Below are 72,089 nucleotides of genomic sequence, written 5' to 3' on the forward strand. Positions count from 1 at the left end.
AGCAAATTGCTAAATTGGGAATTGTATTTCAACCCAGAGCAAAAAATGTGCTTTGACAGACACTAAATAACTTGCCCAGCCACAACAGTACAGCAGTAACGATAGATTTAGCTGAATATAAATTTGAGGCCTAGTATTTAGGCGCTGGGTGACAGGTATAGATTTACTGACAGAATTAGACTTGGAAATGCACAGTAGCGTGTGTGTGAAGTTATTCAGAATGACCCTATGTGCACCTTGAATCTGATATACCCTTTTAGGGATAGATTTCAAATAGCTCTGATACAGCAGAAACCACTAAATTAGCAAATTGCTAAATTGGGAATTGTATTTCAACCCAGAACAAAAAATGTGCTTTGACAGACACTAAATAACTTGCCCAGCCACAACAGTACAGCAGTAACGACAGATTTAGCTGAATATAAATTTGAGGCCTAGTATTTAGGCGCTGGGTGACAGGTATAGATTTACTGACAGAATTAGACTTGGAAATGCACAGTAGCGTGTGTGTGAAGTTATTCAGAATGACCCTATGTGCACCTTTAATCTGATATACCCTTTTAGGGATAGATTTAAAATAGCTCTGATACAGCAGAAACCACTAAATTAGGAAATTGCTAAATTGGGAATTGTATTTCAACCCAGAACAAAAACTGTGCTTTGACGGACACTAAATAACTTGAGGCCTAGTATTTAGGCGCTGGGTGACAGGTATACGTTTACTGACAGAATTAGACTGGGATATGGCCAAAAAATAACCACACTACTGAGGGTTAAATGCACTTGGTGACAGGTGCAGCTTGCCCCTGATGTAGTATATGGCCAAAAAATAAACAGACTATTGCTGGTTAAATGCACTTGGTGTGACAGCTTCACCCTGATGTAGGATTTAGCCAAAAAACAACCACACCATTGAGGGTTAAATGCACTTGGTGACAGCTTGCCCCTGATGTAGTATATGGCCAAAAAATAAACAGACTATTGCTGGTTAAATGCACTTGGTGTCACAGCTTCACCCTGATGTAGGCTTTAGCCAAAAAACAACCACACCATTGAGGGTTAAATGCACTTGGTGGCAGCTTGTGCTGGCGCAACACAAGACACAAAATGGCCGCCGATCACCCCAGAAAAAAGTGACTGAAAAACGCTCTGGGCAGCCTAAAATCAGTGAGCAATTCAATAGCAGCAGTTCAGTCATCCACAGCTGCAGATCGATCACTGGATGGAGTCTTTTGGAGGAGTTAATCAGCCTAATCTCGCCCTACTGTCGCAGCTGCAACCTCTCCCTATACTGATCAGAGCAGAGTGACGGGCGGTGCTATGTGACTCCAGCTTAAATAGAGGCTGGGTCACATGGTGCTCTGGCCAATCACAGCCATGCCAATAGTAGGCATGGCTGTGACGGCCTCTTGGGGCAAGTAGTATGACGCTTGTTGATTGGCTGCTTTGCAGCCTTTCAAAAAGCGCCAAGAAAGCGACGAACACCGAACCTGAACCCGGACTTTTGCGAAAATGTCCGGGTTCGGGTCCGTGTCACGGACACCCCAAAATTCGGTACAAACCCGAACTATACAGTTCGGGTTCGCTCATCCCTACATTTAACCAGACCGTCCATTTGCGGATGGTAAAACATCTGTAACTGTTTGATGTGCAGCAACTTACAGAGCTCCCTCTTGACTTTAGACATAAAAGGGGTCCCCTGGTCAGTCAGAACCTCTTTAGGTAGCCCCACTTGGGAGAACATTCCCATTAGCTCTTGCTTGCGGATGCAATGCGTTTTTCACACAGCCCCATTCAATTCTATGGAGCCAGGGTTGAATGAAAAACGCAGAATATAGAAGATGCTGCGATTTTCACGCAACGCAGAACTGATGCGTGAAGAACAACTCTCATGTACACAGACCCATTGAAATGAATGGGTCAGGATTCAGTGCTGGTGCTATGCGTTCACGTCACGCATTGCACCTGCGTGGAAAACTCGCTCGTGTGAAAGGGGCCTAAGGCTGAGTTCACACAAGCGTGTCCGGAAAAGGTCCGGATGCGTTGCGGCAAACCCGCGCGAGTAGGTACCCAATTGCAGTCAGTTTTAAATGCGATTACGTTCCGTTGTTCAGTTTTTATCACGGTGATGGATCATGTGATTGGACCATGTGATCTGATGTTACCACAGGTCCTTTAGCCGGAAGCTCATGATTAAAGAAGTAAGAAGAGACCGGCAGCTATGTGATCAAGAGGAGAAGGTGAGTTAATTATTTTTAATTTTTTAACCCTCTATTGACTACCTACTATGCATTCTGTATTAAAGAATGCTATTATTTTCCCTTATAACCATGTTATAAGGGAAAATAATACAGTGAATAGACTGTCACCTAGCAACCATGCGTGAAAATCGCTCCGCATCCGCACTTGATTGCGGATGCTTGCGATTTTCACTCAGCCCTATTCAATTCTATGGGGCCTGCGTTGCGTGATAAACGCACAATATAGAGCATGCTGCGATTTTCACGCAACGCATAAGTGATGTGTGAAAATCACAGCTCATGTGCACAGCCCCATAGAAATGAATGGGTCCAGATTCAGTGCGGGTGCAATGCGTTCACCTCCCGCATTGCACCCGCGTGGAAATCTCACCTGTGTGAACTCAGCCTAAGTGTACTTTCACACTAGCGGTTTTCTTTTCTGGCATTGAGTTTCTTCACAGGGGCTCAATACCGGAAAAAAAACTGATCAGCTTTATCCTAATGCATTCTGAATGGAGAGCAATCCATTCAGTATGCATCAGGATGCATCAGTTCAGTCCCTTTTATTTTTTCTTGGCCAGAGAAAATACCGCAGCATGCTGTATTTTTCTCTCTGGCCAAAAATCCTGAACACTTGTCAGAATGCTGGATCCGGCATTAATTTCCATTTAATTGTATTAGTGTCGGATTTGGCATTAAAATTGCTGCATTGACAGATCCGTTATTCTGGTCCGCGCATGCGAAGACCTTTAAATCTGTGGAAAAAAATATATACCGAATCAGTTTTCCCGGAGGACACCGGAGAGACGGATCCGGTATTTCAATGCATTTGTCATTCGGATCTGCATCCGTATGTGTCTGACAAATGCCATCGGTTTGCTTCCGGATTGCCGGATCCGGCAGGAATCCTCTGCAGCAAGTGTGAAAGTACCCTTAACAAACTGGGCCAGTAAAACCGTTGTAATATCAGGTCCTGTGTTTTCTGCATTCCCAGATGCCCCCCGAGAACATGTTGGTGGGCTAACTCTAACACAAGTTTGCAATAAGCCTGGGGCACCACTAACTGTTCAATATGTTAACCCCGCAGTTGGATACAACATATCCTAATGAACCATAAAACGGGAAAACACTGACTCTGCCCCTGGTTGTTGTGCTTCAGCATCTACAATTAATACATTTCCCCAAGCTCGGGATAGGGTTGGGTCTCGGTGTTGTGCAGTACCAAAAGTATCCCCAGAGACATTAAGGTCGGCCAGCTCAGGCCCCGGAGGCAAGTCCTCTACATCTCCCACCATTACATTCAGTGGGGTTGTCCCCCCCCCCCCTTCCACCAAAGTTGCAGTCACCCCTACCGCTGGCCCTTCGGCCTCGGGTTCCAAGGGTTCTGGCCTCCCCCTGGAGCCAGGCCACTCTGATGGGGTTTCACCTGTCTCATAGGTATCAGTCACTCTTGTAGCAGGCTTGCTAAAATCATATATACAAATAATAAAAAACAGCAGGATGGAGATGTCGAAAAGTTCCTGGAGAATGTCAATCTACCCAAATTAACAGAAGAGGAATGCAAAACATTGAATCGACCTACAGATTTAAAGGAATTACTGGAGGTTGTTAAGACCATTCAGGTAAATTCCTCTCCAGGGCTCCCGTTCGAAATATACCGCGAGTATGGAGATATTTTCCTGCCAATGTTATTACAGGTCTTAAATAAGACCTACCAGACAGGTGAACTCCCTTCATCTTTATCCGAAGCTGTAATTATATTAATGTTAAAAAAGGGTAAAGATGAAAGAGAGATCGCCCGATCTCTCTTTTAAATACAGATTACAAAATCTGTGCTAAAATATTTGCTAATAGATTAAAGGGAGTCATTGACAGGCTAATACATCCAGATTAAACTGGGTTCATAACATGCAGATTGACGAGGGGGGGGGGGGCTCCCGCTCCATCCTGTCATTAGATGCCAAGAAGGCGTTTGACAGGGTGGAGTGGGAATACCTCTTGAAAATTATGCATAGGATGAATCTAGGCCAATACTTTATTAAGTGGGTCCAGATTCTATATAAGCATCCCAAAGCTAGAATTAACATAAATGGAGTATGGTCGGAACAAATGGAGCTGTTTAGAGGAACAAGACAGGGATGGTCCTCTCTCCCAATTATTGTTTGCCTTATTTATTGAACCGCAGGCAGCCAAAATCAGATCGGATGAAGGGATTAAAGGTTTTGGTATGAAGGGGATCTCGGATAAGATTAGCATGTACGCGGACAATATATATATTTTTTTTTGGGAGAATCCAACATCCCAGTTGTCTCACCTTATGGAATTAATAAATAAGTTTAGTGAATTTTTCGGGATATAAAATCAATTGGGCCAAATCAGTATTGCTACCGTTAGACCAGGCAACCCCACAGATGTCCCTAGAAATTAGGGTACTAAAACCAACGGAATCTCTGGGATATCTGGGTGTAAAGTTGAGCACCAATATCCTTGAGTTTACAAGACTGAATGTTTTCCCTTTGTTGACTAGATGTAAAAATAAAGTTAGTGTGTGGCAAAAGCTATCAATAGGGCAGGCTGACAGAATAGCATTAATAAAAATGGTGTTACTCCCCCATATTTTGTATATTTTTGCGGCCTGCCCAGTTTGGATAGAGGATCGATTCTTTAGGTGTCTGGAACGGCTGCTGAATGACCTAATCTGGGGAAGAAAAAGGGTGCGATTAAAACAAAAATAGCGGATAGAGGATGGAGGGTTATCAGTTCCTTTCTTTCAGGGATATTATTTAACCTCTCAAATTCAGTGGTTAAAATCTGGGGAAAATAATATAAAATAATATTTAGAAAGGGGCTTTAATGGGCCAAAATATAATATATTTAGTATATTGGAGATGGGCTTTATTAAAAGTAAAGGGAAAAAATGCCCAATATGCAGAATAATGGATTTGTCCTGGGGAAACATAAAAGGTAAACTGTGAATCGTCAATACTTCACACTATTCCCCTTTGTGGTGTAACAGTAATATTAGAGTTTCAATTAATCACAGGATATAAATATTGGGAAAAGCATGGTATTATTTATGTATCACAGTTAGTTAAGAATGGGGAAATAAGAGCACTAGAAGAATTATGCTGTGGAATAAACTTAGAGTCGGTTTAGATATCACCAGTTAAAACATGCATTCGAAGCTACACAAAATCGGGAATATTTTATCACCATTACACGACAACTAGGGTGTCTATCTCTCAAGTTTATAGGATAATAAGGAAGGGGTTGAGTAAGATTGTTAGGTTTAATAGTGAGGAAAAATGGGCAAAGGATATTGGATCAAACACATTAGAATGGCGAAAAATACAGGGTGGGCCATTTATATGGATACACCTTAATAAAATGGGAATGGTTGGTGATATTAACTTCCTGTTTGTGGCACATTAGTATATGTAAGGGGGGAAACTTTACAAGATGGGAGGTGACTAGGGATGAGCGAACTCGAACTGTATAGTTCGGGTTCGTACCGAATTTTGGGGTGTCCGTGACACGGACCCGAACCCGGACATTTTCGTAAAAGTCCGGGTTCGGGTTCGGTGTTCGTCGCTTTCTTGGCGCTTTTGTGACGCTTTCTTGGCGCTTTTTGAAAGGCTGCAAAGCAGCCAATCAACAAGCGTCATACTACTTGCCCCAAGAGGCCATCACAGCCATGCCTACTATTGGCATGGCTGTGATTGGCCAGAGCACCATGTGACCCAGCCTCTATTTAAGCTGGAGTCACATAGCGCCGCCCGTCACTCTGCTCTGATTAGCGTAGGGAGAGGTTGCGGCTGCGACAGTAGGGTGAGATTAGGCAGATTAACTCCTCCAAAGGACTTGATTATTGATCGATCTGCAGCTGTGCATCATTTAGCTGCTGAAATTCAATTGCTCACTGTTTTTAGGCTACCCAGACCGTTTGTCAGTCACATTTTTCTGGGGTGATCGGCGGCCATTTTGTGTCTTGTGGTGCGCCAGCACAAGCTGCGACTAAGTGCATTTAACCCTCAATGGTGTGGTTGTTTTTTGGCTAAAGCCTACATCAGGGTGAAGCTGTCACACCAAGTGCATTTAACCAGCAATAGTCTGTTTATTTTTTGGCCATATACTACATCAGGGGCAAGCTGCACCTGTCACCAAGTGCATTTAACCCTCAATGATGTGGTTGTTTTTTGGCTAAAGCCTACATCAGGGTGAAGCTGTCACTCCAAGTGCATTTAACCAGCAGTAGTCTGTTTATTTTTTGGCCATATACTACATCAGGGGCAAGTTGTCACCAAGTGCATTTAACCAGCAATAGTCTGTTCATTTTTTGGCCATATACTACATCAGGGGCAAGCTGCGCCCGTCACCAAGTGCATTTAACCCTCAGTAGTGTGGTTGGTCAAGCTGTCAAACCAAGTGCATTTAACCAGCAATAGTCTGTTCATTTTTTGGCCATATACTACATCAGGGGCAAGCTGCGCCCGTCACCAAGTGCATTTAACCCCTTAGTAGTGTGGTTGGTCAAGCTATCACACCAAGTGCATTTAACCAGCAATAGTCTGTTCATTTTTTGGCCATATACTAAATCAGGGGCAAGCTGCGCCCGTCACCAAGTGCATTTAACCAGCAATAGTCTGTTCATTTTTTGGCCATATACTACATCAGGGGCAAGCTGCGCCCGTCACCAAGTGCATTTAACCCTCAGTAGTGTGGTTGGTCAAGCTGTCACACCAAGTGCATTTAACCAGCAATAGTCTGTTCATTTTTTGGCCATATACTAAATCAGGGGCAAGCTGCGCCCGTCACCAAGTGCATTTAACCAGCAATAGTCTGTTCATTTTTTGGCCATATACTACATCAGGGGCAAGCTGCGCCCGTCACCAAGTGCATTTAAGGCTACTTTCACACTAGCGTTCGGGTTTCCGTTCGTGAGCTCCGTTTGAAGGAGCTCACGAGCGGACCCGAATGCAGCCGTCCAGCCCTGATGCAGTCTGAATGGAGGCGGATCCGCTCAGACTGCATCAGTCTGGCGGCGTTCAGCCTCCGCTCCGCTCGCCTCCGCACGGACAGGCGGACAGCTGAACGCTGCTTGCAGCGTTCGGGTGTCCGCCTGGCCGTGCGGAGGCGTGCGGATCCGTCCAGACTTTCAATGTAAGTCAATGGGGACGGATCCGTTTGAAGATGCCACAATGTGGCTCAATCTTCAAGCGGATCCGTCCCCCATTGACTTTACATTGAAAGTCTGGACGGATCCGTACGAGGCTATTTTCACACTTAGCTTTTTTTTGCTAAAATAATGCAGACGGATCCGTACTGAACGGAGCCTCCGTCTGCATTATTATGATCGGATCCGTTCAGAACGGATCCGATCGAACGCTAGCCGAACGCTAGTGTGAAAGTAGCCTAACCCTCAGTAGTGTGGTTGGTCAAGCTGTGACACCAAGTGCATTTAACCAGCAATAGTCTGTTCATTTTTGGCCATATACTACATCAGGGGCAAGCTGCGCCCGTCACCAAGTGCATTTAACCAGCAATAGTGTGGTTATTTTTTGGCCATATCCCAGTCTAATTCTGTCACTAAATCCATACCGGTCACCCAGCGCCTAAATACTAGGCCTCAAATTTATATCCCGCTAAATCTGTCGTTACCGCTGTACTGTTGTGGCTGGGCAAGTTATTTAGTGTCCGTCAAAGCACATTTTTTGTTCAGGGTTGAAATACAATTCCCAATTTAGCAATTTCATAATTTAGTGGTTTCTGCTATATCAGAGCTATTTGAAATCTATCCCTAAAAGGGTATATAATATTCAAGGTGCACATAGGGTCATTCAGAATAACTTCATACACACGCTACTGTGCATTTCCAAGTCTAATTCTGTTAGTAAATCCATACCGGTCACCCAGCGCCTAAATACTAGGCCTCAAATTTATATCCCGCTAAATCTCTCGTTACCGCTGTCCTGTTGTGGCTGGGAAAGTTATTTAGTGTCCGTCAAAGCACATTTTTTGTTCTGGGTTGAAATACAATTCCCAATTTAGCAATTTCATAATTTAGTGGTTTCTGCTATATCAGAGCTATTTGAAATCTATCCCTAAAAGGGTATATCATATTCAAGGTGCACATAGGGTCATTCAGAATAACTTCACACACACGATACTGTGCATTTCCAAGTCTAATTCTGTTAGTAAATCCATACCGGTCACCCAGCGCCTAAATACTAGGCCTCAAATTTATATCCCGCTAAATCTCTCGTTACCGCTGTCCTGTTGTGGCTGGGAAAGTTATTTAGTGTCCGTCAAAGCACATTTTTTGTTCTGGGTTGAAATACAATTCCCAATTTAGCAATTTCATAATTTAGTGGTTTCTGCTATATCAGAGCTATTTGAAATCTATCCCTAAAGGGTATATAATATTCAAGGTGCACATAGGGTCATTCAGAATAACTTCACACACACGCTACTGTGCATTTCCAAGTCTAATTCTGTCACTAAATCCATACCGGTCACCCAGCGCCTAAATAGTAGGCCTCAAATTTATATCCCGCTAAATCTGTCGTTACCGCTGTCCTGTTGTGGATGGGCAAGTTATTTAGTGTTCGCCAAAGCACATTTTTTTGTTCTGGGTTGAAATACAATTCCCAATTTAGCAATTTCATAATTTAGTGGTTTCTGCTATATCAGAGCTATTTGAAATCTATCCCTAAAAGGGTATATAATATTCAAGGTGCACATAGGGTCATTCAGAATAACTTCACACACACGCTACTGTGCATTTCCAAGTCTAATTATGTCACTAAATCCATACCGGTCACCCAGCGCATAAATAGTAGGCCTCAAATTTATATCCCGCTAAATCTGTCGTTACCGCTGTCCTGTTGTGGATGGGCAAGTTATTTAGTGTCCGCCAAAGCACATTTTTTGTTCTGGGTTGAAATACAATTCCCAATTTAGCAATTTCATAATTTAGTGGTTTCTGCTATATCAGAGCTATTTGAAATCTATCCCTAAAAGGTTATATAATATTCAAGGTGCACATAGGGTCATTCAGAATAACTTCACACACACGCTACTGTGCATTTCCAAGTCTAATTCTGTCAGTAAATCCATACAGGTCACCCAGCGCCTAAATATTAGGCCTCAAATTTATATCCCGCTGAATTTGAATACAATACATTGGGCCAAATAATATTTTTGTTGTTGTGGTGAACCATAACAATGAGGAAAACATCTAGTAAGGGACGCGGACGTGGACACGGTCGTGGTGGTGTTAGTGGACCCTCTGGTGCTGGGAGAGGACGTGGCCCTTCTGCCACATCCACACGTCCTAGTGTACCAACTACCTCAGGTCCCAGTAGCCGCCAAAATTTACAGCGATATATGGTGGGGCCCAATGCCGTTCTAAGGATGGTAAGGCCTGAGCAGGTACAGGCATTAGTCAATTGGGTGGCCGACAGTGGATCCAGCACGTTCACATTATCTCCCACCCAGTCTTCTGCAGAAAGCGCACAGATGGCGCCTGAAAACCAACCCCATCAGTCTGTCACATCACCCCCATGCATACCAGGGAAACTGTCTCAGCCTCAAGTTATGCAGCAGTCTCTTATGCTGTTTGAAGACTCTGCTGGCAGGGTTTCCCAAGGGCGTCCACCTAGCCCTTCCCCAGCGGTGAAACACATAGAATGCACTGACGCACAACCACTTATGTTTCCTGATGATGAGGACATGGGAATACCACCTCAGCATGTCTCTGATGATGACGAAACACAGGTGCCAACTGCTGCGTTTTTCTGCAGTGTGCAGACTGAACAGGAGGTCAGGGATCAAGACTGGGTTGAAGACGATGCAGGGGACGATGAAGTCCTAGACCCCACATGGAATGAAGGTCGTGCCACTGACTTTCACAGTTCGGAGGAAGAGGCAGTGGTGAGACCGAGCCAACAGTGTAGCAAAAGAGGGAGCAGTGGGCAAAAGCAGAACACCCGCCGCCAAGAGACTCCGCCTGCTACTGACCGCCGCCATCTTGGACCGAGCACCCCAAAGGCAGCTTCAAGGAGTTCCCTGGCATGGCACTTCTTCAAACAATGTGCTGACGACAAGACCCGAGTGGTTTGCACGCTGTGCCATCAGAGCCTGAAGCGAGGCATTAACGTTCTGAACCTTAGCACAACCTGCATGACCAGGCACCTGCATGCAAAGCATGAACTGCAGTGGAGTAAACACCTTAAAAACAAGGAAGTCGCTCAGGCTCCCCCTGCTACCTCTTCTGCTGCTGCCGCCTCGGCCTCTTCTGCTACTGCCGCCTCGGCCTCTTCCAAGCGTCTCAACCATGTCACACGGCAGCGTTCAGCTCTCCATCTCGCAAACATTTGAGAGAAAGCGTAAATTCCCACCTAGCCACCCTCAATCCCTGGCCCTGAATGCCAGCATTTCTAAACTACTGGCCTATGAAATGCTGTCATTTAGGCTGGTGGACACAGACAGCTTCAAACAGCTCATGTCGCTTGCTGTCCCACAGTATTTTGTTCCCAGCCGCCACTACTTCTCCAAGAGAGCCATGCCTTCCCTGCACAACCAAGTATCCGATAAAATCAAGTGTGCACTGCGCAACGCCATCTGTAGCAAGGTCCACCTAACCACAGATACGTGGACCAGTAAGCATGGCCAGGGACGCTATATCTCCCTAACTGCACACTGGGTAAATGTAGTGGCAGCTGGGCCCCAGGCGGAGAGCTGTTTGGCGCACGTCCTTCCGCCGCCAAGGATCGCAGGGCAACATTCTTTGCCTCCTGTTGCCACCTCCTCCTTCTCGGCTTCCTCCTCCTCTTCTTCCACCTGCTCATCCAGTCAGCCACACACCTTCACCACCAACTTCAGCACAGCCCGGGGTAAACGTCAGCAGGCCATTCTGAAACTCATATGTTTGGGGGACAGGCCCCACACCGCACAGGAGTTGTGGCGGGGTATAGAACAACAGACCGACGAGTGGTTGCTGCCGGTGAGCCTCAAGCCCGGCCTGGTGGTGTGCGATAATGGGCGAAATCTCGTTGCAGCTCTGGTACTAGCCGGTTTGACGCACATCCCTTGCCTGGCGCATGTGCTGAATTTGGTGGTGCAGAAGTTCATTCACAACTACCCCGACATGTCAGAGCTGCTGCATAAAGTGCGGGCCGTCTGTTCGCGCTTCCGGCGTTCACATCCTGCCGCTGCTCGCCTGTCTGCGCTACAGCGTAACTTCGGCCTTCCCGCTCACCGCCTCATATGCGACGTGCCCACCAGGTGGAACTCCACCTTGCACATGCTGGACAGACTGTGCGAGCAGCAGCAGGCCATAGTGGAGTTTCAGCTGCAGCATGCACGGGTCAGTCGCACTGCGGAACAGCACCACTTCACCACCAATGACTGGGCCTCCATGTGAGACCTGTGTGCCCTGTTGCGCTGTTTCGAGTACTCCACCAACATGGGCAGTGGCGATGACGCCGTTATCAGCATTACAATACCACTTCTATGTCTCCTTGAGAAAACACTTAGGGCGATGATGGAAGAGGAGGTGGCCCAGGAGGAGGAGGAGGAGGAGGAGGAAGAGGGGTAATTTTTAGCACTTTCAGGCCAGTCTCTTCGAAGTGACTTAGAGGGAGGTTTTTTGCAACAGCAGAGGCCAGGAACAAATGTGGCCAGCCAGGGCCCACTACTGGAGGACGAGGAGGACGAGGATGAGGAGGAGGTGGAGGAGGATGAGGATGAAGCATGGTCACAGCGGGGTGGCACCCAACGCACTGGTGCGTGGCTGGGGGGAAAGGCAGGACGATGACGATACGCCTCCCACAGAGGACAGCTTGTCCTTACCCCTGGGCATCCTGGCACACATGAGCGACTACATGCTGCAGTGCCTGCCTGTCCAGTGACAGCAGAGTTGCCTACATTTTAACGTGTGCGGACTACTGGGTTGCCACCCTGCTGGATCCACGCTACAAAGACAATGTGCCCACCTTACTTCCTGCACTGGAGCATGATAGGAAGATGCGCGAGTACAAGCGCACGTTGGTAGACGCGCCACTGAGAGCATTCCCAAATGTCACAGGGGAACAAGTGGAAGCCCAAGGCCAAGGCAGGGTTAGCATGGCAGAGATGTGGAAAACTTTTGTCAACACGCCACAGCTAACTGCACCACCACCTGATACGCAACGTGTTGGCAGGAGGCAACATTTCACTAACATGGTGGAACAGTATGTGTGCACACCCCTCCACGTACTGACTGATGGTCCGGCCCCATTCAACTTCTGGGTCTCTAAATTGTCCACGTGGCCAGAGCTAGCCTTTTATGCCTTGGAGGTGCTGGCCTGCCCGGCGGCCAGCGTTTTGTCTGAACGTGTATTCAGCACGGCAGGGGGCGTCATTACAGACAAACGCAGCCGCCTGTCTACAGCCAATGTGGACAAGCTGACGTTCATAAAAATGAACCAGGCATGGATCCCACAGGACCTGTCCATCCCTTGTGCAGATTAGACATTAACTACCTCCCCTTAACCATATATTATTGGACTCCAGGGCACTTCCTCATTCAATCCTATTTTTATTTTGCCATTATATTGCGAGGCTACCCAAAGTTGAATGAACATCTCCTCTGTCTGGGTGCCGGGGCCTAAATATATGCCAATGGACTGTTCCAATGTTGGGTGACGTGAAGCCTGATTCTCTGCTAGGACATGCAGACTGATTCTCTGCCGACATGAAGCCAGATTGTCTGTTACGGGACCTCTCTCCTCTGCCTGGGTGCTGGGCCTAAATTTATGAAAATGGACTGTTACAGTGGTGGGTGACGTGAAGCCTGATTCTCTGCTATGACATGAAGACTGATTCTCTGCTGACATGAAGCCAGATTGTCTGTTACGGGACCTCTCTCCTCTGCCTGGGTGCTGGGCCTAAATTTATGAAAATGGACTGTTACAGTGGTGGGTGACGTGTAGCCTGATTCTCTGCTATGACATGAAGACTGATTCTCTGCTGACATGAAGCCAGATTGTCTGTTACGGGACCTCTCTCCTCTGCCTGGGCGCTGGGCCTAAATTTATGAAAATGGACTGTTACAGTGGTGGGTGACGTGAAGCCTGATTCTCTGCTATGACATGAAGACCGATTCTCTGCTGACATGAAGCCAGATTGTCTGTTACGGGACCTCTCTCCTCTGCCTGGGTGCTGGGACTAAATTTATGAAAATGGACTGTTACAGTGGTGGGTGACGTGAAGCCTGATTCTCTGCTATGACATGAAGACTGATTCTCTGGTGACATGAAGCCAGATTCTGTGTTACGGAACCTCTCTCCTCTGCCTGGGTGCTTGGCCTAAATTTATGAAAATGGACTGTTACAGTGGTGGGTGACGTGTAGCCTGATTCTCTGCTATGACATGAAGACTGATTCTCTGCTGACATGAAGCCAGATTGTCTGTTACGGGACCTCTCTCCTCTGCCTGGGCGCTGGGCCTAAATTTATGAAAATGGACTGTTACAGTGGTGGGTGACGTGAAGCCTGATTCTCTGCTATGACATGAAGCCAGATTGTCTGTTACGGGACCTCTCTCCTCTGCCTGGGTGCTGGGACTAAATTTATGAAAATGGACTGTTACAGTGGTGGGTGACGTGAAGCCTGATTCTCTGCTATGACATGAAGACTGATTCTCTGGTGACATGAAGCCAGATTCTGTGTTACGGAACCTCTCTCCTCTGCCTGGGTGCTTGGCCTAAATTTATGAAAATGGACTGTTGCAGTGGTGGCTGACGTGAAGCCTGATTCTCTGCTATGACATGCAGACTGATTCTCTGCTGACATGAAGACAGATTCTCTGTTACGGGACCTCTCTCCTCTGCCTGGGTGCCGGGGCCTAAATATCTGAGAATGGACTGTTCCAGTGGTGGGTGACGTGAAGCCAGATTCTCTGCTATGGGACCTCTCTCCAATTAATTTTGGTTAATTTTTATTTTAATTCATTTCCCTATCCACATTTGTTTGCAGGGGATTTACCTACATGTTGCAGCCCTCTAGCCCTTTCCTGGGCTGTTTTACAGCCTTTTTAGTGCCAAAAAGTTCGGGTCCCCATTGACTTCAATGGGGTTCGGGTTCGGGATGAAGTTCGGATCGGGTACGGATCCCGAACCCGAACATTTTCGGGAAGTTCGGCCAAACTTCTCGAACCCGAACATCCAGGTGTCCGCTCAACTCTAATAGCAACCCATTCTTTCATAATCACTTCTTGGAGTTTGTCAGAATTAGTGGGTTTTTGTTTGTCCACCCGCCTCTTGAGGATTGACAACAAGTTCTCAATAGGATTAAGATCTGGAGAGTTTCCAGGCCATGGACCCAAAATGTCAACGTTTTGGTCCCCGAGCCACTTAGTTATCACTTTTGCCTTAAGGCACGGGGCTCCATCGTGCTGGAAAATGCATTGTTCTTCACCAATCTGTTGTTGGATTGTTGGAAGAAGTTGCTGTTGGAGAGTGTTTTGGTACCATTCTTTATTCATGGCTGTGTTTTTGGGCAAAATTTTGAGTGAGCCCATTCCCTTGGATGAGAAGCAACCCCACACATGAATGGTCTCAGGATGCTTTACTGTTGGCATGACACAGGACTGATGGTAGCGCTCACCTTTTCTTCTCCAGACAAGCCTTTTTCCTGATGCCCCAAACAATCGGAAAGAGGCTTCATTGGAGAATATGACTTTCTCCAAGTCCTGAGGCAGCCCATTCACCATATTTTCTGCAGAAGATCAATCTGTCCCTGGTGTTTTTTTTTGGAGAGAAGTGGCTTCTTTGCTGCCCTTCTTGACACCAGGCCATCTTCCAAAAGTATTTGCCTCACTGTGCGTGCATATGCGCTCACACCTGCCTGCTACCATTCCTGAGCAAGCTCTGCACTGGTGGCACTCCGATCCCGCAGCTGAATCCTCTTTAGGAGATGATCCTGGTGCTTGCTGGACTTTCTTGGACTCCCTGAAGCCCTCTTAACCCCTTAAGGACCGAGGACGTACCGGTACGCCCTATTTCCCGAGTCCTTAAGGACCGAGGACGTACCGGTACGTCCTGACTTAAAATCTGAATTCCGGCGCCGCGGGGGTTAATCGAAACGGGATTTCGGCTGAAATCATTCAGCCGGCATCCCGTAACAACGCGGGGGGGGGGGTCATTGGACCCCCCCGTATCGGCGATCGCAGAAAACCGCAGGTCAATTCAGACCTGCGGTTTTCTGCGTTTCCGGTCCATTCGGGTGTCCTGTGACCCGATGAACCGGAAAAAGACTGCGATCTGTGGCGTAATTTTACACCACCAATCGCAGTCCGAGGATTTGCAGAGGCGGAGCTGGCCCTGGTGCTGAACGCCGCTGTCCAGGGTGCTGATTGGTGCAGGGGAGAGAGGCGCGAGATTCAAACTTCCTGCGCTCCTCTCTCTCCTCCTCTTCCTGTCCAGCACCCTGACCGTGCAGCATCGTCCAGCACCAGCTCCTGTGTCCCCCTAAATCGGCATCCATCACCCTCCTGCACCCATCGCCACCCAGGTAGGTTAGGGTCAGTGAGGGAGAGGCACCTTTAGGCAGGGATAGAAGGGAAAAGTTAGAAAAAAAAAAAAAAAAAAAAAGCACATTTATTCCAAACTTTTTTTTTTTTTCAACTTTCAGACCCCAGACCCCCCCTGCTACTTGCCCCCCCCCCGCATTGTCATCCGCATCCTCCTCATCATCATCGGATGACGATGAGCCACCAAGGCAGCGGAGACGCCGCCAGGCGGAGCCAGGGGCCACACATGCTAGGGATCCTGTGGCCCACCCTAGTACGAGCCGCCCTGGGGTTCGTACTGGTTTCCCGGCCCACCAAATAAGTTCACCGGAGCCCCCTGCCGATGAACTTAGCTGGTGTCCCCCAGTGGACTTTGAGCCTGAGATTCCGGATTTCGCTGGCAATCCTGGAATCCAGATTCCCACAGTGGGGTTTACTGAAATAGACTTTTTTAGTTTTTTTTCCAGTAACCCACTGGTGAATTTGATGGTGGAGCAGACGAATCTGTACGCCCAACAGTTCGTCGCTCAAAACCCAGGCTCAGTTTTGGCTAGACCCGGTGGCTGGACGCCGGTCAGTGCAGCCGAGATGAGGACATTTTGGGGCCTCGTGCTGCATATGGGTCTAGTCCAAAAACCCAGTGTCAGGCAATACTGGAGTGGGGACGTCCTGTACCAGACCCCACTGTACAGTATGGTCATGATACGTCACCGGTTTGAGGCCATCCGGAAATGTCTGCATTATTCCGATAATGCAGCATGTCCACCCCGAGGTGATCCTGCCTATGACCGGCTGTACAAGATACGGCCGGTCATCGATCACTTTGGGGCCACATTTCAGCAGGCCTACGTACCTGGAAGGGAGGTCGCGGTTGATGAGTCTCTCGTTGCGTTCAAGGGGAGACTCAGTTTCCGCCAATACATTCCCACAAAGCGGGCGAGGTATGGCGTGAAGCTATACAAAATTTGTGAGAGTACCTCAGGGTACACTTACAAATTTCGTGTGTACGAGGGGCGAGATTCCCGTATTCAACCACCAGAATGTCCCCCCCACTCTGGGTGTTAGCGGGAAACTCGTGTGGGACCTTATGTACCCACTGCTGGATAAGGGTTACCACTTGTACGTGGACAACTTTTATACCAGCATTCCCTTGTTCAGGTCCCTTGCCGCCAGATCCACGTTCGCTTGTGGGACCGTGCGGAAAAATCAACGCGGCCTCCCTGCCTACCCCCTCCAGGTACCTATCCCCAGGGGTGAGACCCGTGCACTTACCAGTGGAAACCTGTTGCTGGTCAGGTATAAGGACAAGAGGGATGTCCTTATGATGTCCACAATCCACGGTAACAGCACCACCCCAGTCCCTGTGCGAGGTACCGCGGCAACGGTCCTCAAGCCCGATTGTATCGTCGACTACAATCGGTATATGGGAGGAGTTGATCTCTCTGATCAAGTCCTCACGCCATATAACGCCATGCGCAAAACCCGGGCATGGTACAAAAAAGTTGCAGTCTACATGGTGCAGGTTGCCATGTACAACTCTTTTGTACTATCCCGAAGCGCTGGCAGCACAGGGACATTCCTCCAATTCTATGAGGCAGTCCTCAAAGACCTGATCTTTTCGGACCGGGAAAGAGCAGGCCGGAGTACCTCGGGAACTGGAGGCGCCCGGATCGTCCCTGGCCAACACTTTCCAGGTGTGGTCCCCCATACTGGAAAGAAGGGACGAACCCAAAAAAAGTGCAGAGTGTGTCACAAGAGGGGGATACGGAAGGACACCACAACTCAATGTGACACGTGCCCCGATCATCCGGGCCTCTGCATTATCGATTGCTTCAGGGAGTATCACACTTCCATGGAGTACTAAATTTTTATAATCCCCAACAGTTCACTAGAGAACATAAAACACTATGGCTCTCAGACTTTGGAGACACGAAAACAATTTTTCTTTCCCCAAAAAATATTAGTTTTAGTGCAGGCATCCTCAAACTGCGGCCCTCCAGATGTTGTAAAACTATAACTCCCAGCATGCCCAGACAACCTACAGCCATCATCAGGGCATGGTGGGAATTGTAGTTTTACAACATCTGGAGGGCCGCAGTTTTAGGATGCCTGCTTAGTGTCTCCAAAGTCTGAGAGCCATACATATTGGGCATCGTCGCGTGCGTAAAAGTAGTCGCTATAAAAATAACTTTTTACCAAACGCCTCGGATGAACGGTGTTAAAAATATAAAATAAAAACGGTGCCAAAACACCTATTTTTGGGCAAAATTTAAATTTAAATCCATTTTGCCGGTAATAAAGCAAGGGTTAACAGCCAAACAAAACTAAACATTTATTGCCCCAATTCTGTAGTTTGCAGAAACACCCCATATGTGGTCGTAAATGGCTATATAGCCGCACGGCAGGGCATAGAACGAAGGGAACTCCATACGGTTTCTGGAAGGCAGATTTTGATGGACAGTTTTTTTTTTTTACACCATGTCCCATTAGAAGCCCCCCCTGATGTAGCCTAGACTAGAAACTCCAAAAAAGTGACCCCATCTAAGAAACTACACCCCTCAAGGTATTCAAAAATTACTTTACAAACTATGTTAACCCTTTAGGTGTTCCACAAAACTAAATAGCGAATGTAGAAACAATTTTAGAATTAAATTTTTTTGTTACATTGCCTCAAAAAAGAGTAATATAGAGCAACCAAAAATCTAATTTACCCCAAAAATTGTCCCAAAACAACAACCACCTTATCCCGTAGTTTCCTAGATGGGGTCACTTTTATGGAGTTTCTACTCTAGGGGTGCATCAGGGGGCTTGAAAGGGTACATGGTGTAAATAAACCAGTCCAGCAAAATCTGCCTTCCAAAAACCGTATGGCGTTCCCCTTCTTCTATGTCCTGCCGTTTAGCCAAACAGTAGTTTACGACCACATTTGGGGTGTTTTTGCAAACTACAGAATCAGGGCAACCCATTTTGAGTTTTGTTTGGCAGTTAACCCTTGTTTTACTCCTGGAAAAAACTGATTATATTGGAAAATTTTCCAAAAAATAGAAATTTCAAAATTGTTTCTCCATCTGCCATTAACTCTTGTGGAACACCTAAAGGGTTAACAAAGTTTGTAAACCCAGTTTTGAATACCTTGAGGGGTGTACTTTCTTAGATGGAGTCACTTTTTTGAAATTTCTATTCTAGGGGTGCAACAGGGGGCTTCAAATGGGACATGGTATAAACAAAACCAGTCCTGCAAAATCTGCCTTCCAAAACCCATATGGTGTTCCCCTCCTTCTATGTGCTACCGTTCGGCCAAACAGTAGTTTACGACCACATTTGGGGTGTTTTTGCAAACTACAGAATCAGGGCAACCCATTTTAAGTGTTGTTTGGCAGTTAACCCTTGTTTTACTCCTGAAAAAAATTGATTATATTGGAAAATTTTCCAAAAAATAGAAATTTCAAAATTGTTTCTCCATCTGCCATTAACTCTTGTGGAACACCTAAAGGGTTAACAAAGTTTGTAAACCCAGTTTTGAATACCTTGAGGGGTGTACTTTCTTAGATGGAGTCACTTTTTTGAAATTTCTATTCTAGGGGTGCAACAGGGGGCTTCAAATGGGACATGGTATAAACAAAACCAGTCCAGCAAAATCTGCCTTCCAAAACCCATATGGTGTTCCCCTCCTTCTATGTGCTCCCGTTCGGCCAAATAGTAGTTTACGACCACATATGGGGTGTTTCTGTAAACTACAGAATCAGGGCAACCCATTTTGAGTGTTGTTTGGCAGTTAACCCTTGTTTTACTCCTGGAAAAAATTGATTATATTGGAAAATTTTCCAAAAAATAGAAATTTCAAAATTGTTTCTCCATCTGCCATTAACTCTTGTGGAAGACCTAAAGGGTTAACAAAGTTTGTAAACCCAGTTTTGAATACCTTGAGGGGTGTACTTTCTTAGATGGAGTCACTTTTTTGAAATTTCTATTCTAGGGGTGCAACAGGGGGCTTCAAATGGGACATGGTATAAACAAAACCAGTCCTGCAAAATCTGCCTTCCAAAACCCATATGGTATTCCCCTCCTTCTATGTGCTACCGTTCGGCCAAACAGTAGTTTACGACCACATATGGGGTGTTTCTGCAAACTACAGAATCAGGGCAACCCATTTTGAGTGTTGTTTGGCAGTTAACCCTTGTTTTACTCCTGGAAAAAATTGATTATATTGGAAAATTTTCCTAAAAATAGAAATTTCAAAATTGTTTCTCCATCTGCCATCAACTCTTGTGGAAGACCTAAAGGGTTAATAAAGTTTGAAAAAACAGTTTTGTATACCTTGAGGGGTGTAGTTTCTAGAATGGGGTCATTTTTGGGAGGTTTCTATTATCTAAGCCTCACAATATGACTGCAAACCTGAACTGGTCCATAAAAAGTGGGATTCTGAAGATTTCTCAAAAATTTCAAAATTTGCTTCTAAACTTCTAAGCCTTGTAACATCCCCAAAAAATAAAATATCATTCCCAAAATGCTACAAACATGAAGTAGACATATGGGGAATGTAAAGTCATCACAATTTTTGGGGGTATTACTATGTATTACAGAAGTAGAGAAACTGAAACTTAGAAATTTGCTAATTTTTAAAAAATTTTGGTAAAAAATGTATTTATTTATGCAAAAAAATTAACTTTTTTGACCCAATTTTAGCAGTGTCATGAAGTACAATATGTGACGAAAAAACAATCTCAGAACGGCCTGGGTAAGTCGAAGCGTTTTAAAGTTATGAGCACTTAAAGTGACACTGGTCAGATTTGCAAAAAATGGCCTGGTCCTTAAGGTGAAAATGAGCCTGGTCCTTAAGGGGTTAACAAGAATTGAACCTCTTTCCTTGAAGTTCTTGATGATCCTATAAATTGTTGATTGAGGTGCAATCTTAGTAGCCACAATATCCTTGCCTGTGAAGCCATTTTTATGCAACACAATGATGGCTGCACGCGTTTCTTTGCAGGTCACCATGGTTAACAATGGAAGAACAATGATTTCAAGCATCACCCTCCTTTTAACAGGTCAAGTCTGCCATTTTAACCCAATCAGCCTGACATAATGATCTCCAGCCTTGTGCTCGTCAACATTCTCACCTGAGTTAACAAGACGATTACTGAAATGATCTCAGCAGGTCCTTTAATGACAGCAATGAAATGCAGTGGAAAGTTTTTTTGGGGGATTCAGTTAATTTTTCATGGCAAAGAAGGACTATGCAATTCATCTGATCACTCTTCATAACATACTGGAGTATATGCAAATTGCTATTATAAAAACTTAAGCAGCAACTTTTCCAATTTCCAATATTTATGTAATTCTCAAAACTTTTGGCCACGACTGTACACTCTCCTATTGCCCCCTGTTCTCCTTTTATAGTGTAGATGATGCCTCCCTATCCTTTCCCGACACCTTGACTAATCTTCTAAATAATTTTTTCAGCACAATAAAGTCTTTCCTAGCACTATCCCTAGCGCCTCATGAGATCTCTCCCTGCACCAAGTACACTGGAAAATGGCAGAATCTAAAATGGCTGAGGCTATTTATAGGGCTGTGACATCACAGGGGCTGGCTGGCTGCTAATCATTGTGGGCAATCCCTCATTCCCAGAGTTCTTTGCTCCATGTCCTAACACGTGCAGCAGCTATTTTAGGAAAAAATGTGATTCATTACCACAAAGCACGAGGAAATTCGGATTCAGTGCAAATCTGATTTTTCCTGAAATTCGGATCGAATTCCACTTCATCAACTTCTATTTGCTCATCTCTATCTATGAGCCTATCTTGATTCCATCTCCTGCAGTAAGGGGCGCTTCCCTCTTCTCATTGGTAAGTCTCAGCATTCAAACCCCTACCAAGCAAAATCTTTGATACATCACTGTCAAATCAAAAGCTTTTTTCATAATATATGTACACCTTAACTCAAGTTGTCCTGCCTTTTTTCTCTTATTTTGGACTATGTTCCTGTATTACAAAATCTTTGATCTAAAAGACATGGAAATGTTTTTAAAATCTGCATTCTTACTTTCACACTCGCGTTTTTGACTTTCTGTTTGTGAGATCTGTAATGGGCTCTCACAAGAGGTCCAAAACGGATCAGTTTTGCCCTAATGCATTCTGAATTTAAAAAGGATCCGCTCAGAATGCATCAGTTTGCCTCCGTTCAGTCTCCATTCCACTCTGGAGGCGGACACCAAAACGCTGCCTGCAGCGTCTTGCTGTCCACTTGATAAAACTGAGCCAAACGGATCCGTCCTGGCACACAATGTAAGTCAATCTGGACGGATCAGTTTCCTCTGGCACAATAGAAAACTGATCAGTCTTCCATTGACTTTCAGTGGAGTTAATGATGGATCCGTCTTGGCTATGTTACAGATAATACAAACTGATCCGTTAATGACAGATGCATGCAGTTGTATTCGTATTCATTTTTGCTGATCCATGACAGATCCACCCAAAATGCGAATGTGAGAGTAGGAACCAAGATCCCTATGTCTTTCGTCAAGGGGTTTTCTAAGATTAAAACATTGATAGCCTTTCCAGGGGGTCCAATCACATACATACACAGTCACAGTCTTTTTAATTCTCCTAACAGGTCCAGGTATCAGAGATTGACCAAACATTAATGGCCTGTCCTAAAAATAGGTCATGAGTGTGTTCCTCCCAGAAAACTCTTGGATTTACTGTAATCCTGACTAATTATAAAATACATATAGCCTTTTGATACAAATTAATCATTTTGTTACAATGCAGTTGTATCTGATATGCTCATGTGAATATCTGGTCAAGCAGCTCAGCAACAAAACCTTTCTGGAATTATTGGTGAAGAACAGTATTCTCAGACCATCCTCTTCGAAACATCAAATAAGGAGCAAAAACAAATGATGCAAAAAAGTATTAGCCCACACATTTCACAAATGTAGTCGTTTTGGCAGTACACAATGAAATGGAACAATAGCATCGTACACTTCTGATATCTCATGACACAAACGGCAGGAGTTTGATTAAAATCTTGACCTCATTTATGTTACGCAGCAGCTCAAAGGCTTCTTTTCCTTTTCACTATCTTTTATCTTTGTGGTAAGTAGTATGACTTTTCATGCGGCTATTAACAACAGAGCAGACTCTAATTATCCTCTTTTTAATTACACAAGTCATATGTTATAATAACAATAGATTGAAGAAATGTAATGTCAAAAAGAAACAAAATCAAACTTAAAAATATAACTTTCTTGAAAAGGTGTTTAATTTGATTCCTTGCTTGTCTTCAGGGCTCGTAATGAAAGTTCATAGGTCAAAAACATTGCAGCACTCATTGGAAAGCCTCGTATGGCATTTACTGTGATTCCCCTGAAAAATACCTGTAAAAGATAACAGCTACAAATCATTGAAAGAATTTGCTCCATAGTGAATATAACAGATTCTAAATTAGATTCTACCACAAATTTGAGATGATTCACAATTTTTTTTTTAGATAGGAAAAATTCCAACTTCTATGTAACCTATATGTATGAACAAGAAGTACTTATTATCAGTTCTTATTATGACTGAATGTCCCTTATTTTAACTGGGGAGATAAGTGTTTCCCATATGCTTCTGGCAACACTCATCACTGGGGGGAAATAGGTTTAGGTATTAAAGATGTAATTGCAGAGATTGGGGACTATCTGTCTGGTTTGGCAAAATTGAAATGTCTATAGGGAATACTCTATTATAGTAATCACCAAGTCTCTAGGCACATCTAAACTTTTTTTCAGCATTTTTAATAGCATGTAAAAAAAAAAAAAGGCATACTCTTTTCTTATTAGCATTTTTAGTGGGGCTGTTTATTTTGAATAATTTTATACATGTGTTTTTTCTTGAATCTTAAATCACGATCGCCCATTTTCAGGTCACACGATATGAGGAAGCAAATAGGAGGAAGTTCATCTCTTAATTTAGTAAAATAGTTTGTCTTTACCACTCTGATGGGCAGTTGCATAAAATCCTCTGTCCCTCTTGAAGACAAACACCTTTGTGACCATGAGGTAGATGCATTTGCCTTTTGCTATCAGAGTCTATTTGATGACCAGTTACCTTACAAATGTATAAGCCTTACACCTACTTTTTTTGCCAAATTTTTTTATTATACTCATGAATCATAAAATTGTAAGCATAATTCATTAAAATCAAACAGAACACAAAAGACATTGCCCTTTTTTCAGTTCCTATTGCATTGTTTATTGTACTCACAAGATAAAAAAAAAATAGTATAAGCAGAACCCACATCAAAGGCTTATCACTTATGAGAAGCAAAAACCCTGAGCTGTCTGCAGATAGGTGTCTTGTGTGTTATAGCAAAGATTCTGCTTTTGGCTTATGTGGCCAGACATTTATTTATAGAGTGGCTATCCAATAGAAGAGCATCTGGAAAAGATGTCATTTATATTTCCCTTTTCCCAGGTACCATTGCCTGGTTTATATGACTCTCTATGCTTTCTTGGTGGTCTCCACAGGGAGAAACTTAAAGGGGTTGGCCTCCTTCTGGTTACTGTTGACCAATAGATTTGTGAGAAGATTGTATGGCACTTACTAATATAGCCTTTGTTGCTATTCTGCACCATTTTCTATATTTTATAAAGTATACTCCATTGGTTACAAAGTCTTTTGTGCTGTCCATAAAATGGCCGCTGATGAATAGTCATGTGACCAGGCAAATCACCTCCATGTGATGTCTCCTCCATTCAGACATACTGCATTTGCACTAGAGATGATTTGGAATATACTTGAAATATGTGAAATATAGAAAATGGTGCATAATTTCAACAAAGGCTATGTTGCTAAGTGCCATATAATCATATTACAAACACAATGGTCAACAGTTAGCAGGAAGTGGCACCTTTAAAGTGTACCTAACTATTCAACAAACATTGCATGAAACAATACTACAGTGTGTACATGAGCAATAATACTATTTCTGGCCACTATATGACTATATTTCCCCCTGTGTGCTGGATGTATAGTTTGTACTCTCTGTCCCCTCAATGCTGTAGGTTCACACCTGTGCTGCCCTCTGTTTAGTACCCTCTCAACAAAAAATGGAGGAATAACTAAAACTTAAAAAATAGCAATGTGACAATAGTTTTTGTATATTGCTTCATACTGTTTTGTGTCTCTGGCACAATTATCAAAATCTTATCCCTAGATGACATGCTTTCCAACTTGAGAGGTTTGATTAAAAAATTTGGTTCCCTATGTCTGGATTCGCCAATATTAACTATAATGGGACCGGCGGAGATCCGGCCACAACCTGGCAAATGTGGAGAGAGTCATCCAGATGAAAACTGTTACATATTTGCTGAATTGCAGTCAGATCTCCTCTGAATGAATGAAAATCCCTCGAACAAGGATTAAAAGAAACTCTTGACTGGCTACAAAAAGCGACCACGAGCTGTGATACATGCCAAATGGGGTGCTACTAGGTACCAACCATGCAGAGTGCCAAAACTTTAGCTTCAGGCCCTTTTCCTTTTTTTATTGTTTTGAAAATGTAAAACATGAAAATAAAAAACTTGCTTAAAATACAAAAGGGAATGTGTCATCAAAAAGATATATATATATATATATATATATTATATATATTGGAAAAAATTGGACAGCACTCCAGACGGTATCTTCGGTAAAGCAAGTAAATTTAATCACCCATGTGGTGGCAGCAAAAAAAGCAACGTTTCGGCTCTACATGAGCCTTTCTCAAGCAATGACAAAAAGTGCAGAGCAAACATATATCAGTGGACCAATTAAATCAATTATACAATTGTGTAATCAATATTTGATGAATAACAGTACAAAAAGTTATAAATAGTGTTACAAAATGAACATCATGGCAATCATTATTAAAGTGACAAGTGCTGGCAGTGTATAAAGTGCATGATATAGCTGGCAATCATATGTTACAGTCTAAAAACCATAGGTATTGACAGCTGTTCATGATTAATCCATAATTATTCATGTAACATTAATTGTGCACAGGGGTGTGTTAATGAACAAATACCTAGAAAAGTGATGTAGCCCACGTATACTATCACGCCGTTCAGCGCGTCTCCTCTGTGTCAGTGCGCATGACCCGGTCGCATATGTTGCATCAGAGCGGCACCATATCAGCTGGAGATGTCGCTCTGGAGTGGCGTCACAAGCGCATAGTAGTAACTTACATCGCGTCATGTGTTCCGCCGCTAGGGTGAGGGAGCGCATGCGCAGTGCCATCATATTGTCTCTAGCCACCATGTTGCTTCAGGGAGTGTGGCCAGTATCTCTCTTAATTACTATATTTAATGCTGGCCATACGCAGAGTTATATAGTTGGTCACAGTGGATATTTTCCACCTATAAGCAGCCAAGGGGAGGGTCCCCACTTTTCCAAGATCCGGAACCAACCTCTATGTATGACCGCGATGCTGACAGCACGTTAATGCGATCAGCACCATCGGTCACAAACTTGCTGCACCGCGTGACCTAGAGGGTTCTCCTCTAATGATAACCCAGGGAAAAAAAAAGGTTGACATTAGGGCAATCAGCACTCTAATTGCGCATTACAACTTATTCCTTTTAATATGCAATCGGGACAACCGCACATCTCCACAGGGACAAAATTATAAGCTTGTACAAACAAACAGATACTTAGTGGGCTCTTCATCCACCTTCTAGGTTGATCATTAATCCTTCGTGTCTTCCGAAATTCCAGTGCATCTGAAATGATATACAGTATTAGTGATACAAGTGACTCCCAAAATGTTATAATAACCTTGTTTTACACATTTCTATTATATTTCTATTATTGGTTCTTATAAAATTTACATTTTTTATAGAATATTTTTGTCAATAAACATGTCCTCCGCAGGAGGAAATATTTGTGTACATCTCTGGCAGCACATAAGAGGGCACCCTTCCCACCTCAAACTCCCCCTCCATACCTGTAATCGATATTCAGGCCATTAGGTTGTAAACTATTTAACGTTCAAATCCAAAACAATTCCCTCTTTTTAAGTAACGAAATACGGTCACCACACCTGCGATTTAGGGGCCCAAATGTGTGAGAAGTACTTTGCAATCAAAATGTGTAAAAAATGGCCGGTGAAATCCGAAAGGTGCACTTTGGAATATGTGCCCCTTTGCCCACCTTGGCATCAAAAAAGTGTCACACATCTGGTATCGCCGTACTCAGGAGAAATTGGGGAATGTGTTTTGGGGTATCATTTTACATATACCCATGCTGGGTGAGAGAAATATCTTGGCAAAAGATATTCCCATTTTCCCATTTTTTTATACAAAGTTGGCATTTGACCAAGATATTTTTGTCACCCAGCATGGGTATATGTAAAATGACACCCCAAAACACATTCCCCAACTTCTCCTGAGTACGGCGATACCAGATGTGTCACACTTTTTTGCTGCCAAGGTGGGCAAAGGGGCACATATTCCAAAGTGCACCTTTCGGATTTTGCAGGGCATTTTTTACACATTTTGATTGCAAAGTTCTTCTCACACATTTGGGCCCCTAAATTGCCAGGGCAGTATAACTACCCCACAAGTGACCCCATTTTGGAAAGAAGACACCCCAAGGTATTCCGTGAGGGGCATGGCGAGTTCCTAGAATTTTTTATTTTTTGTCGCAAGTTAGTGGAATATGAGACTTTGTAAGGAAAAAAGAAAAAAAAAGAAAAATCATCATTTTCCGCTAACTTGTGACAAAAAATAAAAAATTCTAGGAACTCGCCGTGCCCCTCACGGAATACCTTGGGGTGTCTTCTTTCCAAAATGGGGTCACTTGTGGCGTAGTTATACTGCCCTGGCAATTTAGGGGCCCAAATGTGTAAGAAGTACCTTGCAATCAAAATCTGTAAAAAAAATGGCCGGTGAAATCCGAAAGGTGCACTTTGCAATATGTGCCCCTTTGCCCACCTTGGCAGCAAAAAAGTGTCACACATGTGGTATCGCCGTACTCAGGAGAAGTTGGGGAATGTGTTTTGGGGTGTCATTTTACATATACCCATGCTGGGTGAGAGAAATATCTTGGCAAAAGACAACTTTTCCCATTTTTTTATACAAAGTTGGCATTTGACCAAGATATTTTTCTCACCCAGCATGGGTATATGTAAAATGACACCCCAAAACACATTCCCCAACTTCTCCTGAGTACGGCGATACCACATGTGTGACACTTTTTTGCAGCCTAGATGCGCAAAGGGGCCCAAATTCCTTTTAGGAGGGCATTTTTAGACATTTGGATCCCAGACTTCTTCTCACACTTTCGGGCCCCTAAAAAGCCAGGGCAGTATAAATACCCCACATGTGACCCCACTTTGGAAAGAAGACACACCAAGGTATTCAATGAGGGGCCTGGCGAGTTCCTAGAATTTTTTATTTTTTTTGCATAAGTTAGCGGATATTGATTTTTTTTTGTTTTTTCCTTTTGAGATTTTATTTTTTGACACAAGTTAGTGGAATATGAGACTTTGTAAGAAAAAACAAAAACAAACAAAAAATTTCCGCTAACTTGTGCCAAAAAAAATGTCTGAATGGAGCCTTACCAGGGGGGGGGGGGGGTGATCAATGACAGGGGGGTGATCAATGACAGGGGGGTGATCACCCATATAGACTCCCTGATCACCCCCCTGTCACTGATCACCCCCCCTGTAAGGCTCCATTCAGACATCCGCATGATTTTTTACGGATCCATGGATACATGTATCGGATCCACAGAACGCATGCGGACGTCTGAATGGAGCCTTACAGGGGGGTTATCAATGACAGGGGGTGATCAGGGTAATCAGGGTGATCACCCCCCTGTCACTGATCACCCCCCCTGTAAAGCTCCATTCAGACATCCGCATGATTTTTTACGGATCCATGGATCGGATCCACAGAACGCATGCGGACGTCTGAATGGAGCCTTACAGGGGGGTTATCAATGACAGGGGGTGATCAGGGTAATCACCCCCCTGTCACTGATCACCCCCCCTGTAAGGCTCCATTCAGACATCCGCATGATTTTTTACGGATCCATGGATCGGATCCACAGAACGCATGCGGACGTCTGAATGGAGCCTTACAGGGGGGTTATCAATGACAGGGGGTGATCAGGGTAATCAGGGTGATCACCCCCCTGTCACTGATCACCCCCCCTGTAAGGCTCCATTCAGACATCCGCATGATTTTTTACGGATCCATGGATACATGGATCGGATCCACAAAACGCATGCGGACGTCTGAATGGAGCCTTACAGGGGGGTTATCAATGACAGGGGGTGATCAGGGTAATCAGGGTGATCACCCCCCTGTCACTGATCACCCCCCCTGTAAGGCTCCATTCAGACATCCGCATGTGTTTTGTGGATCCGATCCATGTATCCGTAAAAAATCATGCGGATGTCTGAATGGAGCCTTACAGGGGGGGTGATCAATGACAGGGGGTGATCAGGGAGTGTATATGGGTGATCACCCGCCTGTCATTGATCACCCCCCTGTCATTGATCACTCCCCTGTAAGGCTCCATTCAGACATCCGCATGATTTTTTACGGATCCATGGATCGGATGCACAAAACGCATGCTGACGTCTGAATGGAGCCTTACAGGGGGGTTATCAATGACAGGGGGTGATCAGGGTAATCAGGGTGATCACCCCCCTGTCACTGATCACCCCCCCTGTAAGGCTCCATTCAGACATCCGCATGATTTTTTACGGATCCATGGATACATGGATCGGATCCACAAAACGCATGCGGACGTCTGAATGGAGCCTTACAGGGGGGTTATCAATGACAGGGGGTGATCAGGGTAATCACCCCCCTGTCACTGATCACCCCCCCTGTAAGGCTCCATTCAGACATCCGCATGATTTTTTACGGATCCATGGATCGGATCCACAAAACGCATGCGGACGTCTGAATGGAGCCTTACAGGGGGGTTATCAATGACAGGGGGTGATCAGGGTAATCAGGGTGATCACCCCCCTGTCACTGATCACCCCCCCTGTAAGGCTCCATTCAGACATCCGCATGTGTTTTGTGGATCCGATCCATGTATCCGTAAAAAATCATGCGGATGTCTGAATGGAGCCTTACAGGGGGGGTGATCAATGACAGGGGGTGATCAGGGAGTGTATATGGGTGATCACCCGCCTGTCATTGATCACCCCCCTGTCATTGATCACCCCCCTGTAAGGCTCCATTCAGACATCCGCATGATTTTTTACGGATCCATGGATCGGATGCACAAAACGCATGCTGACGTCTGAATGGAGCCTTACAGGGGGGTTATCAATGACAGGGGGTGATCAGGGTAATCAGGGTGATCACCCCCCTGTCACTGATCACCCCCCCTGTAAGGCTCCATTCAGACATCCGCATGATTTTTTACGGATCCATGGATACATGGATCGGATCCACAAAACGCATGCTGACGTCTGAATGGAGCCTTACAGGGGGGTTATCAATGACAGGGGGTGATCAGGGTAATCACCCCCCTGTCACTGATCACCCCCCCTGTAAGGCTCCATTCAGACATCCGCATGATTTTTTACGGATCCATGGATCGGATCCACAAAACGCATGCGGACGTCTGAATGGAGCCTTACAGGGGGGTTATCAATGACAGGGGGGTGATCAGGGAGTGTATATGGGTGATCACCCGCCTGTCATTGATCACCCCCTGTAAGGCTCCATTCAGACGTCCGCATGTGTTTTGCGGATCCGATCCATGTATCCATGGATCCGTAAAAATCATGCGGACGTCTGAATGGAGCCTTACAGGGAAGTGATCAATGACAGGGGGTGATCAGGGAGTGTATATGGGTGATCACCCGCCTGTCATTGATCACCCCCCTGTAAGGCTCCATTCAGACGTCCGTATGCTTTTTGCGGATCCGATCCATGTATCCGTGGATCCGTAAAAATCATACGGACGTCTGAACGGAGCCTGACAGGGGGGGTGATCAATGACAGGGCGGTGATCAATGACAGGGGGGTGATCAGGGAGTTTATATGGGGTGATCAGGGGTTTATAAGGGGTTAATAAGTGAATAAGTTAATAAGTCCTCTGGTGGTCGATCCTAACAAAAGGGACCACCAGAGGACCAGGTAGGAGGTATATTAGACGCTGTTATGAAAACAGCGTCTAATATACCTGTTAGGGGTTAAAAAATTCGGATCTCCAGCCTGCCAGCGAGCGATCGCCGCTGGCAGGCTGGAGATCCACTCGCTTACCTTCCGTTCCTGTGAGCGCGCGCGCCTGTGTGCGCGCGTTCACAGGAAATCTCGGCTCACGCGAGATGACGCCAATCGGCGTTAGTGTGACCTGGCAACGCCGCAGCATTGACGCCTTTCGGCGTTAGTGTGACGGCAGAAGGTTAAAGTGAATTGGGCTGAACTGGATTTTTATTTTTAACCTTGTACAACTCCTTTAGTGAGGCTACAAAACTCTCTGCCACAAGATGCTGTGATGGTTGTGCAAGTTCAAGAGGGGTGCTGGATGGCTTTCTGAAATTTGTAGTATTATCATATACTATTTTTATGATACGTTAAGTTCTGGGCAGTTTTTCAGAGATGTTGATCCAGTGAGTTATTCTGATTGTCAGTTCAGAAGATAGGAAATAAATGCCCTAGTATAGGGTCATTAGTGACCACCTCATAAGGTTTTTTGATTCCTCAGGAACTTCAGAGTAGATGTACAGGTTGGACCGTGCCTTTTTTTCAACTTTCACCAGTGGGGGGTTGGGGTGGGGGAAAGATTGGCATGCGGCCCTCAGGCTGATCCCCAGAAGATATTTAAGGCCGAAATCCAGTGGCATATCGCCAATAGAGGAAGACCAGGCAGTCGCTATTGGGACAGTAACTTGGGGGGCCCGGGCAACCTGCCTAGCTGCTCACAAGGGAGATGGCAGTTTATGGCAGGGCATGGAAGCCAGAAGACAGAGGAGGGACCATTCTGTGTACTACATTCTACAGAGGGGAGTTATTCTACAGATTGAGACCATGCTACTGAGGGGGCCATTCTATGAACTACAGAAGGGGGCATTCATCAGAGGGGGATATTCTATATACTACAGATGGGGACACTCACTATACTAGAGAGTGGGCTAATATATACACTATCAATACAGAGGGGGCGTTATACTACAGGGGGCATGAGAACACTATACTTATGGGCACTACAGGGGGCACTATAAGACAGGTGGCATTATACATTTGGGCACTACAGGGGGTGAATTATATGTAGTGGCACTACAGGGGGCATTATAATACAGGAGACACTGTTGTGGGGCTTTATAAATACAGGGGCTATTACAGGGGGCATTATAAGTACTGGGGCAACTATAGTGGGCTTTGTTACTATTAGCAACAATTTTGCTAATCTGTTATAATAAAAACATTTTTAATGCAGTAACTTTTTTGCTGTACACAGAATAAAATAAAAAAACTCAATGCAACATAATGTACGCTGATGCAATCACTACCATGAAGCCAAAAAGATCTAAAAAAATAAGTCTAAAATGATTGTAAAGAAATTATGCAATTTCCTAAAAATGAATCATTCAGAATCAGACATCTATGGAGACATGATGAGAAAGATTTTTAACTATATTTCTGATTGATTTTTTTTTTATGAAGTCTTTTTAATTTAACATTTTCAATAAACCTTTTCTTTAGGAACAGGCACATTATTAGTCAGTAAATGAGCCTGAAACAGTACCCTTAACTTACATCTGATAAGAAACTTGTGATGTACATTCTTAACACGTCTTACATGGTAGAGAGTGCATGGACTTCTTATGTAAATCACTCAGAGTTTAACAGGAAAAGATTTTGTGGCACATGATTTTCCAGTATGTATAATATGCGCAGGTGTATTGTACATACTTTTTCCGACATGTGAAAATGTGAAAACAGTTGGAGGTAGAGTTGTGTGGAGCACAAATAGTTAAAGGTTTCTAGTTAGAAAACAAAGCCCATAGTGGCAAACACAGCACTGGTGGATAGCCTTAAAGGGTAGACTCAGCAGGGACATTCAGAAACGTCCTTTTAGGCTGGTTTCACACGAGCAAGTTTAATGCGTTGAATTCGCAGCATGAATTGAGTATGCAGCACTCACGGGGTTGCATTGCATTATATTGATTTATGATGCTATGTAACCCTTACAGTTCTGGAATGTATTGGATAACACTGACATAATGCTGTCAGTGTTATACAATACATTCCAGAACTCTAAGGCTCCTTTCAGACGGGCGAGATTTCCACGCGGGTGCAATGCGTGAGTTGAACGCATTGCACCCGCACTGAATCCAAACCCATTCATTTCTATGGGGCTGTGCACATGAGCGATGATTTTCACGCATGACTTGTGCTTTGTGTGAAAATCGCAGCATGCTACTCTTTGTGCGTTTTTCACGTAACGCAGGCCCCATAGAAATGAATAGGGCTGCGTGAAAATCGCAAGCATCAGCAAGCAAGTGCGGATGCGGTGCAATTTTCACACGCGGTTGCTAGGAGGTGATCGGGATGGGGACCCGATCATTATTATTTTCCCTTATAACATGGTTATAAGGGAAAATAATAGCATTCTGAATACAGAATGCTAAGTAAAATAGTGCTGGAGGGGTTAATTATTTTTTTTTAACTCCCCTTAATCCACTTGGTCGCACAGCCGGCATCTCTTCTGTCTTCATCTGTGAGGAAAAGGACCTGTGATGACGTCACTGCGCTCATCACATGGTCCATCACATGATTCACCACCATGGTAAAAGATCATGTGATGGACCATGTGATGAGCTCAGTGACGTCATCACAGGTCCTTTTCCTCACAGATGAAGACAGAAGAGATGCCAGCTGCGCGAACAAGTGGATTAAGGGGAGTTAATTTTTATTTTTTTAACCCTTCCAGCCCTATTTTACTTAGCATTCTGTATTCAGAATGCTATTATTTTTCCTTCTTACAATAATACAAATACAATTCTTCTGTGAAGAAGTTCGGGTCTGGGTACCACATTGCACCCGTGTAATAAAAACTGAACAACGGAACGCAATCACAGACTGACTGCAATTGCGCACCTACTCTCACAGGTTTTCCGCAATGCACCCGGGACGCATCCGGAGCCAAAACGTGGCGCCCGTGTGATAGAGGCCTAAGGGCTGTTTCACGCTCCGTGTGTGAGTGTGATCCTCTGCTCTGGACTTGCAGGAGCGCACGGCATTATCAGGATTTATAATGCTATGTGTCTCTGCGTGGCCTTTTTTTCCACAGAATCATAGTGACATAAAGCTGTCAGTATGATTCTGTAGAAATAAGGTCAAGCAGAGGCACATAGCATTATAAATCATGATAATGCTGTGCGCTCCTGCAAGTCCGGAGCAGAGGATCACACTCACACACGGAGCGCGATTCCCGCAATGGACTCGCTCGTGTGAAACAGCCCTAAGGGTTACATAGCATCAATATAATGCTATGTGATCCTATCAGTGCTACTTAGGTCAGGACGGGATCTCTCACAGACACACGCTGCGAGTTCAACGCACTGAACTCGCTCATGTGAAACCAGCCTTAGAGTCATATGCAGATCCACTGGATGTTTTAAGTCATTTTAAGTACGGTAGTTATATGTTTTATTAATTTGAGGCAACTGGAGGGTAGACATTTTTTCTTCTATGAACGTTGGAGATAAAGACAAAGACAAAGTTAATACAAGACACTTACCAATGCATTGCGATTGTCCATATTGCCTACTTTGCTTGCCTGATTTATTTTTCCATCATATTTGAGGGGAGGGGCGGTCCGCCCCAGGTGAAGGCTCTCAGGGGTGTGTCAGAAGCAATGAGCGCTTCCATCAATACAGATGTAAGCGCCCATTGCTGGAGCGCTGGGGGCTGCGGTCCTGTCACTCACCGCTCAGCTCTCAGTGCTCCTTCCCTCCTTCAAGCTGGCGATGCATAGAATGGTGAAGCAGGAAGACTTCTCCCCGCTCCACCATTCAGCCTGCAGGCACAGAACGCACTGCCAGCCTGTATGGGCGGAGCCTGCAGCCGGAAATCTGCAGAAGCTCCGCCCACACAGTGCTGCAGAGCGATCTGTGCCTGCAGAGAAGAGAGGAATGTGAGCTTCAGGAGCAGGACAAGGCAAGTAGTTACTGTGTTTTTGTGTTTGTTTTTTAAAACAGAGGGGGCACAGAGGGCTTTATTACTATGGAGGAGGCACAAAGGTCATTACTACTATGGAGGAGGCACAGAAGGCATTACTAGCACAGTGGGCATAACTACTTTTAAGCGGGCACAATGGTCATTATTACTGTGAAGGGGGCACAATGGGCATTATTACTGTGAAGGTGGCACAATGGGGATTATTACTGTTAAGGGAGCACTAAGAGGGCATTACAACTGTGAAACAGGCACAGCGAGGGCATAACTACTGTGAGGGGGCACACATCTTTACAAAACTAATGTAAAGGTTGTACAATGAGGGCAATACTACTGTGAGGGGGTACCTTTTTTTTAAAGTATAGGGGGAGGGGTCCAAAGAAAGGGTCCGCCCCAGATGCCGAACACCCTAAGCATGCCACTGCTCAAAACACATATTAACATAAGTATGAATATTGTAAACATGATTCATAGAAAAGAGTGAGTATTATATGGAATGCTCCACCAGAGCATCTTCAGTTATCTTTTTAGCATTGGCCATAATTTCTTTGACCAATTTCTCTAATTCTATAACTCTCCTATCATCCCTCTTAAATAGTGTCCAATTCAATTTTAAGTGGGGGTATTTTCTTAAACATTGGGAAAACCATTGCTTTCCAGTCACCCAAGTCCCTCTGAACAATGTTTATAGAAATTTGGTTTAATTTGATGTTAGCTCGTATGTCTTCTCTTCCGATTATCACTAGTCCATGTGTCAGATTCACACATCACCCTGTGAGAGGCGCCTGGCACTGTACTTGTCATTGCCATGTGAAGAAGGCCACCCTTACTGCACAGACTTTGAGACCATGTCCATGAATTATTGACTTCCATTCAGAGTTTGCAGTTGGATTAGACAGCTTCCAGCATGCGATGCAGCACAGCCATCCACATATTCCAGCTCTCCTGTTGTACAGGAACCATGCCTGGTCTCATCTCACAGCAGTTGGAGTATATTGACTTCCACACTTGGCCTTTCTTTGTAAACAGGGGGTGGTGGCATAGTCCATACGGAATATCAACAGTGCGTTTTCCTTTAACATACGGAGTACAAGTCTAGAGTCCATTATTCTGTGGCACTCTCCTCACTTTATGTCTTGAAGTCCTAGACTTAGGTGTTTTACTGAACAGGTTCCCTATCATACCACAAACCATAGCTTGGGACACATTATTACGACTATGTGAATCATTCAGTGCATTCACAGTTTTCTGAAACCCTGCAAATCTGCAGCAATTGTTTGAATGTCTTGAATATACATCTTCACTTCCGCTAGTGTTTAAATCAACTCTCCCCCCTTTAAGCAGTACCTGCTCCAACTCGCCTACAAAATTTTGATCTCCTATTCACATCCCCAAACTACTGATAATATACAGTGGGATGCGAAAGTTTGGGCAACCTTGTTCATAGTCATGATTTTCCTGTATAAGTCATTGGATGTTACGATAAAAAATGTCGGTTAAAGATATCATATAGGAGACACGCACAGTGATATTTGAGAAGTGAAATGAAGTTTATTGGCTTTACAGAAAGTGTGCTATAATTGTTTAAACACAATTAGGCAGGTGCATAAATTTGGGCAACACAAAAAAGAAATGAAATCAATATTTAGTAGATCCTCCTTTTGCAGAAATACAGCCTCTAAACGCTTCCTGTAGGTTCCGCTCTCGTCCTCTGGTTGGCCCTGTCTGCGTTCTAAATCTCGCGCCTGCGCCGTACCGGTCTTCAGTCGGCGCAAGCGCTCTGAAAGGAGGACGCTTGCTTGGCCACTTCTTCCTCAGTGCGCCTGAGTCGGGTGTAGATGTGACGTCATCGGCGCAGGCACATTGAGGAAGGAGTGGCCGAGCAAGCGTCCTCCTCTCAGTGCGCCCGCGCCAACTGAAGACCGGTATGGCGCAGGCGTGAGATTTAGAATGCAGACAGGGCCAGCCAGAAGACAAGAGCGGTCGCTGGCCCTGTCAATCAACAGGAGGAGGGGGCGTTTATTTGAAAGGAGGATGCGGCTGCTACCAGCAAGTTGCCGCCCTACTTGCTGGTAGAGAGGTAACTTACATATTATAAAAGTGCGTTTTTTGAAGAAACTACTGAATGAAAAAGGGTAAGAGTACTATATATTGATAAATCGCAGTATAAGGATTTTAAGTCGCCCAAAAATGAAAAATGGCTTTAGGGGGGTGACAGAAGCCCTTTAAAAGGTGAAACTAACATATGAGATAGACTCATTACATGCAAAGCAAGATATTTCAAGCGTTTGTTATGATTTGGATGATTATGGCTTATAGCTTATGAAACCCCAAAGTCACAATTTTGAGGTCCCCTTTGCTCAGGGGGAATGGACTAATTAGCTGACTAGAGTGTGACACTTTGAGCCTAGAATATTGAACCTTTTCACAAAATTCTAATTTTAAGCTGCATTGATGCAATTTCTTTTAATTTGCATTACTGAAATAAATGGACTTTTGCACGATATTACAATTTTTAGAGTTTCACTTGTATATCGCTAAACAAAAACAGGATTGAATGGAACATAGTATATGTATAATGTCAGGTAAATTATTACATATATATTCTAAATAGCGTTGAGCGAGCATGCTCGGCCGAATACCGGCTATATAGCACCCAATGATGCAGATTCGGCTCATTGCGAGTCAAGGAGAGCTGTGCTTAGGAAGGGACAGATAGTGTAGGGAGTTTGTGATTGCAATTTATTCAATTTTAAAAATTTCAAAGACCAATAAGTCCTTTTAAGGACTAGTGTGTGTGGTGGCAGCAATTTAATATTGCAACGTAGTCTTTGATTTTTTTTTTCCATACTTTGTGATTCTTTTTCTATAGAGGGTGTCATGGGGTATTTTTATAGAGCAGATTCTTACGGACGAGGCGATACCTAATATGTCAACTTTTTTAAATTTATTTAGGTTTTATCCTTTTATAAAAAAAAAAAAAAAAATTTGATATCTCCATAGTCTAAGAGTCAGTTTATTTTTAGTTTTTAGCTGATTATCTTAGGAAGGGGCTCATTTTTTGCGGGATGAGAGGATGGTTTTATTGGCACTATTTTGGGGGCATATGACTTTTTGATCGCTTGCTATTACACTTTTTGTGGTGTAAGGTGACAAAATAAATACCTTTTTTATTTTATTTTTTGACCGTTTTCATCTGAGGGGTTAGGTCATGGGGTATTTTTATAGAGCAGATTCTTACAGACGCGGAAATACCGAATATGTCTACTTTTTTTAGTTTTACAAAATAATTTTTTTGAAATATTTTTGTTTTAGTGTCTCAAGTCTGAGAACCATATATTTTTTTTTGATTGTCAGTGGCTAAATGGAATTAAAATTGGGGAAGTGGATTATAAATTTAGTACTCCTTAGAAGTGTGGTACTCCCTGAAGCAACCTTCAATAAAGAGGCCCGGGGCACGTGTCACACCGAATGGTGGTGTCCTTCCGTATCCCCCTGCTGTGACACAACCTTCTTTCCAGTATGGGGAACAACACCCGAAAAGATCAGGGCCTTGAGGACTGCCTCATAAAACTGGAGGAATTTCCCTGTGTTGCCAGCGCATATGGGCACCATTACAATGCTGTGCTTGAATACAAAGTCACAAATAATATTAATACAATTTTATCTTCTGTTAGTGATCCACCAATTAAAGGGGAATTCTGTATACATGAAGTCATCCCCTATCCACAACGGACTATTAGAGACGAGAACGGGACCCCCGTAGAGTGCTAGGCCATCTCTGGAATTCCCATAGAAATGAATAGAGTGGTCACCCACATGTATGACTGGCCACTCCGTTCATTTCAGGGGAGCTGCAGTCGGTATGTTGCCCCTGTTCTGATGATCGTGAGGGTCCTAGCGGTAATTAATAGTTATCCCCTATGCTGTGAATAGAGGATAACTTAAAGGGGTTGTCTCACTTCAGTAAGTTGCATTTATCATGTAGAGGAAGTTAATACAAGCCACTTACTAATATATTGCTATATTCCTTTGCTGGTTAGATTAATTTTTCCCATCACATTATGCACTTATTGTTTCCATGATTACAGACCACCCTGCAATCCATCAGTGGAGGCCGTGGTTGCACACTATAGGAAAAAGTGTCAGCCTCTCTGGTGGCCAGGACCATGGGAGCTCACAAAGGCCAGTGCTTTTACCTATAGTGTGCAAGCACGACCACCACTGATAGATTGCAGGGTGGTCTGTAACCATGGAAACAAGCAGTGTATAATGTGATAGAAAAATGAATCCAGCCAGCATAGGAAGCAATATGGACAATAACAATACATTAGTAAGTGGCTTGTATTAACTTTCTCTACATGATAAATACCACTTGCTGAAGTGAGACAACCCCTTTATTTTAACTGGAATCCCACTAATTAGCATGTTTTTTTTCTCTAGGACCTAGTTTGATAAATGACCACAACTGTTCTGTGACATAATACTGTGTATGCTCTGCAATTATATCAGCTGTAAATATTCTTTACCTGAATACCTTCATTAGAGTAACTTTGCTTAATGCAGTCTTTGACTCCTCTGTATTTTCTGTTATACAGACTGTCTGCTTGAAGACGACTCTTTATTACATCCATTGGAGTAGCAGTGCCCCAGGAAATAGCTCCTGAAAGTAGAGATTTAGTAACTGGTCATCAATGGCTTAAATTTGAATATAGATACAAAAGAAAGGTAAGGCTACTTTCACACTAGCGTTATTCTTTTCCAGCATAGAGTTCTGTCACAGGGGCTCTATACCGGAAAAGAACTGATCAGGCATATCCCCATGCTTTCTGAATGGAGAGCAATCCGTTCAGTTTGCATCAGGATGTCCTCAGTTCAGTCATTTTGACTGATCAGGCAAAAGATAAAACCGCAGCATGCTACGGTTTTATCTCGGGGCAAAAAAACGAAAGACTTGCCTGAATGCCGGATCTGGCATTTTTTTCCATAGAACTGTATTAGTGTCAGATCCGGAATTCAAAATACCAGAATGCCGTATTTGTCCTTCTAGTCTGTGCATGCGCAGACCGAAAAAAAGGTGAAAAAAACAAATGCCGGATCGGTTTTGATGGATGACACCAGAAAGACGGATCCGGCATTTCAAAGCGTTTTTCTGACTGATCAGGCATTTTTAAAACTGATCAGGATCCTGGTTAGTCTTACAAATGCCATCAGTTGGCATACGTTTTGCCGGATCCGGAAGGCAGTTTCGGCGACGGAACTGCCGGCCGGATCACTCTGCCTCAAGTGTGAAAGTAGCCTAAGCAGCACTCCAAGCCCCTTAGTGGATAAATCCATAGTCACCAATCAAGTCACCTAGTATGCTATGTGCAATGTGGTGCACGCGGTGAGGGGTCCTGGCTCGGGATCCCATTAGAAACAGCAATGTAGAGTGTTTTAGGGTCCATTCACACGTCCGTTTTTTCTTTCCTGATCTGTTCCGTTTTTTGCAGAACAGATCAGGACCAGATCAGGACCCATTCATTTTCAATGGGTCCTGGAAAAAAAATCGGACAGCACAATGTGTGCTGTCCGTTTCCGTTGTTCCGTTCCGCATGTCCGTTTAAATATAAAACATGTCCTATTATGTTCCTGAAAAATTGGATCCTGGTACAATGCAAAGTCAATGGTTCCGCAAAAAACAGAAGACATTCGGATGTCATTCCGTATGTCTTCCGTTTTTTGCGGAATCCGTTCCTGGAAACACATAGCAAATTTTTTTTTTTTCAAAGAAATCCAAACAACTTTATTTGATTATTGAAATGTATACATGTTTCCGTTTTTTGCGGATCCGAAAAAAAACGGATGACATACGGAAACATTTTCAGGAACAACAGATCCGCAAAAAACGGACCGAAATTCGGATTATAGAAAAATACTGAGGTGTGAAAGTAGCCTAAGGCCTCATGCACACGACAGTTTTTTTTCATGGTCCGCAAAAACGGGGTCCGTGACCGTTTTTTCGTTTTGGTGTCCGCCTGGCCGTGCGGAGCCAAACGGATCCGTCCTGAATTACAATGCAAGTCAATGGGGACGGATCCGTTTGATGTTGACACAATATGGTGCCATTTCAAACGGATCCGTCCCCATTGACTTTCAATGTAAAGTCTGGAGTTCTTTTATACCATCGGATTGGAGTTTTCTCCAATCCGATGGTATATTTTAACTTGAAGCGTCCCCATCACCATGGGAACGCCTCTATGTTAGAATATACTGTCGGATATGAGCTACTTCGTGAACCTCAAATCCGACAGTATATTCTAACACAGAGGCGTTCCCATGGTGATGGGGACGCTTCAGGTTAGAATACACTGCAAACTTTGTACAAGACTGCCCCCTGCTGCCTGGCAGCACCCGATCTCTTACTGGGGGATATGATAGCACAATTAACCCCTTTAGGTGCGGCACCTAAAGGGGTTAATTGTACTATCATATTCCCCTGTAAGAGATCAGGGCTGCCAGGCAGCAGGGGGCAGCCCCCCCCTCCCCAGTTTGAATATCGTTGGTGGCACAGTGTGCCAACCACCATCGGCCCCCCTCCCTCCCTCCCTCTATTGTATTAAATCGTTGGTGGCACAGTGTGCCAACCACCATCGGCCCCCCTCCCTCCCTCTATTGTATTAAATCGTTGGTGGCACAGTGTGCCAACCACCATCGGCCCCCCCTCCCTCCCTCTATTGTATTAAATCGTTGGTGGCACAGTGTGCCAACCACCATCGCCCCCCCCCCCCCCCTCTATAGCAGTAACATTGGTGGCAGTGTGCGGTCTCAACAGATCCGTCTGTATGAAAGCAACCTACGGCCACGGATCACGGACACGGATGCCAATCTTGTGTGCATCCGTGTTCTTTCACGGACCCATTGACTTGAATGGGTCCGTGAACCGTTGTCCGTCAAAAAAATAGGACAGGTCATATTTTTTTGACGGACAGGATACACGGATCACGGCCTCGGCTGCAAAACGGTGCATTTTCCGATTTTTCCACGGACCCATTGAAAGTCAATGGGTCCGCGAAAAAAAAACGGAAAACGGCACAACGGCCACGGATGCACACAACGGTCGTGTGCATGAGGCCTTAGACTGAATTTCCATAATCAAGACATTGCACTGCTATTCAATTTACCATCTGACACAGTGACAGTGGAACACTACAAGCAATGTATTTCTGAGTCAATAATCTTTAGACATCAAAGATGGATACTCATCATTGAGCTTAGTAATTTTATTTTATCAGCTTGTGTAATGTAATTAAGAGAATAACAGGAATAATTGTAGTTTAACCTCTTCAGGACCCTGCAATTTTTCCCCTTAAAGGGGTTCTGCACTTTGTTTTAACTGATGATCTATCCTCTGGATAGATCATCAGTATTTGATCGGTGGTGGTCTGACACCCGGGACCCCCACCGATCAGCTGTTTGAGAAGGCTGCGGCGCTCCAGGAGCGCCGCGGCCTTCTCACTGTTTACCGCTGGCCCAGTGACGTCACGACTAGCGTGGGCGGGGCTAAGCTCTGTTCACTTCTCAAACAGCTGATCACCGGGGGTCCCGGGTGTCGGACCACCAGCGATCAGATGCTGATGATCTATCCAGAGGATAGATCATCAGTTAAAACAAAGTGCAGAACCCCTGGACCAGGCCATTTTTTGCAAATCTGACCAGTGTCACTTTATGTGGTGATAACTTAAAACGCTTTTACTTATCCAGGCCATGTTTTCTCGTCACATATTGTACTTTATGACAGTGTAAAATTGAGTCAAATAAATTTATTTTTATTTATAAAAAAATCCAAATTTACCAGAAATTTGCAAATATTTATAATATAATTTTTATAATAGATAGTAATACCTCCAAAAATAGTTATTACTTTACATTCCCCATATGTCTACTTCATGTCTGGATCATTTAGTGAATGCCATTTTATTTTTTGGGGACGTTAGAAGGCTTAGAAGTTTGGAAGCAAATCTTGAAAGTTTTCAGAAAATGTTTAAAACCCACTTTTTAAGAACCAGTTCAGGTTTGAAATCACTTTGTGAGGCTTACATAATAGAAACCACTCAAAAATGATCCCATTTTAGAAACTACACCCCAATGATTTTACTGATAATTATACTAACTTTGTTAAACGTTAGGTGTTCCACGAGAGTTAATGGAAAATGGGGTAGAAATTTCAGAATTTAACTTTTTGGGCAGATTTTCTATTTTAATTAAAAAAAAATTTACACTAACAAAGTAAGGGTTAACAGACAAAAAAAAAACCTCAGTATTTATTGCCCTGATTCTATAGTTTACAGAAAAACCCTATATGTGGTTGTAAACAGTTGTACGGGCACACGGTATTGCACAGAAGGAAAGGAACGCCATATGGTTTTTGGAAAGCAGATTTCACTGGGATAATTTTAAGCTGCAATGTCACATTTGAAGACCACTGATGCACCCCTAGAGTAGAAACTCCAAAAAGTGACCCTGTTTTGCAAACTACACCCCTCAGGCTATACAAAACTGATTTTACAAACTTTGTTAATCCTTTAGGTGTTCCACAAGAATTAATGGAAAATAGAGATAACATTTCAAAAATTCACTTTTTTGGCAGATTTTCCATTTTAAACCATTTTTTCCAGTTACAAAGCAAGGGTTAACAGCCAAACAAAACTCAATATTTATGGCCCTGATTCTGTAGTTTACAGAAACACCCCATTTGTGGTCATAATCTGCTGTACGGGCACACGTCATTGCACATGGGAAAGGAATGCCATATGGTTTTTGGGAAGTAGATTTTGCTGGACTGGTTTTTTACCCCATGTCCCATTTGAAGCCCCCCTGATGCACCCCTAAAGTAGAAACTCCAAAAATATGACGGATTTATAAAAAAGGTTGTTACGGATGCGGTGATACCTAGTATGCATGTTTTTTTTTATATAATTAAGGCAGAATGCACACGGCTGTGTTCCACGGCTGAGAGCGGTCCGTGGTATGCCGGGCTGGATTCCTGTCCAGAGCAGGAGCACACAGCGTCATTGGTTGCTATGACGCCGTGCACTTCATGCCGCCGCTGCACTACAGTAATACACTTTACAAGTGTATTACTGTAGTGCGGCGGCAGCAGGGAGCGCACGGCGTCATAGCAACCAATGACGCAGTGCGCTCCTGCTCTGAACAGGAATCCAGCCCGGCATACCACGGACCGCTCTTGGCCATGGAACACGGCCGTGTGCATTCGGCCTAAGGCCTCATGCACACGACAGTTTTTTTTCACGGTCCGCAAAAACGGGGTCCGTGATCCGTGACCGTTTTTTTGTCCGTGGGTCTTCCTTGATTTTTGGAGGATCCACGGACATGAAAAAAAAGTCGTTTTGGTGTCCGCCTGGCCGTGCGGAGCCAAACGTATCCGTCCTGAATTACAATGCAAGTCAATGGGGACGGATCCGTTTGATGTTGACACAATATGGTGCCATTTCAAACGGATCCGTCCCCGTTGACTTTCAATGTAAAGTCTGGAGTTCTTTTATACCATGGTATATTTTAACTTGAAGCGTCCCCATCACCATGGGAACGCCTCTATGTTAGAATATACTGTCGGATATGAGCTACTTTGTGAACCTCAGATCCGACAGTATATTCTAACACAGAGGCGTTCCCATGGTGATGGGGACGCTTCAGGTTAGAATACACTACAAACTTTGTACAAGACTGCCCCCTGCTGGGGGATATGATAGCACAATTAACCCCTTTAGGTGCGGCACCTAAAGGGGTTAATTGTACTATCATATTCCCCTGTAAGAGATCAGGGCTGCCAGGCAGCAGCCCCCCCCTCCCCAGTTTGAATATCGTTGGTGGCACAGTGTGCCCCCACCATCGCCCCCCTCCCTCTATTGTATTAAATCGTTGGTGGCACAGTGTGCCAACCACCATCGGCCCCCCTCCCTCCCTCTATTGTATTAAATCGTTGGTGGCACAGTGTGCCAACCACCATCGGCCCCCCTCCCTCCCTCTATTGTATTAAATCGTTGGTGGCACAGTGTGCCAACCACCATCGCCCCCCCCCCCCTCTATAGCAGTAACATTGGTGGCAGTGTGCGGTCTCAACAGTAGAAGATTCATACTTACCTGCTTGCTGCTGCGATGTCTGTGTCCGGCCGGGAGCTCCACCTACTGGTAAGTGAAAGGTCTGTGCGGCGCATTGCTAAAGAACTGTCACTTACCAGTAGGAGGAGCTCCCGGCCGGACACAGACATCGCAGCTCCCAGGTAAGTATGAATCTTCTACTGTTGAGACCGCACACTGCCACCAATGTTACTGCTATAGAGGGAGGGGGGGGCGATGGTGGTTGGCACACTGTGCCACCAACGATTTAATACAATAGAGGGAGGGAGGGGGGCCGATGGTGGTTGGCACACTGTGCCACCAACGATTTAATACAATAGAGGGAGGGAGGGGGGCCGATGGTGGTTGGCACACTGTGCCACCAACGATTTAATACAATAGAGGGAGGGAGGGGGGGCGACGGTGGGGGCACACTGTGCCACCAACGATATTCAAACTGGGGAGGGGGGGGGGGTCTGCCCCCTGCTGCCTGGCAGCCCTGATCTCTTACAGGGGAATATGATAGTACAATTAACCCCTTTAGGTGCCGCACCTGAAGGGGTTAATTGTGCTATCATATCCCCCTGTAAGAGATCGGGTGCTGCCAGGCAGCAGGGGGCAGTCTTGTACAAAGTTTGCAGTGTATTCTAACTAGAAGCGTTCCCATCACCATGGGAACGCTTCTGTGTTAGAATATACTGTCGGAAATGAGTTTTCACGAAGTGAAAACTTAGATCAGAAAAAGCTTTTATGCAGACGGATCTTCGGATCCGTCTGTATGAAAGCAACCTACGGCCACGGATCACGGACACCAATCTTGTGTGCATCCGTGTTCTTTCACGGACCCATTGACTTGAATGGGTCCGTGAACCGTTGTCCGTCAAAAAAATAGGACAGGTCATATTTTTTTGACGGACAGGATACACGGATCACGGCCTCGGCTGCAAAACGGTGCATTTTCCGATTTTTCCACGGACCCATTGAAAGTCAATGGGTCAGCGAAAAAAAAAACGGAAAACGGCACAACGGCCACGGATGCACACAACGGTCGTGTGCATGAGGCCTAAGGCTGAGTTCACACTTCCGTTATTTAATCAGTTATTTCCATCAGTTATTGTGAACCAAAACCAGGTGCTGGTCAAATACAAAGAACAGGTGCAGATCTTTCCATTACACCTTATCTCTGAATAGGCTTGACTACTGGCTTTGGCTCACAATAACTGATAGAAATAACTGATCAAATAAGGGAAGTGTGAACTCAATAACAGCATCTTTGAAACCCAAAAACTCATGTTTTAGTCTGAGAGACATACAGTGGGATGCGAAAGTTTGGGCAACCTTGTTAATTGTCATGATTTTCCTGTATAAATCGTTGGTTGTTACGATAAAAAATGTCAGTTAAATATATTATATAGGAGACACACACAGTGATATTTGAGAAGTGAAATGAAGTTTATTGGATTTGCAGAAAGTGTGCTATAATTGTTTAAACAAAATTAGGCAGGTGCATAAATTTGGGCACTGAAAAAAAATATCTTTTTGTGTTATGTAAGGGATCGTCTCTTATTTGGGGGTCATTCTCACAGAATTATCTTCATAACCACTGGGTTTCGGGTCCAAACAGTGCAATTTATTTTACACTCTTCATACAAAACATGGCATAAAACAAAAGCCTGCCCGTCTGGGCTCTAACTAAACATAATAAACATCGTAACCCTAAGGCCTCTTTCACACTGCAGTGTTTGGTCAGTGATTTCCATCAGTGATTTGTGAGCCAAAACCACAAGTGGAGCCTCCACAGACATGAGGTAGAAGGGAAAGATCTGCTCCTGTTCTATGTTTAGAGTTGCACCTGGTTTTGGCTCACAAATCACTGATGGAAATCACTGACTAAACACTGAAGTGTGAACGAGGCCTAAGGCCTCATGCACACGACCGTTGTGTGCATCCGTGGCTGTTGTGCCGTTTTCCTTTTTTTTTTTTCGCGGATCCATTGACTTTCAATGGGTCCGTGGAAAAATCTGAAATTGCACCGTTTTGCAGCCGCATCCGTGATCCGTGTTTCCTGTCCGTCAAAAAAAATAGGACCTGTCCTATTTTTTTTGACGGACAACGGTTCACGGACCCATTCAAGTCAATGGGTCCGTGAAAAAACACGGATGCACACAAGATTGGCATCCGCATCCGTAGGCTACTTGCATCCGTCTGCATAAAAGCTTTTTCAGAGCTGAGTTTTCTCCAATCCGATGGTATATTTTAACTTGAAGCGTCCCCATCACCATGGAAACACCTCTATGTTAGAATATACCATCGGATTTTAGTTAGATCGTGAAAACTCAGATCCGACAGTATATTCTAACACAGAGGCGTTCCCATGGTGATGGGGACGCTTCAGGTTAGAATATACTAAAAGAACTATGTACATGACTGCCCCTTGCCCCTGTATTTAACACATTGGTGGCCAGTGCGGCCGCCCCCCCCTCCCTCCCTCCCCTGAAGTACTGTAGATTCATTGGTGGCCAGTGCAGCCGGCCCCCCCTCCCTCCCCTGTAGTACTGTAGATTCATTGGTGGCCAGTGGGCCCCCCCTCCTAATTAAGATCCCCCCCCCTATCATTGGTGGCAGCGGAGAGTACCGATCTGAGTCCCAGTTTAATCGCTGGGGCTCCGATCGGTAACCATGGCAACCAGGATGCTACTGTAGTCCTGGTTGCCATGGTTACCGATCGGAGCCCCAGCGATTAAACTGGGACTCCGATCGGTACTCTCCGCTGCCACCAATGATAGAGGGGGAGGGAGCCCACTGGCCGCCAATGAATCTACAGTACTACAGGGGTGGGAGGGGGGGGCGGCCGCACTGGCCACCAATTTGCTAAATACAGGGGGGGGGGGGGGGTCTTCCCCCTGCTGCCAGGCAGCAGTCATGTACACAGTTATTTGAGTATATTCTAACCTGAAGCGTCCCCATCACCATGGGAACGCCTCTGTGTTAGAATATACTGTCGGATCTGAGTTTCACGATCTAACTCAAATCCGATGGTATATTCTAACATAGAGGCATTCCCATGGTGATGGGGACGCTTCAAGTTAAAATATTAAAAGAGGGTTACAGAGGCTCTACTGACAACTAAACACGGATTGGTGCTCTCTCCAATATGGCAGTACCAATTGCCAAAATGTTGGATATAATGTATGCATTGCGGGGAACACCGCAGAGACTCAGGAAGCCGCAACAGAAGAAGACGCCGAGGAACACGTGCGCACCAACGCTACACAGGATCGGACCATCATCAACAAAGGTACTCCCCTGCAGCAGCTCCCTGGGACCGAGCTCTATGGGGTAAGACTGTTACCATTTCTTCCTTTCTTTTATGGTGACTGCTCCTTTAGGATACAAGTGGACCTACACCAGGGAAAAACGTTTTAACCCTTTTAAAACGAATCTTATCTTATAGTGCACATTTATATAGGACCTACATGCAGACTGATCACCTGCATAAGTAGGTCTCCTCTTCTTTTAATGTACGTTGTTATAACTATATAAGGATATACATATTGATACTCATCCTTTATTGTGACTATTATAACACCACGATTGATATACTGAGTGAGATTATTTTATTGATTCACTGAATGATGCAATTTTATATGTAATAAACAGCAGGTTATATACCATATACGTAATTGACTCTCCCTATATATACCCAGCCATTTGAGTGCCCTCCATTTTTTAATTCAAGTTAAAATATACCATCGGATTGGAGAAAACTCTGATTCGATGGTATAAAAGGGACTCCTGACTTTACATTGAAAGTCAATGGGGGACGGATCAGTTTGCAATTGCACCATATTGTGTCAACATCAAACGGATCCATCCCCATTGACTTGCATTGTAATTCAGGATGGATCCGTTTGGCTCCGCACAGCCAGGCGGACACAAAAACGACTTTTTTTTTTAATGTCCGTGGATCCTCCAAAAATCAAGGAAGACCCACGGACGAAAAAAACGGTCACGGACCTACGGACCCCGTTTTTGCAGACCATAAATGAAAAAAAACGGTCGTGTGCATGAGGCCTAACTCGGAACCAGGTATGGCTTACCCCAGACATGGAGTCCACCAGCCCTCAGGCTGTAACAAATGCAGTACCTTTGGAGGGGGTTGTGGTCTAGCAGTCCTCCCGACATTGACCTTTCAATGCTTGTTCCCAGGTGTCGCTGAGTCCCCCAAAGTCCAGGCTATTGCATAACCTCATGGCCCCTCAGCCTTGCCTAGCTGAGACCACACTGACAGAGCCTCACCAGGCCTCTGTCTGCACACTCTCCAGAGTGAGACACACCCAAGATCCAGTAGCAGTAATAAATAGGATCCCTGGACATGAGCATGCCCTAAGTCCCGGACTGGAACCTGGGGAAACAACACCTCAATGTTCACATTGCCACAGTTACCATTTTCTGAAAGCCATATTTTTTTTAATTTTTAGGCGATTGTCTGTAGGAGCTTGTTTTTTGCAGGTTGAGGTGACAGTTTGATTGGTACCATTTCGGAGAACATACGATTTTTTTTGATTGCTTGGCATTAGACTTTGTTTTGGCACTGTTTTTATTTAGTTTTTTTATGGCATTCACCTGAGGGGATAGATTGTGTGATATTTTTATAGAGCAGACGCAGCGATACCTTTTCATATATGTCTGTTTTTCTTTTTTCTGTTATTTATAATTGTATATGACTTTATTATGGGAAAGCTGCGTTTTTGGTTTTGTTTTTTACTTGAAACCTAGGTATCTTAAAGGTAAATACAAAAAAAAAACTAAAGCACAAAATGAAACAAAAAATATTGTATTTTTTTACACTTACGTCTACGGAGCTGTATGAGGACTCATTTTTTGAGGGGCTGATCTGTACTATATTGATACCATATGTTGGAATGTGTGACTTTTTAGCAATATTTATTAAAATTGTTGTAGCATGCAGTCATAATTGTGATTTAAAACTACAGCACGTTGCAGGAAAACTACAACTCCCAGCAGGTCCTGAAGGTTTGCATCTCATAGGGCATGCTAGGAGTTGTAATTTCCAGAGGGGAATGCAGTAAAATGTGAAATTATATTTTGATGAAACTATAGATTTACCTATATTATACTGTCTTGGGGGACTAGCGGCAGCCTGTGATGTCCACCACTGAGTCACAGGCAGCTTCTGTTTCATGGGGGAGGACAGCAGCACCACCAGCACGTCTGCACACTCAGGAGTAAAAGCCCTCTGTGAGGACGCAGCGTGCGTGCAGCGCAGGGAGTGAGAAGAAAGCACAGGCACCGCACCACATGTCTCAAGAGGTGGGTCCTGCCGCCCACTGAAAGATGGCAGCACCAGCATCACTGCAGGGCAAGTTAAGTGGCGAGATGATAAAGATCATCTCGCCACCTTCTGTATGTCTGTGTAGCTCTGCTCTTCCTATTGAAGCGGCAGGCAGCAGCGCTTGCCAGCAGACAGATGGGGCTGCCTGCCACTGCTGATTAATACTGTATGTAGACCAGAGGTCACACTACATTTTTTCCAGAAGAGTAAAAATACTCCTATTAACAATTTTGAGGAGTATTTTTAGCCGAGGAGGAGTACAAATTTTACGGTAATTCACATATATAATGCATAGGCCCACATAACATTATGAGGCTGATATTTCTGCAGGGAAACCATTGCTAGTCTCCCATGCAGAAATAAATATAGACAATTTTACATTTATCCAAAATCGTACACTAAACATAAGACCCGACGCTGCCAGGCACTGCGCCCACCCGACGCTGCCAGGCACTGCGCCCACTCAACGCTGCCAGGCACAGACCTGACACTACTATATACATATTACATACAGCTCTGCTACACGTCCATTACACAGATAGTTTACTATATACACAGCTCTGCTACACGTCCATTACACAGATAGAACTACTGTGTGCACATTGCACACGGAAAACTGTACAATAGACTGGTTACACTAACATAACCCTGCTTTATACACACCTTCCATACATAAAGTACCTCTGTATTCTCCACCAGCACTGCCTGTGTTCCCCTTACTCCTCCCACACATATGGCTGATCACATGACTGTGACATCACCACAGGTCCTGTAACCACAAAGTAGTGTTTGGTCCAGTCTCTCGAGCTGCTCCTGGTGAGAGAGATGTACATGAGGGGCAGGGCTTCAACTAGGTAGGGGCCCACCGAGGATTTCCCCGGTGGGCCAGTCCGAGCTGGCTGGTAACAAACAGGTGTATGTTACTAGGAAGTGCTGTATACAGGAAAAGAACAGTTGAACTGTTAAAGAGGGCGGGCACTGTGGAGGTCACTGTTAAAGGGGCGGGCATTGTGCAGGTAACTGGGGGTCACTATTAAAGGGGCGGGCACTGTGAAGGTCACTGTTAAAGGGGTGGTCACTGTTAAAGGGGTGGGCACTGTGGAGGTCAATGTTAAAAGGGCAGCCACTATGAAGGTCACTGTTAAAGGGGTGGTCAATGTAAAGATCACTATTAAAGGGGCAGACACTGTGGAGGCCACTGTTCAAGGGGTAGTCAGTTAAAAAGGCAGGCACTATTAAAGGGATGGGCACTGTGGAGGTCACTGTTAAAGGGGCATGAACTGTCGTGGTCATTGTTAAAGGGGCGGGTACTGTAGAGGTCACTGTTATGGGGGATACCGTTTATCTTTTTACGACACACAGAAACATGAAATGAAATAGATAAATTTACCCATTCGAAGCCGGGTCCTTCTGCTATTCTCTTATATACAGTACAGACCAAAAGTTTGGACACACCTTCTCATTCAAAGAGTTTTCTTTATTTTTATGACTATGAAAATTGTAGATTCACACTGAAGGCATCAAAACTATGAATTAACACATGTGGAATTGTATACATAACAAAAAAGTGTGAAACAACTGAAAATATGTCATATTCTAGGTTCTTCAAAGTAGCCACCTTTTGCTTTGATTACTGCTTTGCACACTTTTGGCATTCTCTTGATGAGCTTCAAGAGGTAGTCACCTGAAATGGTCTTCCAACAGTCTTGATGGATTTCCCAGAGATGCTTAGCACTTGTTGGCCCTTTTGCCTTCACTCTGCGGTCCAGCTCACCCCAAACCATCTCGATTGGGTTCAGGTCCGGTAACTGTGGAGGCCAGGTCATCTGGCACAGCACCCCATCACTCTCCTTCATGGTCAAATAGCCCTTACACAGCCTGGAGGTGTGTTTGGGGTCATTGTGCTGTTGAAAAATAAATGATGGTCCAACTAAACGCAAACCGGATGGAATAGCATGCCGCTGCAAGATGCTGTGGTAGCCATGCTGGTTCAGTATGCCTTCAATTTTGAATAAATCCCCAACAGTGTCACCAGCAAAGCACCCCCACACCATCACACCTCCTCCTCCATGCTTCACGGTGGGAACCAGGCATGTAGAGTCCATCCGTTCACCTTTTCTGCATCGCACAAAGACACGGTGGTTGGAACCAAAGATCTCAAATTTGGACTCATCAGACCAAAGCACAGATTTCCACTGGTCTAATGTCCATTCCTTGTGTTCTTTAGCCCAAACAAGTCTCTTCTGCTTATTGCCTGTCCTTAGCAGTAGTTTCCTAGCAGATATTCTAGCATGAAGGCCTGATTCACACAGTCTCCTCTTAACAGTTGTTCTAGAGATGTGTCTGCTGCTAGAACTCTGTGTGGCATTGACCTGGTCTCTAATCTGAGCTGCTGTTAACCTGCGATTTCTGAGGCTGGTGACTCAGATGAACTTATCCTCCGCAGCAGAGGTGACTCTTGGTCTTCCTTTGCTGGGGCGGTCCGCATGTGAGCCAGTTTCTTTGTAGCGCTTGATGGTTTTTGTGACTGCACTTGGGGACACTTTCAAAGTTTTCCCAATTTTTCAGACTGACTGACCTTCATTTCTTAAAGTAATGATGGCCACTTGTTTTTCTTTACTTAGCTGCTTTTTTTCTTGCCATAATACAAATTCTAACAGTCTATTCAGTAGGACTATCAGCTGTGTATCCACCTGACTTCTCCACAACGCAACTGATAGTCCCAACCCCATTTATAGGGCAAGAAATCCCACTTATTAAACCTGAAAGGGCACAACTGTGAAGTGAAAACCATTTCAGGTGACTACCTCTTGAAGCTCATCAAGAGGGTGCAAAGCAGTAATCAAAGCAAAAGGTGGCTACTTTGAAGAACCTAGAATATGACATATTTTCAGTTGTTTCACACTTTTTTGTTATGTATATAATTCCACGTGTTAATTCATAGTTTTGATGCCCTCAGTGTGAATCTACACTTTTCATAGTCATGAAAATAAAGAAAACTCTTTGAATAAGAAGGTGTGTCCAAACTTTTGGTCTGTACTGTATGTATATATATATATATAAAAATTGTTTCTGTCTGTCTGGACGTACTTTACGCGTGACCAAACGACTGAACTGATCTTCACCAAATTTGGCACCCAGGTACACCAGGCGTCCGAGAACGTTTTTGTCTGGTTCTCAGCTCTCTAGGACTTAGGGCTGTTTCACACGAGCGGATGCCGTGCGTGACATATGCTCCGTGCCTCTCTAAGACCTCTTTACTACGAAATCACAGTGAGATAAAGTTGTCACTGTGATTTCGTAGTAAAGAGGTTACAGAGAGGAACCGAGCATTATCACTCATGTTAATGCTCCGTGCTTCTGCAGTTCGCATCGGGTCTTGGCTGTCATTCACGGAGCGGATGTCACGCACGGCATCCGCTCGTGTGAAACAGCCCTTATTGTTCCTGATATATTTCCCCCAAATGACCTGCATTAGCCAATAGAAGTCTGCAAATCTATCACTCATATCCCAACTGCCATACACACGGTCACATGTCCCTTATCAGCCAATAGACGCTCGTAGGTCCTACTCCAGGTTGCCATAACAACTGATCACAACTGATAATGGAAAATAGAGATACAATTTAAAAATTTCACTTTTTTGGCTTATTTTCCATTTTAATAATTTTTTTCTAGTTACAAAGCAAGGGTTAACAGCCAAAGCAAACTCAATATTTATGGCCCTGATTATGTAGTTTACAGAAACACCCCATATGTGGTCGTAAACCGCTGTACGGGCACACGGCAGGGTGCAGAAGGAAAGGAAAGCCATACGTTTTTTGGAAGGCAGGTTTTGCTGGACTGTTTGTTATTTTATTTTTTACACCATGTCCCATTTGAAGTCCCCCTGATGCACCCCTAGAGTAGAAACTCCATAAAAGTGGCCCCATTTTAGAAACTACGGGATAGGGTGGCAATTTTGTTGGTACTAGTTTAGGGTGCATATGATTTTTGGTTGCTCTATATTACACTTTTTTTGAGGCAAGGTAACAAGAAATAGCTGTTTTGGCACTGCTTTTATTTTTTGTTATTTACAACATTCATCTGACAGGTTAGATCATGTGATATTTTTATAAACCAGGTTGTCACGGATGCGGCGATACTTAATATGCATACTTTTTTTTATTTATGTAAGTTTTACACAATGATTTCATTTTTTGAAGCAAAAAATATAATGTTTTAGTGTTTCCATAGTCTGAGAGCCATAATTTTTTCAGTTTTTGGGCGATTACTTTGGGTAGGGTATGATTTTTGAGGGATGAGATGACTGTTTTATTGGCACCATTTTGGGGTGCATATGACTTTTTGATTGCTTGCTATTACACTTTTTGTGATGTAAGGTGACAAAAAATGGTTTATTTAGCAGTTTTTTAAATTTTTACGGTGTTTATCTGAGGGGTTAGGTCATGTGATATTTTTATAGAGCCGGTCGATACAGACGCGGCGATACCTAATATGTATACTTTTTATTTTATTTATATAAGTTTTACACAATAATATCATTTTTGAAACTAAAAAATTATGTTTTAGTGTCAACATATTCTGAGCCATAGTTTTTTTATTTTTTGGGTGATTGTCTCATGTAGGGGCTCATGAGGTGACGGTTAGATTGGTACTATTTTGGTGGGCAAACACCTTTTTGATCGCTTGCTGTTGTACTTTTTGTGATGTAAGGTGACAAAAAATGGTTTATTTAGCATTTTTTACGGTGTTCATCTGAGGGGTTAGGTCATGTGATATGTTTATAGAGCCGGAAGATACGGACGCGGTGATATCTAATATGTAGACTTTTTTTCCTATTTTTTTTTTTACTTTATTTGGGGAAAATTACGTTTTTGTTTATTTTTACTTGAAACTTTTGTGGGGGAAAACTTTATTTTTACTTTATTTTGTCCCACTTTGGGACTTCAACTTTTGGGGGTCTAATCCCTTTTACAATGCATTCCAATACTTCTGTATTACAATGCATTGGCTGTATGAGTAATACTGTGTGTATTACTCATACAGCTTCTGGCCTGTGAGATCCAGGGGGGTGGATCTCACAGGCTCGTCACCAGAAGGCAGCACGATGCCTTCCTTAGACATCGCGCTGCCTTCCATGCCATCGGGTCCCCCCCTACAGCCGCATGGGGACCCGATGGCACCGCCACCCGCGGTAAAATCCGCAAACCGCAGGTCTGAATTGACCTGCAGTTCGGATCGCCGACACGGGGGGTTCACGGGACCCCCCCGGCGTTGTGACAGGATGCCCGCTGAATGATTTCAGCAGACATCCTGTTGCGATTAATCCCCGCCACAATCGCGATTTAAAGTTAGGACATACCGGTATGCCCTGAGTCCTTAAGGGTTTAAAGGGGAGGTCACTGTTAAAGGGGCGGGCACTGTGGAGGTCACTGTTATGGGGGAAACAGTTGATATCTTTTTATGACACACTGAAACAAAAAATGAAATAGATAAAATATATATACGTGTGAAGCTGGGTCCTTCTGCTATTTAATTATAAAGAGGGGGCCATTATATTAATAACAAAGAGGGGGCCATTATATTAATAACAAAGAGGGGGCCATTATATTAATAACAAAGAAGGGGCCATTATATTAATAACAAAGTATTAATAACAATACTAATACAGAGGGGGGCCATTATAATATACAGGGGGAATAATATTATGGGGAATGGGGGGACTATCTGTATGGCTCTAGCACAGTATTGGGGGTAGCAGCAGGATGACAGTGTTGAGACACCAGGAAGGAGAGGATGATAGTAAAGTGATGAACCAACATTTTTTTCTATGAAACTCTGCAGAGACGAGAAGGTATCATGGCTCTCTTATCTCTGAATGAATACATTAAGGAAAGTCTACATCACAGGAGATGTCACTGGATGTAACAGGTATGTTGCTATATTCTACTGTATATAATAATGTCCATCCACATATCTGTTTCACGGTAGGGTTGGGGGAATAGATTGAGAATTTGGCCCACCCTGCCGCATCCTGGCCCCAGACTTCAGGTCACACCATATGTGTTCTGAATTCTGGGGGCTCACACCCATCTACTACATTATCTGTACTCAGAGTTATCACTGTGCTATCTGTGGTGTTACATAGGACTGCAGGTGAATCTACTACATTATCTGTACTCAGAGAGTTATCACTTTGTTATCTGTGATGTTACATAGGACTGCAAGTGATCTACTACATTATCTGTTAAAAGAGGCGTGCCCACAGGCTGATGGGAAGGGGTGTAATTTGTGGCAACCCACGCTATGACACTGACTTCACCAATAACACGCAATCCCTCCGCATTTTCAAATCCTCACTCAAAACAGGCCTACTTATCATCTCTCATATCTTCCCTGTCCCACAACCCTGAACAACTTTTTAACACTTTCAAATCTCTTCTCCGTCCCCCAGATCCCCACCCTCACCCTCACCTCTCTTTTAAGCTGAGGACTTTGCCACATACGTCAAACAAAAGATAGTCAACATCACAGAAAGCTTCAGCACACAGTTCCCACAGCCCCTCTACACAACTAGCAAAAGGGCCCCCTGAGGGGGGAGTATCATTAACTAAAATATGACTTTTAATTCAATGTGCAGCTAAAACAGACCACTAAGATGCATCATCATAAAAACAGATAGGGTCCAATCTGGTACCCCAATACTGGTAGAAAAGTAATTAAACCTGCTCCACCTGGTGAAAGGTGCGAGCAGTCTTACCAGACCAAAAGAGCTACTGTGATCAGCGAGAATTTCCTGGAGGATCTGTCCAAGGATATCAGAAGTAGGCCGGGTACGACACGGACAGAAACGTGCCACGTCGGGAGGTCATAAGGAATTTGTTAACTGGCCACATTTATTATTTTCTAGAACTAGGGATCAGGTCCGGGATAGGGACAGGTATCCGGACGGGGTCGCCCCTATCGCGGCGGGTGCTCTGTGTAGATAGGCAGAATGAAACTAGCCCCCTTCCCCTTTCATAGGCTTATATAGGGCACAGTTCTGCATCGCCTTTACAGACGCCACCCCCATCAATTTCACCTCGTACCCGGCCTACTTCTGATGTCCTTGGACAGATCCTCCAGGAAATTCTTGCTGATCCAAGTAGCTCTTTTGGTCTGGTAAGACTGCTCGCACCTTTCACCAGGTGGAGCGGGTTTAATTACTTTTCTACCAGTACTAGGGTACCAGAGTGGACCCCATCTGTTTTTATGATGATGCATCTTAGTGGTGTGTTTTAGCTGCACATTGAATTAAAAGTTATATTTTAGTTAATGATACTCCCCCCTCAGGGGGCCCTTTTGCTGATTGATATTGGAGTACTGGTGAAGCCCATATACCTTTGAAGCTTCTATTGTATTGTACCTCTACTAGAGTTGAGCGAACCCAAACACGAACATTTACGTAAAAGTTTGGGTTCGGTGATTTTTATGGCGCTTTTTAAAAGGCTGCAAAGCAGCCAATCAATAAGCGTCATACTAGTTGCCCCAAAAGGCCATCAAAGCCATGCCTACTATTGGCATGGCTGTGATTGGCCAACTGCAGCATGTGACCCAGCCTCTATTTAAGCTGGAGCACCGCCCGTCACTCTGTTCGGATAAGTGTAGGGAGAGGCTGCAGCTGCTATGAGGGAGAGATGAGGTAGAAATCTTATGAAGATTTTGAACTGCTTCTTTACTCAGCGATCTACAGCAAATGTGTTTTGTGGGTGCAGTGCAAAAAATTTTTAAGCCTGCCCTGAGCCAACTACTACTGAAAGTGAACTTTTTTTTTTCTTCAGTTAGTCAATATCAATACATAATCGGCAGCCATTTTATGCAACGATAGTGCACCAGCACAGGCTATCTGCATGTCTGCAAGTCCAAAAATACAGCTTTTTGTTTAGTGGGGTGAAAAAAATACATCTGTTTCATATAGTGCACATCTGGGATTAGACATGCATAAGTGATTGTCACATTTAGGCCAGAAATACGGCTTTGGCATACTGGGGTGAAAAAAGCCTCTGATATACTGCACATCTGGTATTACACTTGCATAAGTGAGTGTCACATTTAGGCCACAAATACCGCTGTCATGTAGAGTAAAAAAAAAAAACTACATCAGGGTTTTTATTAGCGGTTAATTATTTTTAACAGACTTAACAACTTTTTACTTTGCTTGGTGAACGCTAACTATGAGGCAAACATCTAATAAGGGACGTGGTCATGGTCGTGGTGTTGGTGGAGCCTCTGGTTCAGGGAGAGGATGTGGCCGTTCTGCCACAGCTACACATCCTACTGAACCTACTACCTCAGGTCCTAGTAGCCGCCAGAATCTACAGCGATATTTGGTCGGGCCTAATGCCGTTCTAAGGATGGTAAGGCATAAGCACGTACAGGCGCTAGTCAATTGGGTGGCCGACAGTGGATCCAGCATGTTCACATTATCTCCCACTCAGTCTTCTGCAGAAAGTGCACAGGTGGCGCCTGAAACCCATGCCCATCAGTCTGTCACATCACCCCCGTGCATATCGAGGAACCTGTCTGAGCCTCAAATCATGCAGCAGTCTCTTATGCTATTTGAAGACTCTGCTGGCAGGCTTTCCCAAGGGCATCCACCTAGCCCTTCCCCAGGGGTAGAAGACATAGAATGCACTGACGCACAACCACTTATGTTTCCTGATGAGAACATGGGAATACCACCTCAGCACGTCTCTGATGATGACGAAACACAGGTGCCAACTGCTGCGTCTTTCTGCAGTGTGCAGACCGAAAAGGAAGTCAGGGAGGAAGACTGGGTGGAAGACGATGCAGGGGACGATGAGGTCCTAGACCCCACATGGAATGAAGGTCGTGCCACTGACTTTCAGAGTTCGGAGGAAGAGGCAGTGGTGAGACCGAGCCAACAGTGTAGCAAAAGAGGGAGCAGGGTGCAAAAGCAGAGCAGCCATCGCCAAAACAGTTTGCCTGCTACTGGCCACCGTCACCAGGGACCGAGCACACCAAAGGAAGCTTTCAAGGAGTTCCCTGGCATGGCACTTCTTCACACAATGTGCTGACGACAAGACCCGAGTGGTTTGCACACTGTGCCATTAGAGCCTGAAGCGAGGCATTAACGTTCTGAACCTTAGCACAACCTACATGACCAGGCATCTACATGGGAGACACGGGCTGCAGTGGAGTAAGCACCTTCAAAACCAAGAAAGGGCTCATGCCCCTCCTGCTCCCTCGGCCTCTTCCTCCGCCTCTGGCGGAACGTTGGCACCTGCTGCCCAGCAAACAGAGGATGTGCCACCAACACCACCTCCGTCACCAAGCATCTCCACCATGTCACACGGAAGCGTTCAGCTCTCCATCTCACAAACCTTTGAGAGAAAGCGCAAATTCCCACCTAGCCACCCTCAATCCCTGGCCCTGAATGCCAGCATTTCTAAACTGCTGGCCTTTGAAATGCTGTCATTCAGGCTGGTGGAGACGGACAGCTTCAAACAGCTCATGTTGCTTGCTGTCACACAGTACGTTGTTCCCAGCCGCCACTACTTCTCCAGGAGAGCCGTGCCCTCCCTGCACAACCACGTATCGGATAAAATAAAGTGTGCACTGTGCAACGCCATCTGTGGCAAGGTCCACCTAACCACAGATACGTGGACCAGTAAGCTATATCTCCCTAACTGCACACTGGGTAAATGTAGTGGCGGCTGGGCCCCAGACGGAGAGCTGTTTGGCGCACGTCCTTCTGCCGCCAAGGATCGCAGGGCATCATTCTTTGCCTTCTCTTCCTACTCGGCTTCCTCCTCCTCTTCTACCACCTCCTCATCCGGTCAGCGACAGACCTTCACCACCAACTTCAGCACAGCCAGGGGTAAACGTCAGCAGGCCGTTCTGAAACTGATGTGTTTGGGGGACAGGCCCCACACCACGTAGGAGTTGTGGTGGGGTATAGAACAACAGACCGACTGGCACATGTGCTGAATTTGGTGGCGCAGAAGTTCATTCACAACTACCCCAACATGTCAGAGCTGCTGCATAAAGTGCGGGCCGTCTGTGCGCGCTTCCGGCATTCTCATCCTGCCGCCGCTCGGCTGTCTGCTCTACAGAGTAACTTCGGCCTTCCCGCTCACCGCCTCATATGCGATGTGCCCACTAGGTGGAACTCCACCTTGCACATGCTGGAGAGACTTTTGTTTGCAGACCAGTTGCCATGCTCTTAAGCACATTTTACTGCCTTTTGCATCCTTCTAGTCTTTTCAAGGACTATTTTAAACCCATTTTAATGCAAAAAAGTGGAGGAGGAAGAGGGGTCATCTCTAACACTTTCAGGCCAGTCTTTTAGAAGTGGCTCAGAAAGAGGATTTTTGCAACAGCAGAGGCCAGGTACAAATTTGGCCAGCCAGGGCCCACTACTGGAGGAGGAGGAGGATGGGGATGAAGCATGTTCACAGCAGGTTGGCATTCAACGCAGAAATAAAAGTATAAAAAAGCCTTTAGTACGTTGCCTTTCTTTTTGGTGCGTCGCGAGTTCCAATAGTGAAGTGGGTAATGTTCACATCTAGCAAAGCGTTTCTGTAAATGGACCGCGCTGTAAAGGACAAAGCTGAAAATCCTCCCTTCCAGATCTCACAGACATTTCATGGACATGAGTAAGCGATCAGTTCACTCAGATTCACCTTTCCTTTGGGAACCTTATGAAAAAATCAAGGTGCCACAGATAGTGAAGTACAATCACAAAAGTTCCAACTGCAAGGTTTTATTGTGCTTACAAGATGGATATGGTAACAGGCAGTATATACAAAACATTCACCCGACCCGAGTTTTGCTTCAGAAAGCTTTGTCAGGGGTTTCTCCTCTGCCTACCTAGAGGCGGTGTCACGCCTGCGGATGGGGAAAACCCTCAGCCGTGCGGTATCAGCAGATGGAGTCGCTGCAAGGCCAGGACAGAGAATTAGGGAGCTGGTCACCTCCTACACATCCCTAATTCTGACCCTGTCTCCTATCCGTATGAGCCAACCCTGAAGGTAGGAGGGCTCATACTCCGGAGCCTGATATTCCTGCTCGCTCTCAGGGTGGCCCTGGACTAGGAGCAGGGTAAGACGACCCGTTCCTCCTAGACACGAAGGCACAGGAGTCTCACTGGCCAAGCTACATAGAAAGGGGAAACATAAACAGACATATGGCATTGACAGGTAAGTGAGACTAATACCACACTTACCTGCCACAGACACACAACCTGGAACCCACGTGCAAGTGCTGCTATCCACAACCAACACCAAGGACACAGCACACAACAGACATCACACGGGAACCCAGTAAACCATATGCTGCAATAACAGATAAACCATAAACTAATACCAGACATAACGTTTATGACCACCAGGGTGGCTCTCACTAGCAGATGGTAAATAACCAGGAGGATGTCTCCAGCAAGCATGGCTGAAGCACCCTCTCTGACTACTGCCTTACACTGAGGCTTTATAGGGCCAAGTAGCCACACCCACAGTCAGACACACCCAGTGCACACACACACTAGGAAGGAAGTTAACCCTTCCAACACCAGGGAAGGGAAGACATCAACTTAAAGGGGAAGTGCACACAACACATAAAACACCCCGTGCACACCGAATAAAAGGCACACCTATAGGAGAGGTTGCCAGGTGCAACCGCATGCCTATTGCAGCAAGCTGCCTAACACTGCTCAGGCTGCACTGCTGCCACATACCCAATGTTGCCAGTGGCAACCACAGGTGAGGCAGCATACTATAGCCCTCACCTGTGATTGACAACAACACCAAGACTGCAGGCAACTGCATGCGGCCACAAGAGTCACGACCATGACCAAGGGTCGTGACAGGCGGTCTTTATATACCTGCCGGTGGTAAGTTACCACACCTCCTTAAAATCATCATAGCCCTTTCGGCTCATTATAAAAAATAAAATAAAATCTCAATAAGGTACATAAAATACATATCACAAAAATACTTGTTAACTACAAGTTCCTACAATCGGATGCGATCACTCTCACAATACTCCCACAGATCTTCACATGGCCCACGCAGGAGCTACAGAAAATTCTCTCATGTGAGACAGGGTTTCAAATCAAATTCCACATTCATCCCTTTTGGTTGTAATGAATCCATCTTATAGATCCATTCAACCTCCCTCCCATTAATCCGCTCGATGGAGTTCCCTCCCCGCCAATGTGGTTTGACCAGCTCAATCCCCACTAGGGTCTTTCTGATGTTTACTTTTAAAATGCATCGAGACACTATGTGTCTCAAGTCCCTTTCTGTCATGGAACCATGAACCAGACGTACAACAAGAGATGAGTGGAAATAAGAAGGCTTTATTGAAAATAAAGCTGTAAGGCAAAAGTCCAAACGGATGGCTAAACCGAAGCAGGGTCTTGCGAAACCAGAGATCAGGAACCAGAAGGGTAGTCAGATGAAGCCAGGATCAGGAACCAACAGGGTAGTCAGACGAAGCCAGGATCAGGAATCAGCAGGGTAGTCAGACGAAGCCAGGATCAGGAACCAGAAGCAGCAGCAGTCTTAGAAGCATGTGAGCACAGGAGGACCAAGCAGGGAACTGAAGCCACAGACCTCCTATATATATGAGCTAGGCATCCAGCTCCTCCCAGTGGGAAGGAGGAGCCGCAGGGTGGGAGGCTACAAGAAACCCAGAAACCAAGATGGCCGCCAGCACATGTCAAACGAAGGAGAACAGCAAGGAGGTAAGACCATGACACTTTCCGATGTTTCGAACATGTTCCTGAATCCTCACTTTCAATTTTCGCATAATTCGGCCTACATACTGGAGGCCAAACGGGCACTCCAGCATGTAGACCACACCTACGCTCTCACAGGTGATGAAGCCTTTTATTCTATAATCCTGATCCTTTTGGTTGGAACGTACAGTCTGAGTATCCCTCTTTCTTTTTTCTCTCTTCCTATTACGACACGGCAGACAAACCCCACACCAGGAGAATTTATTTCCTTTTCTAGCACCCTCAGAGTGCGAGGAACTATGCACTAGTTTAGTCCGTAAACTTGGTGCTTTTCTAAAAATAACATTTGGATGTTCTGGGATACCCTTCCCTAGTACTGGGTCACTTTTTTTTTTAGGGTGGACCAATTCTTTCTTATGTTTTTAATGATTCCAGCCTGGACATTATACTGTGTAAGGAAGGAGAATCTGAAGTCTTTTTTTGTTTTTACCGAAGCTCCCTCTCCTACATTTTCTCTCTCTACTTCTTCCCTACATTTCTCTAAATCCTCTCTACAGTAACCTTTCTCCAGAAACCGTTCACTAATAACCTCACTTCACGCCACCCTGCTGGATCCCGTGTGTCACGCCACCCTGATGGATCCCCTTTACGAAGACAATTTGCCGTCCATAATTCCCTCACTGGAGCGTGATCGGAAGATGCGCGACTACAGGCGCACGCTGGTAGACGCGCTTCTGAGAGCATTCCCGAATGACGCTGGGGGACAAGTGGAAGCACAAGGCGAAGGCAGGGGAGGAGGAAGAGGTCGCCAATTCAGCTGTGTCAGCGCCAGCACCTCAGAAGGCAGGGTTAGCATGGTCGACATGTGGAAAAGCTTTGTCACCTCGCCGCAACAACCGGCCCCAACTGCTGATATGGAGTGTGTTAGCAGGAGGCAGCATTTGAACTACATGGTGGAACAGTACCTGCGCACACGACTAGACGTACTGACTGATGGTTCTGCCCCATTCAACTTCTGGGTCTCCAAATTGTCCACATGGCCAGAGCTTGCCCTGTATGCCTTGGAGGTGCTGGCCTGCCCTGCAGCCAGTGTACTCTCTGAACGTGTATTTAGCACGTCAGGAGGCGTCATTACAGACAGACGCAGCCGCCTGCCCACAGCCAACGTGGACAAGCTCACGTTCATTAAAATGAACCAGGCTTGGATCCCACAAGACTTGTCTGTACCTTGTGCAGAATAGACATTTATACCACCATCAAACATACATTCTTGTACTCAAGTAAAGTGCAATGATTCTTTGTTTTCTTTTTTTTGTCCCAATATTTTGGGGGCTACCTACCCAATAAAAAATAAACATTGTTGGCTACCTGTTCCTCCTCCATTGCTGCCTCCACCTACAACACCACATTCACCGCCTCCTCAACCTGCGACTCCATATCCACCTCCTTCTCTGAGTTGTAGGTTAATAATTTGTAATTTTTAGTTATTTTATTTCATTTTAAGGTATTTCCCTATCCACATTTGTTTGCAGAGCAGTTGCCATGCTCTTAAGCACATTTTACTGCCTTTTACACCCCTCTAGCCTTTTAAAGGACTATTTTAGAGCCATTTTAATAAAAAATTTAGTGCCCTAAATTGAAAAAAATCATTTTCAATTGTCGGGTGACATTTTACCATTTTTGGCGTTTGCAAACCCCTGCTGTGCCTGGATGACAGGGGCCTAAATCTCTCAAAATCCTCTGTTGTATTGCTTGGTGACATGAACCCCCTTTTGCCGTGAATGAACCCCTGCTGTGCCTGGGTGACAGGGGCCTAAATCTCTCAAAATCTTCTGTTGTATTGCTGGGTGACATGAACCCCCTTTTGCCGTGAATGAACCCCTGCTGTGCCTGGGTGACAGGGGCCTAAATCTCTCAAAATCCTCTGTTGTATTGCTGGGTGACATGTACCCCCTTTTGCCGTAAATTAACCTCTGCTCTGCATTGCTGACGGGGGCCTAAATCTCTCAAAATCCTCTGTTCTATTGCTGGGTGAAATGAACCCCCCTTTTGCCGTGAATGAACTCCTGCTCTGCCTGGGTGACAGGGGCCTAAATCTCTCAAAATCCTCTGTTCTATTGCTGGGTGACATAAACCCCTTTTTGCCATGAATGAACCCCTGCTGTGCCTGGTGACAGGGGCCTAAATCTCTCAAAATCCTCTGTTGTATTGCTGGGTGACATGAACCCCCTTTTGCCGTGAATGAACCCCTGCTGTGCCTGGGTGACAGGGGCCTAAATCTCTCAAAATCCTCTGTTGTATTGCTGGGTGACATGTACCCCCTTTTGCCGTAAATTAACCTCTGCTCTGCATTGCTGACGGGGGCCTAAATCTCTCAAAATCCTCTGTTGTATTGCTGGGTGACATGAACCCCCTTTTGCCGTGAATGAACTCCTGCTCTGCCTGGGTGACAGGGGCCTAAATCTCTCAAAATCCTCTGTTCTATTGCTGGGTGACATAAACCCCTTTTTGCCATGAATGAACCCCTGCTGTGCCTGGTGACAGGGGCCTAAATCTCTCAAAATCCTCTGTTGTATTGCTTGGTGACATGAACCCCCTTTTGCCGTGAATGAACCCCTGCTGTGCCTGGGGTGACAGGGGCCTAAATCTCTCAAAATCCTCTGTTGTATTGCTGGGTGACATGAACCCCCTTTTGCCGTGAATGAACCTCTGCTCTGCCTGGGCTGACAGGGGGCCTAAATCTCTCAAAATCCTCTGTTGCTATTGCTGGTGACATGACCCCCCTTTTGCCGTGAATGAACCCCTGCTCTGCCTGGGTGACAGGGGCCTACATCTCTCAAAATCCTCTGTTGTATTGCTGGGGTGACATGTAACCCCCTTTTGCCGTGAATGAACCCCTGCTCTGCTGGGTGACAGGGGCCTAAATCTCTCAAAATCCTCTGTTTGTATTGCTGGGTGACATGTACCCCCTTTTGCCGTAAATGAACCCCTGCTCTGCATTGCTGACAGGGGCCTAAATCTCTCAAATCCTCTGTTGTATTGCTGGGTGACATGTACCCCCTTTTGCCGTAAATAAACTCATGCTCTGCATGCTGACGGGGGCCTAAATCTCTCAAAATCACTCTGTTCGTATTGCTTGGGTGACATGAAACCCCCTTTTGCCGTGAATGAACCCCTGCTGCTGCCTGGGTGACAGGGGCCTAAATCTCTCAAAATCCTCTGTTGTATTGCTGGGTGACATGAACCCCTTTTTGCCGTGAATGAACCCCTGCTGTGCCTGGGTGACAGGGGCATAAATCTCTCAAAATCCTCTGTTGTATTGCTGGGTGACATGTACCCCCTTTTGCCGTAAATGAACCCCTGCTCTGCATTGCTGACAGGGGCCTAAATCTCTCAAAATCCTCTGTTGTATTGCTTGGTGACATGAACCCCCTTTTGCCGTGAATGAACCCCTGCTGTGCCTGGGTGACAGGGGCCTAAATCTCTCAAAATCCTCTGTTGTATTGCTGGGTGACATGTACCCCCTTTTGCCGTAAATGAACCCCTGCTCTGCATTGCTGACAGGGGCCTAAATCTCTCAAAATCCTCTGTTGTATTGCTGGGTGACATGAACCCCTTTTTGCCGTGAATGAACCCCTGCTCTTCATTGCTGACAGGGAACTAAATTTAGTGAAAACATCTGTTACTGATCGGAAGATGCGCGACAACAAGCGCACGCTGCTGATGGCATTCCCACCTGATAGCGGGGGCACAGTGGAAGCACAAGGCGAAGGCAGAGGAAGAGGTCGCCAACGCAGCTGGGGCACCGCCAGCACCTGAGAAGGCAGGGTTAGCATGGCCCAAATGTGGAAAAGCTTTGTCAGCCCTGGAGGTGCTGACCTGCCCTCTAGCCAGTGTATAGTGTGAACGTGTGTTTAGCACGACAGAGAGCATTATCACAGGCCGCAGCCAATGTGGACAAGCTTACGTTTATTAAAATGAACCAGGCATGGATCCCACAGGACTTGTCCGTACCTTGTGCAGAGTAGACATTTATCCCAGCCTCAACCATCCATTCTTGTACTCAAGTGCACTTATTCTTAGTTTTATTTTGTTATATGTCCCAATATTTTGAGGGATACCCCAATAAAAAAATTAAAAATAACACAAATCAGTGTTGGCTACCTATTCCTCCTTCACCGCCGCTTCCACCTACACCGCCACATCCACCGCCTCCTCAACCTCCTACTCCTAGATCCAGATTGTTATTTTACATTTTTCCATATTTTATGTTATTTCCCTATCCACATTTGTTTGCAGAACAGTTGTCATGCTCTTAAGCACATTTTGATGCCTTTTGCAGCCCTCTAGCCCTTTCCAGGACTATTTTAGAGCCATTTTAGTGCCCAAAAGTTCGGGTCCCCATTGACTTCATTGGGGTTTAGGGTCAAGTTCGGGTCCCGAACCGGAACTTTTTTTTCAAGTTCGGCCGAACCCGAACATACAGGTGTCCGCTCAACTCTTATTTTAATAGATTCATACAAGAGATTTATACGATTTTAAGAAATTCATACAAGAGATTAATTTCATACAAGAGAGTCATACAAAAAGGTTCATAATATATATTTTTTTAAATCATACAAGAGGTTCATACAACCTCAATATCTTTTTATTTTAAAGATATTAAAACTTAAAGGGGTTATCCCATCACAATGATCACTGTTAAATCTGTTAATGATTTGACAGTGATCATTTTTGTAAATATATTTGATAAGCCAATTCCCACTGTTTAGGAGAAAATTCATCCCCACTTACCTCATTGTTGTCATTCGGTCTCCCCTGGTTACGGCCACCGCTCTTTTTCGGAATCCCGGTGGCCGCACTTTTTCTCCTGGTCGCACACTGTCCTGAACACGCACGCCGCCGCACATGCGCGATAGTGACTTCTTCCTGGCCAAAATAGTTCAGAGCTGCGAACGCGCATGCCGGCTCTGTCCTATACTGGCCAGGAATAAGTCACCATGGCGCATGCGCGGCGGCGTGCTCGTTCAGTCCAGCGCGCAGCCCGGCTGGGAGAAGACTTCAATCAAGATGAAGCCCGCCCCCAGCCAGAATCCAGGAAGTGTGGCAGCAGGTAAATATGAAAAGGCGAAGTGGGATAACCCCTTTAATTGAATTACTGCCAGAAGTCACGCCTAGGGGCGTGATACTTTTGAGTATACAGCTTAGTCCTTAGACTTAGGGTCCATTCACGGATCCGCAAAACACTGACAGCGGCAATGTGCGTTCCGCATTTTGCGGACCGCACATTGCCGCCACTAAGAGAATATGGACATGTTCTATTTTTTTCACGACTGAAATTGCGGACCCGGAAGCGCGGGTCCGCAATTCCGGATCGGTGCCGCACATCGTGCAGCCCCATAGAAATGGGGCCGCAATTCCGTTCCGCAAAATGCGGAACGGAATTGCGGATGTGTGAATGGAGCCTAAAACTCATTCTGCTTTCAGCAACACACAGGAACAGACCCCTCTCCACAAACACACACAAAACCATACTTATTCAATGTAGTAAATAGACTGTGCTACATATGGTGACCCCTCCAGAACACCGGGGTACATGGGGAGCCCTCTTAAACCTTAGGACTGGTGGGGGAATGATTGAATAACCCTATCAATCTTTTCATCTGCTAAGGTCACGGAGGGGTGAGGGAGGAGGGGGCGTGGTGGGAGCGTTCAATCAAAGGGGCCTGGCACCTGTCAAATTGAGTTTTACAAATAATATAGATGTTTCACTAAATCTGTTGGACAGAGACCAGACTTTCCATCAAGATGGCAACCACTGCACCACCAATGCTCCTGTGCTGACCCAGACTGATACCTTATCGTACTCTCTCCAGGCTTGGCATTTCATTTAGGATTTAGGAAAGTGTAATCATTTCCTCCCCTTTCTGTCAAAGCGATTGTTATGTTTATTGGCCTATCCTGCTGTTATTTTGATTTGATTGAAAGCTATACTTTTATTATCATTAATGGTGTGTGGTAGATTTTTAAAAGGGTCTCAGTAGTAGCAGAACTGTGGACATTTGGTATGTGATGCAGATGCATTATATTTGGTCCCAAATATGTGGGAATTGTCTTTCTTTATGGCCATGAGATTTCAGAGAAACCCATCGGGACAAAGTTTGCATTCCTGGGACATATGGTTATGTGCTTCTTTTTTTTTTTCCACTGGTGATCAATACCTGGACACCACTAGTTTATTTGGGAGCATATATGTATTATGTGCAATTATTTTTGCTGTAACTTTATTATTTTCTGATACATGCATTGACTTATGACATTACTATTGGACTGTAGTCATATTAGGTCTCTTCTCGGGTGGTGGTATCTATCCCTTGTTAGGGACATATAGGTCCTATCAGGAGGTTCCTGACACAGGATCACACCTATTGGGGAGGCCATTCTGTTTTGCTAGGCAGGGCCTATTCCTTGATGGGGCATATGTTAGGGTGAGTCAATTTCCCTTTCCTTGTCCTGCCCAGCCCCTTTGTTAATTGCTTTTTAAGGGCACAAATTGGGTGATTTTTTAATGATCATCAGTAGACTGGTGAAGGTACTCTGTGACTACATTATAATTAAGTTACACTAGTGACTACCTGACATCTATAGCTATCAGAACTGTGAATAACGTTTATTTTAATAGTAAGAACAATGGAAAGGTTAAAGGGGTTGTCCAGCTTTCAAACACTTTTGGACAGAAGACTTACTTGCTTCCCGCCGCTCAGTTGCGGATCCTTTGGTTCGCCACGCTCCAGAGTGGACAGGGATTACATACGGCTCTACAGTAAGTGACTGGCTGTAGCAGTGACACGTCTCCCAAGTGGTGCTTCACTGCTGTGGCCAGTTATTGACAGGGGGGACCAAAGTGTGGTGAACCGAAGCAGATGGAACCCTGTGGCAGGGAGTAAGTAATTATGCTTCCCAGTAGGGTGGATGCCCAAAAAATGTTTGAAAGCTGAAGAACCCCTTTAATGTCCCCTACCCTCAAAAGAAAATTGATTATGAGAAGTACTAATGACTTTTTGATTGAGAGGTTGTTTGGTAACTAATTTTAAAAATAATGCTTCTATGTCTAGACATTGATGTTACATACATATTATGGCGCCCCCTGGTGTTCCATTGATTCTGTCGCAGAATGGTAGTTACATATGCTCAGTAGTGCAATGCCCACACCCAGGATCATCTTGTACACAGGCAACAGAGTGATCTGTGCAGATCTCTAGAAGTGGCTTCTCACCAGCACTGGGCATATTAGGTGTGCATTCTGAGAGGGGGATGGGGGAAATATCTACACATATTAAATAAAAAATGTAACCCCGCACATCAATGTTTGACGTGCGTTTCTGTGATTGACTGCAGTGTTGTCCTCATGGGCACGGAGGTTGGCATACATATTTGCTCATTGGACAAGTTTTTTGACTACACCAGGATGTCCATCCACAGGTTAGTACGTATACGTGGTTGCAATGTTTTTGCAATGGTTAAGCTAAGTGTTTTGTGCTTTTTGTATAGTTAACTATGAACATTTTATTGTTTCCCAGCTTTGACGAGCTCCGGGTTCTGTTGTCTCCTCATTTGCAGCGTCAGGACACCTTCATGCGGGACTGCATCCCACCAGTGGAAAGACTGGTCATTACTTTGCGGTAAGTAGCCTATATTGTGGCCATTTAAACCATTTGCAGTGTGTTGTGCCATGATCTGAGTTTCGCCCTGTTTCTCTTGCTGTTTGTGACGTATGAGTGTTTGTGCGGGGGGTATGTGATGTGTATGTTGTCAACGTGTGGCATAGATATCCCATACATGCATCATGTATCCACATTTGGCCATGTTTTACCCCTCACTTTCCAAAAATAGTCCAAACAGTTGCTTCAATTTTTTTAACTTTGGTGAATGTATTCACATCATACATTTCCAAATAAAATGTGTTTAAACTGTTTTAGGAGCAATGTAGTATAAATAACATAAAAACATTACAAACATTTTTCTATATAAGTGCCCTTTTTGGCTCCCAAACCCTTGAGCCGGAGAATTTCCCTCTTCTAAGTTTCTCAAAGGGTTTCATATTGCGGCCCTGAAAACTCTGCCTCGGGATCCCACCGTGTCTCTCTGGCTCCGCGAGACTGATTGGCGGGTGGCATTTCAGTGGTGGTGATGGTGGAGGTGCTTGGGCCCGTGCTTGAAGAGGGATATGGGTATGATGTGTGTTGTGTCTGCCATGTCTCAAGAGGGTGTTGTATGTTACTTTGTGTGTATGCGTGTGCTGGGTATGTGTGAGGGTGTTGTTGTGCATGTTGGGGATGTAGTGGGCCATATTGTGCTGGCTGCTGTGGGGGATGCTGTGGGGCACTGATAGACGTTGCTATCTCATAAGGGAGGCAATACTTATCAATGGTGTTAGTCACCTCCTCCCTTACTTTTGTGACCAGATGTATCGGCACATGTAGCATTTTCTCCTCTAGACTGAGGAGAAAATAGGCATCGCTGCTAAGTTTTGGCACAGGATGTGCCAGGGCATCCAGGCAGCCTATTAGCCTGTCCTTCCTGCCTCTCTGTTCTCCTCCTTTTATGTCGGGGCTGCCGACTTGCCTCTGGTACGGCTTGGACATTCTGCATGGGGCTGACGAAACTCGGAGTGGGGGGGGGGGGGGGGCTGGAGGACTCATTGGCCCCATAGATGGTCCGGGCTCACGGTCCATGATTGTGCCCTCGTCCTCTTCCTCATAGTTGATAGCTACTATCGGTGCTGTGAAGTGGAAAATATAGGTAAGTATGTTCCCCATATGAAATTGAATGTATGTAATGTCATACCACATCCTCTCCTCAATGTGCATGCCCTTGACTCACCTCCGCATTTCCGTGCAC

The 72,089-nt window shown here is 44.9% G+C and overlaps 2 protein-coding genes across 4 annotated transcripts in view; one reads left to right on the forward strand and one right to left on the reverse strand.

Annotated features, from left to right (window-relative positions):
- Positions 1-22,397: 22,397 nt before the first annotated feature.
- LOC122922766 (solute carrier family 25 member 48-like) lies at positions 22,398-51,424 on the reverse strand. Of its 3 annotated transcripts, none has more exons than XR_006387189.1 (3): positions 51,110-51,424; positions 39,501-39,634; positions 22,398-23,169 (listed from the first exon to the last, which is right to left on the reverse strand). XR_006387189.1 is itself a non-coding variant. In XM_044273488.1 (3 exons), the coding sequence occupies exons 1-3, from the start codon at positions 50,462-50,464 to the stop codon at positions 23,096-23,098; spliced, it is 444 nt and encodes a 147-aa protein (XP_044129423.1). In that variant the 5' UTR covers positions 50,465-50,617; the 3' UTR covers positions 22,398-23,095. The 3 variants fall into 3 exon arrangements, 2 of the variants coding, with proteins under 2 accessions (XP_044129423.1, XP_044129422.1); XM_044273488.1 differs by lacking the exon at positions 51,110-51,424 and adding an exon at positions 50,221-50,617 and having other exon boundaries at positions 39,509-39,634; XM_044273487.1 differs by lacking the exon at positions 51,110-51,424 and adding an exon at positions 50,221-50,611.
- Positions 51,425-70,817: 19,393 nt separating this feature from the next.
- LOC122922764 (protein ALP1-like) overlaps positions 70,818-72,089 on the forward strand; it is a 3,029-nt gene continuing 1,757 nt past the window's right edge. The window contains exon 1 of the mRNA XM_044273485.1: positions 70,818-70,870. Within this exon, the coding sequence (XP_044129420.1) occupies positions 70,824-70,870 (47 nt within the window). The 5' untranslated portion in view covers positions 70,818-70,823. The remainder of the gene's footprint in view (positions 70,871-72,089) is intronic.

Source organism: Bufo gargarizans, unplaced genomic scaffold (genome assembly GCF_014858855.1).
Source record: "Bufo gargarizans isolate SCDJY-AF-19 unplaced genomic scaffold, ASM1485885v1 fragScaff_scaffold_695_pilon, whole genome shotgun sequence".
In the NCBI taxonomy this organism is placed as follows: Eukaryota; Metazoa; Chordata; class Amphibia; order Anura; family Bufonidae; genus Bufo; species Bufo gargarizans.

Excerpts from the sequence above, each read along its gene's own strand:
- LOC122922766 (XM_044273487.1), bottom strand. The coding sequence starts at position 50,464 with ATGCTGGTGCTGCCATCTTTCAGTGGGCGGCAGGACCCACCTCTTGAG. Across the intron at positions 39,635-50,220 it reads CCCAAGACAGTATAATATAG|GAGCTATTTCCTGGGGCACT; the intron begins GTAAATCTATAG and ends CTCTACTTTCAG. Across the intron at positions 23,170-39,500 it reads ACTCTAATGAAGGTATTCAG|GTATTTTTCAGGGGAATCAC; the intron begins GTAAAGAATATT and ends TATCTTTTACAG.